At 41.0% G+C, this 70,519-nt stretch overlaps 5 protein-coding genes across 6 annotated transcripts in view; 4 read left to right on the plus strand and 1 right to left on the minus strand.

Annotated features, from left to right (window-relative positions):
- Positions 1–1,931: 1,931 nt before the first annotated feature.
- LOC111239193 (interferon-induced very large GTPase 1-like) lies at positions 1,932–12,882 on the plus strand. The gene is made up of 4 exons (XM_022769015.1): positions 1,932–2,082; positions 5,912–6,013; positions 7,069–7,103; positions 7,204–12,882. Exons 1-4 carry the CDS (start codon positions 1,932–1,934, stop codon positions 12,097–12,099), a joined length of 5,184 nt encoding a protein of 1,727 aa, XP_022624736.1. The 3' UTR covers positions 12,100–12,882.
- A 2,364-nt stretch (positions 12,883–15,246) lies between these two features.
- On the plus strand, positions 15,247–31,492 carry LOC111239189 (zinc finger CCCH domain-containing protein 7B-like). Its single transcript, XM_022769009.1, has 23 exons — positions 15,247–15,424; positions 15,712–15,779; positions 15,920–15,956; positions 17,261–17,458; positions 18,647–18,805; positions 20,021–20,101; positions 20,520–20,579; positions 20,748–20,802; positions 20,950–21,107; positions 21,399–22,011; positions 22,256–22,317; positions 22,413–22,506; positions 23,553–23,714; positions 24,535–24,740; positions 25,731–25,831; positions 25,943–26,124; positions 26,976–27,061; positions 27,242–27,417; positions 27,676–27,781; positions 27,957–28,065; positions 29,320–29,456; positions 29,588–29,757; positions 30,656–31,492. Exons 2-23 carry the CDS (start codon positions 15,721–15,723, stop codon positions 30,834–30,836), a joined length of 3,192 nt encoding a protein of 1,063 aa, XP_022624730.1. The 5' UTR covers positions 15,247–15,424; positions 15,712–15,720; the 3' UTR covers positions 30,837–31,492.
- Positions 31,493–32,651: 1,159 nt separating this feature from the next.
- LOC111239177 (thyrotroph embryonic factor-like) lies at positions 32,652–42,870 on the plus strand. Of its 2 annotated transcripts, none has more exons than XM_022768994.1 (4): positions 32,652–32,869; positions 39,272–39,859; positions 40,873–41,090; positions 41,925–42,870. In XM_022768994.1, exons 1-4 carry the CDS (start codon positions 32,764–32,766, stop codon positions 42,138–42,140), a joined length of 1,128 nt encoding a protein of 375 aa, XP_022624715.1. In that variant the 5' UTR covers positions 32,652–32,763; the 3' UTR covers positions 42,141–42,870. The 2 variants fall into 2 exon arrangements, with proteins under 2 accessions (XP_022624715.1, XP_022624714.1); XM_022768993.1 differs by lacking the exon at positions 32,652–32,869 and adding an exon at positions 37,372–38,107.
- A 7,579-nt stretch (positions 42,871–50,449) lies between these two features.
- LOC111239190 (protein Tob2-like) lies at positions 50,450–55,153 on the minus strand. The gene is made up of 2 exons (XM_022769010.1): positions 54,941–55,153; positions 50,450–52,215 (listed from the first exon to the last, which is right to left on the minus strand). Exon 2 carries the CDS (start codon positions 52,007–52,009, stop codon positions 50,798–50,800), a length of 1,212 nt encoding a protein of 403 aa, XP_022624731.1. The 5' UTR covers positions 52,010–52,215; positions 54,941–55,153; the 3' UTR covers positions 50,450–50,797.
- Positions 55,154–56,809: 1,656 nt separating this feature from the next.
- Positions 56,810–70,519, plus strand: part of LOC111239179 (aconitate hydratase, mitochondrial-like) — a 15,890-nt gene continuing 2,180 nt past the window's right edge. The window contains exons 1-18 of the mRNA XM_022768995.1: positions 56,810–56,846; positions 59,059–59,201; positions 59,659–59,917; positions 61,391–61,483; positions 61,784–61,942; positions 62,084–62,234; positions 62,337–62,441; positions 62,531–62,622; positions 63,580–63,685; positions 64,090–64,247; positions 64,389–64,462; positions 65,823–65,934; positions 66,108–66,290; positions 66,523–66,618; positions 67,473–67,664; positions 67,913–68,045; positions 68,626–68,747; positions 69,345–70,519. The exon at positions 69,345–70,519 is cut by the window's right edge and continues 2,180 nt beyond it. Of these exons, the coding sequence (XP_022624716.1) occupies positions 56,811–56,846; positions 59,059–59,201; positions 59,659–59,917; positions 61,391–61,483; positions 61,784–61,942; positions 62,084–62,234; positions 62,337–62,441; positions 62,531–62,622; positions 63,580–63,685; positions 64,090–64,247; positions 64,389–64,462; positions 65,823–65,934; positions 66,108–66,290; positions 66,523–66,618; positions 67,473–67,664; positions 67,913–68,045; positions 68,626–68,747; positions 69,345–69,476 (2,346 nt within the window). The 5' untranslated portion in view covers position 56,810 and the 3' untranslated portion in view covers positions 69,477–70,519. The remainder of the gene's footprint in view (positions 56,847–59,058; positions 59,202–59,658; positions 59,918–61,390; positions 61,484–61,783; positions 61,943–62,083; positions 62,235–62,336; positions 62,442–62,530; positions 62,623–63,579; positions 63,686–64,089; positions 64,248–64,388; positions 64,463–65,822; positions 65,935–66,107; positions 66,291–66,522; positions 66,619–67,472; positions 67,665–67,912; positions 68,046–68,625; positions 68,748–69,344) is intronic.

Here is a 70,519-nt window from a genome sequence, read left to right on the forward strand (position 1 = left end):
CTTTACACCCCAATTTTCCCATGTTATAACATACCAATAAATCTATTGCCAAGCAACACACTTTCTCCCTGACGCTAGCACAGCGTCCACTAGCTAGCTGGCTTTCTGTTCCACACCATTGCGTTTCATCTACTGTCTCTGAATGACTTACCTTCAGCGAGTGCTCTAAAAAGGTCATCAAGGCTTCTTCCCTTACATCTTCTGTCCTCAACAACCTAGACAATCATGTAGCTCATTCAAAAATGTTACTCTTCTCTGGAAATACATTTTCAGTCTTTGCAAAGTTGTTACAATCCTGAGAACGCATGAACGACCGGTTAATTAACACTGACTTAATGGTTAAGCAGGAGTAGATACATGAAGTGTACAGTACAGCGGGCTGGTTATACTCTATATCAAGCACTCAATTGCAAATGCCTCTCGTCAATCAAATTAGCGTTGGTCGGGAAAACATAACTGTTGGATTAATTAATTCTGAATATCTCACCTTTTCTGTGCTTCCCAGCATCAAACACCGACCAACTACACTAACAACGAAGCGACTGCTACCACCGCCTCGCACCATGGCTACCGCAATATACTTAAAACCACACACCAACCAGAAATGATCACATACTGTGCTACTGGGTTCTAGCGGCGAATATCTACGTATTCATACCAAATCATCTATCCCACATCCTTTCAGCTTTTGTTCAGACCATCTTACCTCCAACTCTCACTTTTAAGTTCCTGTATATGCTGCATTCTAAAGGCTTTTTTGATCCAAGCAATTAATTGACAACTTATGTCTTATGTAATCACAATAAGCGAAAAAACGGGCATTTCTATCTCATAAAATCCAGAATATTACTGAAAAACACTATTTTATCCGCAATATACATAAAAACAATTCCACGTATTAGTTATAAATAGAAGCTTTTATTCTGTAATCTGATGACTTGTTGACCGACCTATGACTTCTGTAGCTTTTCGCCAGGTTAAGCGATCCATCACGGATATAGAAGCTACACATTACGTGCCACGCAGTAGCACTTGACAAGCTTTCCTCTCTCCCAGCTTTAATTGCCTAAGCACTTGCCATGTGGCTGCAGACAAAACGGGGATTCAGGACATGCAAGTTGATGTACCTCACCAGCTCTTATGCTAGAAGAGTCGTTTGAAGCTTGTGTCAGACCTGATGATGGACACGTGCACATAGTAACGATACTCCAATAACACAGGTCTCACTGTGGAACAACCACGCAAATGACCGTTGCCGCTCCCCTTGTTCAGTGCAACAGTCATCTTGTTCTTGGTGAAATGACATCAATCAGTGATTCATTGGTATTTACATTTAGTAGTAACTGTCAGTTTTAGTTTCAGTGTGACTTTGTCCATGTTTTTTTTTGTCTTTTTGCAACAATTCTTTTATGACATTTACTTGCACTGAAATAATCGTGTGGTATGTCCTTAAAACACTAGTGCTGGACGGCATAATCTATATAGAATCCAGTATCACTTTTATTTTTCCCTAGGGATGGACAACTTCATTTATTTAGATTTGAAATAATGTACTATTTCTCTGATGTATTGTCTCTGTTTTTGAAATTATAATGTTAAATTATTATTTGCGAGAGTCCTTTACTTAATTCAACCCGTTACTTATGTATTTATTTCCAGAGTAATAACAGGGCATTATTGGAAATTTTAAAAAGTTTTAATATTCTATATGAAAGAAATATTAATAAATAGCTGCTCAAATACCCGACGGCAATAGACAAGATATAGATGGATAGAGTTTCAAAATATCATTATTTTTTTGTTATTCTTGCCAAATAAAACTCACTGCAGAATAGGTGACTCACTGCTCCATCTGGGGCAGTCCCTCTGGGCGTGCACACCTTGTCCATGCTGATGCACACCTGGTCAGTGGGGCACTGCCACTTGTCCAGATGGCAGTAAATGGAGGCGGTGGGGCGTTTGTTCATCACTCATGTCCCGGCAGCTCGTTGTTCGCCATCACACCAACCAACTTGGTCGGGATGCACATCTTGTTGGCGCGGGCCCCACACTGGAACAGTATGGTTGGCGTCTGCACGGGTGGTAGGAGGGCAGAGTTTGTTTATCGGATCCATCCTCACATTGGACCCGTGGCCGTCACATCCCACTTCGTCGGGTATAGCAGAAACATCCTCTGGCAACCTGGAACTTCATATTCGCTGAGCAGAGGCCTGGACCTCGAGTGGCTGTAGGGACAAACACACATTCAAAATGACTGAAACTGCATTGGCTCATCTCTTGAGGAATTTCAGTAACTCAGCAACGAAAGGCTAGACACTGGCTATCAAGACAGAGGTGTAATATGTAATAATATTTGCATTTTCATTTTGATTCAACTGCAATGACAACATTAAAAAATGAAAATAAAATGTATTATTATCTCAATAAACCTGGCAGACGAAATGGGGCAATCAATCTAATTTACATTGCTAATTCAATGGCATAATATAATTTTATTTCTATCTTATGTCAGTGTTGCCAGCTTACGAACAGTCTCTTCATCCAGAATGGTCCCTGCAGTCCAAACACTCCGTTCACACTGCATATCTCGGAATGGACACACTGGTCCCCCGCTGGACAGGCAAACTTCATAGGAACTCGCAGGAAAACTCTTAAAAGTGACAAAAGATAACATGAACATCTATTGCGGAACACAAAAATGAATCTAGCTGGCTCAAATAAGGAGGTGTTCTGGCAGTAAACAGTAGGGTTACCATGATTCCTACCACAGTTCTTCTCTCAGATCCATCACACGACGCTCCTGGTCTCCATCAAGACATTTAGGAGTTGTAGAATACAAGCGCGTGGTCAGGACACAGGAAGTAGGAGGTGCATGTGGTGAATTGTGAATCTGCCGGTCACAAGATTAGGGGCAGTTGATATTGTATTGATATTTGTAATGTGCAGATTAAATAGATACAATTCTGACAATGTGAACAGACCAGACAAGACTAACTTAACTGAAGTTGTGTTTCATCAGGAAGCCATCAACCAACCCAGTTCATTGTCCACCCGTACCACACCAATGTCTGTTAAGATATAACAACTGTTCGGTTCATTCAGCTGAGGGTATACTCGACAACGCAAGTAGCTGGCTACCTGCAGCCTATGATCTGACCTGTCCGCAATTGGTGATCTCTTAGGGCAGAGTGGCTCGGACATCTAGTCCCCTGTTCCCAGTCATCCTGCTTGGAAATAATATAGGTCGGCAATAACACGAAGTTCGAGATAGCGAAGGATTTTCTTAGTCATGAACAATGGAAAAATAAAATAAAAATAAAATAAAATAGTTAAAAGTTCAAATTTATTGTCCAAATCATCATATGAATAGAAGCATGCACTCCAGTGCACTAATTGAAAAAGCTTGTGCTTGGGCAATTATGGAAACAATTTTTAACATACACAAAGATTTTTTTTGTACGTATCTGATACATCAAGCGTGGTTTATTGGCAGAAATTTAATCTCAAAAATGTTGTTTGTTCTTTAGTTTCGTTTAATACAGACATTGTAAACACTAGTTGTACTTTGGTTGACATTTGATTGAATACTGCCTTTTGGTTGAAGAGCAAGCATTGTTTATTCTCACGAGTATTATATAATATCGTAACGTGTGCAATGAAGTATATTAGGCATGTTATATGTGCTAATTTATCACTCCTAAAATTATTAATTATACATATACTCTTTTAATAGACCACAATACGTTAGTTCTAATCAATAATGTTAATCTTATTATTTCCTCTCTTACTATAATTATGTTCTAAATATCATTAAATGTATTCCGTTGTTATTTGTCTCTATTTGTGTACTTCCATGCAGATTACACACATTGTATTATGTACTGCAGCAGGGGAGAGGAAAGTTCCTTAGCCTCTTTTCAGGGACTAAGATCCAGATCTTATAAGCATGTTCTCCGAGGCCTTGTATGACACTACTATTTGCGTATTCTAATGATCAAGTGTTTAAGTTATGTATCAAGGAGTTCATCGATATGCCTTAGTCTGGTTTGACTTGATTTTTCTTAGTGCAAAACTGCAAAAGAAGTACTGATAGAATTAAAACATTTAATACAAATAATGACATTACCACAGTCTTATTGTTAATTACACTAGCAAAATCTATCTTATTAATTGCATATCGCGTTTTTTTTCCCGTTGGTTTGTAACTACTAATTGTCTGCCAATGAACGTACTGATAATATTTATCTGATAATTTTTTGGTACGGTCTTGTGTTCAAAAAACATAGTGGAAACTACAATACAGTCTTGCTGGTTTACTACACCAAACCAAGTCCAAGTTGCCATAGTAATATGATGGTACACAATTATAATAAATAATGTCAGAAAGTGTTTTTTGGCAGAAGTTATTATGGTTATAGTGAAATTTAACTTTTGACCCTTTGGATATAAAATGATATCTCATTTAATTATTTATCCTACTAGACCATTTGTGTTAAAATGTGTGTCAGAATTAGCTGTTCTGAATTCTTGAGTATGCCAAAATTAATCAATATATAGTATTTATAGTGGCCAATCTGAAGAGAATTCCTTCAAGGAATAGTACTGAAGACTATAAGACTTTGTTCTGTATGTGATCCATTGATTAATAACCAAACATAAATAATAATACAACAAATTCAACAATCAGATCTGTTAATCATAACCTCTAGATCCACTGGTACTAGGTGCAGGCACAGAGTAAACAAAAATAAGTCAAACTAATACAGCTGGATGCCACTTACACATCTTTTAAACTTTTGCTTCTTGGTTGACTGACCTAGGTCTTGGCCCGCCTGAGTGTAAGCTTCTTGCCAGTTTATATACCATGCTCTCATCATATTAAAAAATGTCTCTATCATCTCCAAAGTCTAATTCATAGGTCTGAAATAATACAATGTCCACCCTGTCCGCCTTCTCCAAGACCATACCTTCTGCAGGGTTTCTGCTTTCTCGCAGGCATCTCCATCCTGCCGGGCTGTGACTGTCTTCGATACTCGGCCTGTGGCCTCATACCTATGAACGAATCACAGCCGTGCTGATATTCAGCACATCACCCCCTTTTGTGTGATATTGTTCACATGATTACTATCGATTTATCGCAGCTTTTCATTTATGAGGGAGTGTCAGGGACACTAGTGAGTTAAAAGACAGATATTTTGAGAATAATTTAAGATGAAAATGAAAGTAATTTTACTTAAAAATAAAATCAGTGATAGAAGATGTAATATTTTCAGAATGAAGTGATATGTCTTGAAATTTTTCTTTGACTATTTTGAAATTAATTTTATATTAACAGTTGAGAGCTGTAGATGTAGACGGAGACGATCTTAACTAATAAGACCCTGATTATCATAGGTTTAAAGGAGCTACTTGTAAGTAACTTGTAACTTCATTCCTTTACTCTCAAACAGATAAGGGATGCTATGAAATGAAAATTGAACAGTACAGTTCCGACTGTGAGGTCAATATGTCTCTTAAACTGTGTGCAAGATTAGGGTTGTGTTAAACTGCACATTCTGATTTGACAGAATATGCAGTCTACAAATTATCTGTCACTACTTTTTGTATTCATACGCCAGCTGGTGTGATATAAGAACAGTTTGCAGTGCTTATACAGAGGAGTTTAATTTCTCGATTCTTTCATGTGGTCCTGGCTGGAATTTGATCTTCTATAACTGTTTTCCTGAATGTGTTACTAATTATATAGTCTGACTAACATTAACATTTATTGATTGTTTTTAGCATGTATGTTTCTCTATCTGCTGCTGGTGTTGGTGACCTCTCACTTTGAAAATGGTCTAATCTGATTAAAGTAAAAAATAAAATAACATCCATGTGAGATTAAAACAAATGTTTTTTTAGTGTTGTTCAGTGGATGAACCTGATGATGATGAACATTTAAGGAAGAATGAGGACAGCTCATCAGCAGTAAGAGAACATGTGGTCAATACTGTAATCACACCTGTTACAAAAGGTAAGAGAAAAACCTGAGCATTAGCCACGGTGGGTCTGAGAGCTCAACGCACTGCAACTTAACAAAATACATGCAAATACACTAAACACAAACTGTGTATTTGTTTGTGTTGTGAGTATTTGAGTTGAACGCTCAGGGCCCCCGTAAATACCAGTTCATCCATTTATTAGAAAATGTTATATACTAGGGCGGGGACTAAATATGAGACACATAATGCAGTGTAACACTACAAATAACAGCCTCAAATAATAACATATAATTAAATCAAAGCTCCTTGACATACAGGAGTCTACACAAAAAATTAAAACTCTTCCAAAATCAGTTTGACATTTCAAATGTTACAGAACAGGACAACTGGACAAAACTAACATCAACTGATATTTAAGAGGTTTGATGTTGATAGCTAACTCGTGGTTGTCACTGAGAAATGTTATTTTATCTCAATCACTGTAGATGAAAATGCCTCCCAAAGCAAGTTAAGACATCAGGTATTTTTAAAAAGAAGTGTAACAGCTGAGCTCAGCTAATAATAAAGTTCTGTAATCAAATCAAACATTTATCTTTGAAATTTGTGGGAGAAATATTTACGATTTAAAGCCTCCATCCTCTTTCCATGAGTGGAGCAGAGTTCTTACTGCACATGGGTCATTCAAACATGATCATTATTTATAAGGTAAATTAACTGCAGCTTGGTTGTTGATTTGTTTGTTAATGTCAGGGATCATTTCATTCTGAAAATCCTTTCAACAGCAGCCTGAGCAACACAGAGACACTGCAGGCCTTCAGGTGAGCTCTGATGTCATGGTCAAAGATCTGGCCTAAGTTCAGCACCTGAATGAAAAATAATGCAAGACGAGAGTTTTGACATGATTTAAGTAGAGTTTTGAGAAATCTGTGGATCCGTCATGAAACTCTTGACCTGCGTAACATGACTCACAGCAGATGGTTCAAACTGTTGCACACTGCCTACAGGTTTTCTTCAAATCTTTCACATAATTTTAGTGAGTAATATTTGTGTAATCTTAAAATGTTTCTTCTTTCCTTCAAATAAACAGGCGTCACAAATGAAGACACTGGAAACAAGGATAAAGTAAGAGACCTGAAATTCATAAGGTCTTAGGAATATTTATCTCATCACATCCCCTTGCAAAAAGTGATAATTTTTAACATACATTACAATTTCTTTGAAGGTTCATCATCAGGAAAAGCCCAAGAAGAAATCTGAAGAAATCAGCTGTGAGGAACAATGTCGAAGAGATCTTGAAACGTTGCTTCACAGACTTCACCTTCAAGACAAACAGAAGTTGTCTCCAGCAGATTTTCTTAAAATAGGTCCACCAGTGAAACAGGACCATGAAACATCTGAGGAAGATCTAGCTCATACTTTTCTTCAGAGGTTGATGATGTTAGACTACAGAGCCAGATATATTCCTGTAAGACAAGACAGAGCTGAGGTGAGCCACTCAAATCCTGTTGCACAGTTTGATTCTTCAAACACAAAAGAAAGTGCTTTAGATGCTCTTTTTAGCACCAATGTTAACTCAGATCGATCATATCAAACTCATGTTCATCCGATGGACGTTCAAATGGCAGTATTTCACTGCTCAGACAGCTTCCTTAAGCAGAACATGATGACAAAGCTGTCACAGTGTCAGTACGCCTTACCTTTGCTTGTTCCTGACCCAGTCACACTGGATGTTGAGTTTCCTCTGTGGACATTCAGACAAATAAGAAAAACCTGGAAGACAACTCAAATCAAGGGTGATTCAAACATTGTCACCATGAAGAGTTCCCCCATCTGCAAAGCTGAGACACCCATGGTGTCATTTTTCCGCCTGGGTTCACTGTCAGTGTCTAAATCTCAGCTGATGAACACTTTGATCAACGAGCGTCACAACACCTTCTTCCACAGAAACTGCCCAGGTAGCACCAGATCTCGCCTTTTGATGGATGGTGTGGCAGAGATTGCCTGGTACTGTCCTGCTGGAAAACCCAACGATGCCTTCACTGACTGCACTGCCTTCTGTAATCTTCATGGTGATGCTCTGTCGATTGAAAAACAGCTTAAGATACTGACTGAAAAATCTTCAGTCAATGTTGTTCTGTTACCAACTCTGAAAAAAGGTGACAAAAGTAATGAAGTTATCTCAGATCTTCTTGAGTCTCCAAAGCCTCTGATTTGTCTCATTAATGATAATGATCGTGGTGCAGTTCAGATGAAAAAGGGAAAATATAAAATGGGTCTAAAAGACAGAAGCCAGTCAGATGTTTCTGAAGAACTGAAAAGAATCATTGGTGAGATCTTGTCTGGATCACAAACATCCTTCCAGCTTGAAACTATGGCCAAGGTCTCTGGAATCAGAGTGGATGAAGAAGACACAGTCTGCCAAAAAGGAAAATCTGCTGCTATGGAAACAGTGAATTTACTTCAGGGGATGGAAATTTCAGAAATCAAAGATAAGTTCCTCCCTTGTCATGGCCGACTGTGGCATGAGTGGTGCAGAATAAAGAAAGAACTGTATCACCTCAAAGGAAACGTTGAGAAGGACAAAAGTGAAAAGCAACAGGAACTGATGAAAATACGAGAAAAACAACATGATGCTTCCTGTAGTGAACTGGTGAAGTTGTTCATTGAAAGTCTCTCATCTTTGCCATCAACAGACAAAGAGTATTTCCTGAAATGGACTCAGATCTTAATAGACGCCCTCTCCACAGACGATCTCACGTCAATTCTCCAAAGCTATGATAAGAAGTGGTCTGAGGTCTTGGCTCTGAAGAAGAAACATGACAAACCTGATCTGCTAAAAAGAAAACAGACTGAGCTTGAACAAATATCAACAAAACTGCAGTCAGCAACTTTTGGCTTGGAGCACATCTTTAGAGAAATGGGGCAGATCTATGAAGCCCATAAATCTCTGCAGAAACAAACAAAGAGGAGTCAGACTGACTGGTCTAAATACCCTGAGCTGGCTGCAGAGCTGATGATATCAGGACATCCCATGGAGCTGATGGATGGTGATGCAGGTCATGTGCCTTTGACATGGATCTCTAGTCTTTTAGAGGAAGTCATCAAGAGACTGGGTGACCAGAGAGTGTTTGTGTTGTCAGTTTTGGGCGTACAAAGCAGTGGAAAATCAACAATGCTGAATGCCATGTTTGGGTTGCAGTTTGCAGTGAGTGCTGGCAGATGCACCAAGGGTGCCTTCATGCAGCTGATCAAAGTGTCAGAGGAGATGAAGAGAGACTTTAAGTTTGACTATGTGCTGGTGGTGGACACTGAAGGACTGCGTGCTCTTGAATTAGCAGGTAACGCCGCTCTTAACCACGACAATGAACTGGCAACTTTTGTTGTTGGTCTGGGAAACATGACATTACTCAACATCTTTGGAGAGAATCCAGCTGAGATGCAAGATGTTCTGCAGATTGTTGTTCAGGCTTTCATGAGGATGAAGAAAGTCAAACTTTCTCCAAGTTGTGTGTTTGTTCACCAGAATGTGACAGATATTTCAGCTGCAGAGAGAAACATGGAGGGAAAGAGACGCCTGCAAGAAAAACTGGACCAGATGACCCAACTAGCTGCCAAAGAGGAGGTTTGTGATGCAGAGTGTTTCAGTGACATCATTGCATTTGATGTACAAAAAGATGTGAAATACTTTGCCCAGCTTTGGGAGGGAAGTCCACCTATGGCTCCTCCAAATCCAGGTTATAGTGAGAGCGTCCAAGAGCTGAAGAACTTCATTCTCTCTAAAGCTTCACAGTCTGATGGGATTACTCTGTCTCAGTTCAAAAGCAAGATTCATGACCTGTGGGATGCCCTGTTGAACAAAAACTTTGTTTTCAGTTTCAAAAACACACTTGAAATTAAAGTGTACAGAAACCTTGAGGTTCAGTACGGGAACTGGACCTGGACCCTGAGGAGCAACATGTTGACCATTGAAAACCAGCTTCATACTAAAATTGAAAATGGAAAACTTGACAAGGTTGAGCTCAGTTATCTTTCTAAAGAAATGAGCAAAACATATGGAGAAATCCAAAAAGAAATGTCAAAGCACTTTGATGATGACAGAGACAAAGAAATGTTGGTTCAGTGGCGAGGCACATTTGAAAACAAAATCAAGGAGTTTCATGATGAACAGGTGAGAGGAGTGAAAAGAAAACTGGATGAAGTTATCCAGCAGAAGAAGGCTTGTAAAAAGCTTGATGATCAGAAGACAGAGTTTGAGAACAAGCTGCTACAGAATAGCAAAGAGCTCGCTCATCAGTTAAAACACAAGACACAAGATGAAAAGAAACTTAAACACCAGTTTGACTCTGTTTGGAGCGACTGGGTGAGAGAACTAACTGCAGATACAAAACCTATTGAAGACATCAACTTGGAGGAAGATCAGTCAACTATCCTTCAAGAGCTTGGTTTTGAATGGGCTCTTATTGATGAATCCAAAATCAGTGGCAGATACAAAAACATATCAGTGGTTTGTGATTACTTTCATTATGTGACACTCGCCAAGTATCAGGAGCTTTGTGACAAAAGCCAACAGTCTCAAGAGAGGGAAAAGGGGAAAATTAAACAAATTGGTGACTTGGTTTCAAAAACAGGTACAAAAGTATTACGTTACATTAAGGGTATTTTTCAGCATGAAGATCAACAACTGATCAGATCCCTGATCGATAATCTTGAAGGACAGACTTTTGATATAATCAAGAACAAACCTGTAGCTACAAGAGGCTACAGATCAACTTATTTGCAAGAAGTTGCCAAAAATGTCAAAGAGAAAGTGACAGAATTTGAATCAGAGAGGAAATTTGCTCTGAAGAAGGAGTTTACAGTTGATCTCTTACTGTATGTGTTTGACAGAGCAGGGACTTGGCTTTCAGAGTCCCACGAGAAATTCAAGAAGAATGATGCACTGATTTATTTAGAAAGCAAAAGGGATCAATATTACAACATTTTCAGAAGCTTCTGTAAAGGAAACTCTTCTGCTGTTGTACTCGGAGAACTGATCTGTGGAAAACTGAAGGTTTCCACTGTTGAGGCTGTCTGTAAAAAGACTGCCATTGATCTAGCTGGAGAGATGAGGTGCAGTTTCCCAGCATTCAATGGGAACAGACTGAACCTGGAGAAACATGTGTTGAAGTCACTGGCAGAGAAAGAGGACTTCAGTGGTTTCATCACCTACATCCATCAACCAAGGAAACATGTGGAGAGGTTTATAAAAGAGGAAGTAGAGAAATACATCTTCACATCACACAAATATAAAGCTTGGGATATACTCAAGAAAAATGTTGAAGACATGAAACAACATGTGAGTCAGGCTTTATTTACTGCAACAGAGAAAGTCAAAACCCAGACAGGAGACACAGACATGTGGCTGGAAGAATTTACCAGTTCTCTAAAAGATGATCTGACATTTGATTCCATTTGTCCTGAAAACTTCAGAGACATAAACCGTTTTGAGTTTCTGAAAGAAGAGATAGAGAAAAGCCTTGAACCCATCATGAAGGAGATGAACAACCTCTCACTGAATGAGATGAATGAGTTCAGACTGAAGCCTGATCAAATCCTTATCGATCAGCTGTGCAAGTGCTGCTGGGTAACGTGTCCATTCTGTGCAGCTGTTTGCACCAACACCATTGAAGATCACCTTCCTGAAAAGCACTGCGTCCCTTTTCATCGCCCCGCTGGGATCAATGGATGGCACTATAGAGACACAGTGGAACTGGAAGTTGATTTCTGCACAACATTAGTCGCAAGTGATAAAAGTTTTTACCCCAATTCGGATTCAGATGAAAAAATTCCCTATAAACAGTACCGAACTGCTGGACCAAGGTTTGCTGCATGGAAGATCACTCCTGATGAGTCTAAACTCACATACTGGAAATGGTTTGTGTGTCGATTTCAAAAACAACTGGAAGACCACCATAAATTTAAATTCCAGGGCAGAGGAGAAATTCCGAGCGAGTGGAGAAAATACAGTAAAGAAGAAGCGATTAAAAGTCTGGATGAAATGTACAAACTGCAGTTCACCTGCAGTTTTTCTCAAAGTAACAGAGAAGCTTTAACTGATTTAAAGAAAGCGTGTTTTTGATTGAACAGATGAGTCCAACTATTTGTAATCTGATCTATATGTATTTTAATTCAGTTATATACAGAGCGAGTTGCAGGAGTCATAAGAAGTTTCTGTTCTTTTTATTCTTTTTTATTTCTTTTCTTTTAAGATGATGAAGATGCATGAAATTTCTATGTGAATATTCAAAGAAAACATTAAAAGAGGGAATGAAGATGCTTATATTTGTCACAAAGTATGGACTGATTTTCCTTTTCTTAAAAACGGGAATGTAAGATGTGTGAAATTTGTATGATGTAACTCATTTTAAATAATCAGATCTCATCACAGGGCATCATAACAGACTACACAGAGTTTGTAGTTTTAGTTATTGTTGTATTATTTATCTGTGTAACTGAGAAACTGTTTTGGAGGAGTTTTGAAAGAACTGATCAATTATAATCAATAAATAGGAATGTGTTATAAGGTGGTTAGTGTTGCTGATGAAAATGCCTGAAACGTGTGTCTGAGACTTCATGAAAAGGGAAAAAGTCGTGAGAAATGTTGTCATATTATGTTCTTTTTTGTCCGTTTTATCTTAAAATAACAGACACTTTTATCTTCATATTTTTTTCATTTTGCCTTTTTTTCTTTAAAATAATTCTGTCTTTAAAGTTGCATGTTTTTGTTGAAGAAGTTGATGACTGATGCTTCATGTGTGATTTTATTGTGTCCATGATGAAATTGGTTTTGTTGATGTTTGTACTCGGTCGTCTGCTCCTACAATTAATGACAGAAATATCAGTATTCTCTTCTCTAATTGCAATAAATAGACTCTTCACACGGTTATTGGTGTTTGAACCTCTTCTGTTATGAACCTGCATTATGAGAAAATCTTTCCCCTGATAAAGATGAACCTCGTCTTAAAGAAAACCATGAACATTTTTAGAATGTATTTTTAGAAAACACTTGACATTTTAACATCAAAAGATTAGTTTACAACATGCTGTGAACATTTTAGAGTAGTTGTAGTCAAGATCAAGAATGAGCATTTTAATCAAACTTCAGAAAACAGCTTTCGAACAAGGTTTTCATCTGATTTATTTTAGACTAAAATAACAAGAACTGAAAATGTTGTATGCACAGACTTTCACTACTTCATTCCCATTTCTTATGACAATGCCGGCAATTACTGAAGCTGCAGCTGTTATTGTGCTGGTACCTGGGTGAAAACCGGACTGCTGTGTGGTAAATTCAGTGAGTCAATAAAAGCACAAAACCGCATGATTAAAGGTTCTGGGGACTATCATCAGCGCCACTAGATGTCGCACTAGACCACCTGCATCTTAGACCAAAACAAATACTTTGTCTGCCACACCCTCGGCGTCTGTTAGAACACAACGACTATGGTGGCCCTGAGAGGTCAACACACAGCAGCTTAAGAAAACACATGCAAATGAACAAACGTGCCGCAAATTCAGAAAACATCCTCATCAAGTTTAGTTTATATCCCTGAGACAACAAGCTATGCTTTCTTGGGTTTTTTAATTTTTCAATCTGAAATATAATAATATATATATATAAAATAAATAACCAATAAATAACTAAAACAAAATAAACAAAAAAGGACAAAATAAGGGGGTGGGTGGGTGGGGGGGGCTTTGTCTCAACGCATGACAGTTAAAGAGAGTTAAAAAATGTCAAGAAAGATTTGGACTTATTGGAGAATTTATCTGGACTAGCTCTTGCTGAATATATAATTTTCTCTAACTTTAAGAAAGACAGCTTTGACTTCCAGTGGAGAAGAAGATGACGTCTTGCTATTGTTGTGTCCCAGCTGCCATGTGAGTTAAGGATAGGAGTGTTTTTAGGAGGAGACCCTAGGTGAAAGGTCAGGTGCCAGAAGCGGGTGAGCACCCCTTCCTTTCCTTTCTTTCAGACATTCCTAAAGCTGACAACTGTTTTAAATAAAGGATGTATGGTATCTTTTCTCTTCATACAGAATGACCATGTTTGGGCATAAATGTTGGCTCTGTGCCTCTATAGGTTATTAGGAATTAGCTTTGTCATGAATATGTACCCAGAGGTTACCCAGCCTATAAATTGTATGGTTTTGGGGAAAAACGGGTGGAGATTCTTTTTGGCTTTGGATCTTCTGACAGGCTGTTTTGATGCTTGTCAAAAGATGCTGTGCTTTCTTGTAATAAACCTTTTTATATACAACTGAGCTGGTGTCTGCGGATATTCCTTCATCATCTTCACATCATCGCTACAGAAGAAACTACATTATCAAAGAGGTGAAACGCTGTAACAGTCAGCGTTGTGCATGAACGTGTGTTCATTGAACACGTTCATATTCTCTGTGAACGCTGAACTGAACGAATCAGTTCACAAATGATGAACATGAACGGCGTTCACTCACGTTCACGTTCATCATTTGTAATCTGATTTGTTCAGATGGTTTTTAATGTAACTCATGTCTGTGATTCTTCAGTGGTTTTACAACAATTCATTTAGTTTGCGAGTGGCAATGATTTGAGGCTGGTGATGGATGAATAGCAGCTTATTTATTAAAAATAAAAAACAACAACAAATGAACGTGAACTAGTTCATTTTCATCTGTATGAACTGAACTTTGAACTGGTTCTTTTTAAGTGTGAACTGGCACAACACTGGTAACGGCTATAGTCTTCAGGGAGCCCAGAAATGGCAATACATAGGGGAAATCTTAACAGAAATCGAGAGTATCTTAAACATGGCATTAAAATAATTTTGCCAAAAGTTGACCAGAAGCGGACAGAAATAAGATAAGATAACATAAGATAAGAATATTCCTTTATGGGAAATTTGCAGCATCACAGCAGCAAAGTGGACAGTACAAAGAAAGAAAAACAGATTGCCAAACGGCAAGAACCAAATACTTAAAAGAAGATAAATGACACAATAAGATAAAATATAATATCTACATGAGTAAAATCAGGATTCTAAAAAAAGAAAAGAAAAGAAAAGAAAAGAAGTTCACATGTGGCCCTAATCCTCTTCCGTACAGAAGAGCGAGTGGTTGTAGGCGGGGTCTGTTTGCAGGAAGTGGTGCCTGACAGACTGAACTCAGGGCCGGAAGGCTCCTCCCCTCATTAAAGGGCCAGTGCAGAGATTTGCAGCTGGATCATGGGTGGACTGGAGCTGCTGGGAATCGAAACTTAACCGGGAAGTTCGCGGGTTTCCTTCCTCCTCGGTTGTTCATCATCGTCAGCACGACACTCTCGGCTGCTAAAGGTTTTAATGTATTTTATTTCCCCCGCCTCGGACTCAGCATGACACGCTGATGAAACTTGCCTCGGTTCAATGAACTTCCTCACTCCATCAGGTAGGTGTGTTTGAAGTCGGTCCAGTCCGCGCCATGATGGGCCGAGGGAGCGTGCAGGGTCAGGGGCTTGTTTGCTTGATATATATATATATGTGTGTGTGTGTGTGTGTGTATGTGTGTGTGTGTGTGTGTTGGGGGGGGGGGCTTTAACACTGAACAAGCATGAACACAGGGTCAGTGAGTGTTTTTGGTGGTTGTGTGTTTGGTTTCTACTCCTGAAGGAAGTGGGCATACATTCATGTCAACATAAACATCAGCCACTAAATCCACTTGTCTTCCTCCTATAGTGAACAATCATGGAGCCTGCCAGACAAAAGCGCAAGGAGGAGATAAGCAAAGCTCTGAAATTTATCCAGTGAGTTTTTGTTTTGTTTTTTGTTTTATTTGACGGAAAGTGGAAAGTGAAACTTGCCCTGTCTCTGAATGACTCATATCCTCGATAAACAAGCTGTGTCAGTACTTTGCTGAGTGTGTTTACTTGTGTTTTTGTTCAAGGTCTTCCCTGGCTTATCCAGAGCCCGAGGGCTACCAGGTACCAGCTGTTATTAACAAACACAGTGTTATGTCTGTCTCCACTGTCTTTTCCCCTTTGCACTCTTGGGTTTCATGCATTTTTTTATGATCCACAATCACTTGGTCATAAGTTGCTGCTGAACTCACACAGACCTCTCAGTGTGCTTTCTGTTTTCCTGCCGTCTCTCTGTTCATTCTCGGCTCCATGTAAAACTAAAACGGGACATTTTATGTTTTTAAGTTTTCCCTTCTTAGAGGCAGTGTTGATCTTTAGCTCAAGATGTTTTTCAAGTCTTGCCTCGGTACAATCACTCCCCTTTTTGAAAGAGTTATTGGTCGCTGTAATCATTTCTCCTGTCCGCCCTTTGCAAGGAAACATGGACAGACTTCATCTTTCTGAGTTAGCCAAAATAAGTCACAGTATTTTTATTACAAAATTCCCTCTGTGCTGTAGCAAGAAAAAACAGCCCCAGTAAACACAGATACTCAGAAGATTGTTAATGTGGAGGCCAGTTGATTTTTAGCAATATACAAACCACCTTGGGTCCAGATTAAAATATCTAACCTAACAACCATGTTTTTGTTTTTTAGTGACCTGTTTTGACACTTATTGTACAGACTGGCACCACATTTTGTTGACATGCATGGTTCTAGTGGCACCATCTTTTATATTTTCAATAGATGTAAAAATGATTATATGATTTTTGTTGGTGCTTGTACCGAACTATCACGCTCCCTCACGTCTGGAGGATTTGATTCGCAGGCCGGGGCGTCTCTGTCGCACCACAACGCTTCATTTACGGTCTGTTGTTGTGACACATTTTACCTTTTTTATCAAGAAGAAAACTGCAGCTCCTCCTCCTTTCGCGATTTCAATTAATTATGCAGCCCTAATCTCAACATATATGAGACTATATGATCCTAATGCTTCCTGCAGCACCGTCATCAGGTCAAACTTAAATTTGTCCAGTACACTGGTTTGGTTTTTGGTTTGCGCCTGACAAATGTTAACAAGCTGATCGGAGGCCTGGAATGAATAATGAAAGTGTGATATTTTCCCGTACTCTGAAGTCTCTACTCGGCATTTCATTGGACATTTTGTCTGCATCCTGTCATGATTTGCTTATCTGTCGTGTGTCTGACCTTGATCCTGGTTAAAAGCTAAATAACTAAATAAAAAATAAAAAAAACCATCCTCCTCCTTTCCTGAACCACTTGTTGGTATTTTCAGACCCTTTGTTCTTACTATCCACCGTGACTGTGTGAAATCATTCACAAAACACGAAAAGCATACTCCCTCTTTTTCCTCTTCCTCCTCCCCAGGACTTCCTCACCCAGCTCGTGTGCAACCTGCTCGATGAGGGCAACGCCTTGTTCAGAGACGGAGAGTGGGAGCGGGCCGCGAGAGAGTTCAGCGAAGGCCTGAACGTCTCGTGCTACGCTGCGGGAGAGGACATCCAGATCCCCGAAGTGTTGCTGGAGAGCCTGTATGTGAACCGGGCTGCTGCCTACCACAGTCTGGTGAGACACATCTGCTCCTGTGCGTTTCTGAGACGCTGCGTCGTTCTGCAGCAGCGCAGCCAAGACACGTGTAGAGATCTGTTTGGGCAATGTGTGCCGCTGTGAATAAGGCTACCAAGTCCTGCGATCAACACTTCTACACACCCAAACCTGATCTGAGCGTGAGTCAGTCAACTGTGGAGCCACGTAAAATCAAATCAACCCTAAATAATTACTGGTTGAAGTTATTTTCAAACAATTTTTCAACTTTTTATTATAAATATCCAGTAACATGCAGGTGATTGGTCCATTACAGTTTATGCTTCATACCTTAATCATGAATATTTTTTAACATTTAAGTCTTGTATAATTAAACCCTTCATGACGTGTTGTGACACTTTTCATTCCTCCGCGCCGGCGACAGTCAGAACCGGCGGCCATGTTGTTTTCCGGTTGTCCTTCCTCTGTCCCATCTCAGTAACACCTCGACAGAACTTGGCACAAACATTCACTAGGACTGAACGATGAACTGATTTTTTATTTTATTTTGGGGGGTCAAAGGTCAAAGGTCACAGGTGTGGTGACCTCACAAATCATGATTGTTAATGCGATATGTCCAGAACTCTTCAAGGGAATCCCTTCAAATTTTGCACAAATGTTAATTTAGACTGAAGGATGAACTGATTAGATATTGGGGGTCAAAGGTCAAAGTCAGTTTGACCTCACAACACACTTTTCAGCCATTACTCGACTATGGATAACATAACTTAAACTCCAGATACGAGGGTATGGGAAGAGAGAAACTGCAGATTAACATTGCCGCACATATTCCTACAGCTACTAACAGATCACAGAATTTGGACACATCGATATTTGGACTTTAAACTCGGCGTATAACCTGGAATTTCCGTTTTCGACGTTTCAACAAAGACGTTTCAGCTCTGTCCTCGCCACTCCTCACACCTGAGTTATGAAGCTGCCTCTAAGAACAATGCCAATCTGATTTACTACCCCGAAAAGAATGTGACCAGCACTAAATCATTTAGATGTGTTTATCAGCAGCACCAGGCCACTGAGCTTAAACCTGCATAGCGAAGAAAAGACCCTCAACATTGTACATTGTTTTTGCATTAGTTTGCTTTTGCTTACTTCACTTGCTCCTCATTTGAGCTCTTTGCACGTCTTCCACATTTGTGGTGTTTTCTACAGGGGGAATATGACCGAGGCGTGAAGGACTGCGACAGAGCTCTTGAAGGGTGTAAGGAAAGCCGCAGGGCCCTGTACAGGAAGGCGCTGTGTTTGAAGGAGCTCGGGAAGTACAAGGAGGCCTACAACTGCACCACGGACTGTCTGCTTATCACTCGCCTGGTAAAGGAAAGAGGGGATTGGCAGAGTTGATGCAAATGGGTCTGAGAGAAGCCGCAATGCAAATCTGGTATTTTCATGTGCAGCAACGCCGCTTCGTCGAGTAAGAGCGTGTGGTAATGGAGGGAAGTGGTGGTTGAGTCTTGAAGTGAAATGCGTTATGTTCAGATTCTGACCTTTTTGTTTGTACCAGAGTTAAACTCCTGTCATACCTCACAGCAGGGGTCCGCAAGTACGTTTTTCTAATCCATTAATCAAAGGCTAATTCAAGATATTGATAAAAAATGCAACTGGGAGAGAAAGAGCATATGATCATCTTTTTGTTAGAATCTCATTTGACGATCTTGGTCGTCATCCGCATCCTGTTTCCGCTCTGATTTTATTCTGAAAGTCCTGGCAGGAAGTTGTGATTCCTATCTTTCCGAAGCTTCTTTCGGATGTTTGTGAGCTCGTCCACCCACAGTCAATTATTATACTTTTCATAGACTGATTTACTGAACTCATGGTATTTATTTCATATCACACATGGTATGTGCGCTCCTCTGGAACTTCCTTTCAGAACTTTTCAGAATAAAAGATAACAATCTGGTGGGCCAGATTTTACTTTAGCTTTTGCCCGCGGGCCGCCAGTTGCCAACTACTACTGTGCAGTATGAGGAGGTGTTTAAATTGAGCTGTTTGTAAGAAGCCAAAGGTTAAAGGTTCATTCTTGGTCCAGACTGAAGTTTTTAACACACTTCCATGTCGCCCTCAGGATGGATCCTAACGACTTTTGTGTTTCCCAGACTTTTATTTCGCACCAGCAGCAGCTCAAGAATGTGTCCGTTACTTCCACGTTACGTTACATCTAGATACCTGTCGTGTTTCCGTCATCCTCACCTGTGCTTTATGTTTCATGCTAATAGCTAACTGCTGCCTAAATCCAGCCTCACAGTGCTGTTAGCATGTCTGCAGACTCTTAGTCCTGTTCCCAAAGCAGATGGAGTTTGCATAGTTGTCATGAAGTGATTGGCAATAACATCATTGATTGTTTATTTTTATTTGTCAAAACCTAAAAGATGATTAGTGTCTCTTTATCACTTGTTACATGAATCTTAAAGCACTTTCTCTCTGCAAGGTGAGATGAACAGTTTTTACTGATACTCTGCCTGTAGCTCAGACTTGTAGCTTGTGCACTGGATTCATTCATTCACTCTTCTTCTGTTTACTCTTCCACAGGATAAAGATGTGAACGAGCTCGCTCAGGAGCTGGCCATCCGCCTAGGACTCAAAAATCGAAAACCCTATGTCAGCGCAAAGGTCGGTAAAACGATTATTGTTTAGATTTCATTCACTGAGGAATCCAAGAGAAGAATGTTTCTAGGTTTTCAGGTGGATGAACTCTTTAATCACAGTCTCGTGACTTTATATTTGGAAATCAACATGTAAATCATGGCATAGTATATTTAGAGTAAACCTCATTTGGATAGTTTTGGATACTGTTTGACCAATCCAGTGAATTAAATACCTTTTTTAAAAATCAAGTTATCTCATCGAATTTAAAGTCCTCTAAATTAAATATGCAGTGCAATGGGCTATTAGCATCGGGAGACATTAAAGAAATGGCTACTGTGAAGACATATGCAATATAGAAAAGAAATGACTCTACAGTCATAAACTCTAATGTCCTCACTTTGCTTTGTCTCTCACATCCGCTTTGTTATCTTGTCTTTTCCAGGAGGACGCACTTATAACGACAGACGTCACAAACGGAAACACGACTGCTGAAGCCGTCAAGGCGAGTTCCACATGGTCTCGAACATTCAGCGCCAAACATAAAAAATAGAATTACGATCTTGCGGTTGTATTCCTCAACTCCCCAACGAATCTAGTTGCATTTAATTAGTGTGTGAATTCTCCAGTTATGAAAACATAGTGATTTCTTTCCCACCCTCTCCTCTTCCAGGTGTCTGGTGCTAATTTAGGAAATGGTGTGAATCCTCTGAGTGGCCTCGCACCAGGTGTGAATTCATCGTGACTTTAACTTGATTAAAACTGTTCTGCATTAACAATACAGGCAGCACGAGAGAGTCTCCACTGTCTGTTTCCATTAAAAAGCTCTGGAAGAAAAACGTTGTGGATAATAAATTCCCTCTGCTTCTCTGCAGTCAGCTTCCGCAGCATGCCTCAGTCCGTGATCCCCCCCGCGCCACCCGCCGCCTCCTCGGTGCCCGCCACGGTGGACGCTTTGGAGGACTCCGAGCTGATGGGAGATGACTTAGACAGCCTGCTCGACTGCTTCCCTGCTGAGCAGGAGTCAACTGAGGTAAAAAAAAAAAATTGTTCGCGCTGGCTTCACACAGATATTTACCCTCTGTCTAAAAACGCAGCCCCTCTCATTCCTTGGGGGGGGGGGGGGTCGTCCAAAAAGATACTGTGTGATGCAGCTTTTAGGAAATCTGATATTTTCAGACATGGCTGCTGTGTCAAATGGCATGAACTTGGCGAGTCACTGAAAATCAAACCTGGAAGAAAAGAAACAGAAATCAATATTGTGCTTTTTTCTTCTTCTTCTGTCGCACATCTTCACTCAAATTCCTCTCTCCATGTTTTACAGACATGCATCCAGGCGCCATTCTCGCCTCCCAGCAGGACTTCCACTTCCGCGCACACGGTTCCTTCGGTCCTGCCCGACCCAACACCCCAGCTCCCCCCGGCCTTCTTCATCTCGGCCGTCAGCCAACTCAACTCCCTGGACTCCTTTCCAGGTGGCGAGCAAAGCACTACGACTGCAGCACTGGATACCCTGGACGACCTTTTGACCTCACAGAGTCTTCATGCCTTAGACAACTTCTCAGGAGTTGGAGGCGGTGCAGGTACTCCGAATTTAGGCCTGACCTCTGCGGCGCTGGATACCCTGGATGGCCTCGATTCCCTGGATGACTTCTTGGATACAACGCCAAGTGCTGCTGCTGCTGAGGAAGTTAATGAATCCAAAACAGAACTGGAGACGGAAGAAAAGTCCCTTGATGATTTGCTGGACGAACTAGACACCCTGGAGACCGTCTCTGACCCAGCTGGTCAGTGTGGTGATGTCCCTACAGTTGGTGCGAAAGCTGTGAACCAGCTCGACTCCCTTGATGCCCTGGACTCGTTTCCCTCAGTGACTCTGCCGGCGGTCTCCGTCGGGGGAACAGGCCTGGACTCGCTCTCCAATTTCAGCTCAATTGGTGATTATCGTTTATTCTTTGCTAAGAGATGCTGCAATTATCTAATGGCTTTAACCTACGGTTGTGATTCCCAAACCTTGGACTTTTAGATGTCTGAAGAACTGCTGTAATTTACAAGAAAAAAAAATATAAATCCTTATATAAATCTGTGCACAAGAGATGTATTATACAGGTACCGTGTGATTGATTTAAATTTCAACCAACTTCCATAACATGTAACTGATGTTCTCTTATTGCTCCTCAGGTATCCCGAGCGCTCTCACCGCTGTAGCTCCAGTAATACGACCTGCAAAGAACAACTACAGAGTAAGAGATTATCTGGCTTCTGTTACCAGCTGTTTTTTTTTGTTTGTTCTGTTGGCATTAACTGAAATCTTATTCTTACTGTGGCAAAAAAAAAGGAGAGGAAAAACCAAGCGCTGGTTACAGTCTCCAACCCGCTGTCCTCCACCCACGAGTTCCTGCAGGCCTGCTCCGCCTGTTTCCCTCGGGAAGGTACGTTCAGAGCAACTGTAATCATTAGAAAAATCACAATGATCAAGTCTTCATTTGTAGATATTCACAGAATTACATCAGTCCCTCCAGAGTGTCGCAAATTCCCCGAGAATTCTGCACGACCTCACATTTTTGTCACAATCACCGCAACTTTTCTGCAAATTTGATCAATCATCATCACAGTTTCCCGCGGAGTCGAACCAATCACACCAGTCCCTGTACAAAACCTTGATGTACGTCACTGAACTCACTTCATTGTTTCTGGTTTTGAAGCATGTTGTTAAATCCCTATTCACACATAAAAAGCTCTACGTTATAAATAGTGACAATTTTTGCAATTTTTATTTGCTTGTGCAGTTTCATTGTAAAAAAAAAAAAAAAAAAAAACTGTAGTAGCATTGTACAGTAAGACTGCCCTTTGTAAAGGATTTATAAATGGTGTATAATTAGGTTATTAATTTAAAAATCATAAATAAACAATTATAAACAAGTTCATACATTGATGCAGGCTCACTATTTGGCAAGATCAAGTTAATGCGTACTACTCATTAATCTGACTAATGAGTTGCTATTATTATATATATATTATATAACTGGTAAAAGAGCCTTATAATAACTTGGTAATGATGTGTTTTAAACCTTACATTAAGGCTCCTTTTTACCAGTTATAAATAGTAACTTCACAGTACAAATAAAAGTGGACTCACTATTTGGCAAGCAACAGGTCACTGTTGTCCTTTTTGTCTAATTTGTTATAACATCTTATAAATGATTTATAATAAAGTGTTAACAGCTAATTAAAAAACTAGCTATAAGTCATTCATAAATCCTTAAGAAGTGGAGTCTTATTGTGATCTAAAAACGTTGCAACATGCATCACAATGTTAATCAAAAGCTTCTGTGAAATCAGAATTTTAGCCACAACAATCCCAAAAAGAGCCTGTGAAATCCTGGAGGGACTGTTACAATCATATCGTTCAATAACAGAAACATCAGCTCTTACTTTTGTTCCTAATTCTGTACATTTGTGTAACATTTGTTTTCAGGTCGAGGGATAAATACGTTTGTTCACAAGCCGGACCTGGTTCACAGCTGCGAGCGAGACATTCTGTTGTGTAGACGAAAGGCGGGTCATCCTTCAGAGTGGACCAGAGTGCGACCGATGCCCGCTCGGACGTCCTTCAGAGGGCCCTTTGTGCTCTGCAGGAGTAAGGATCACAGAATCAAATAGAAGATTGATATCAGGGTGTCCAGCGACGCACTTTCAAACCTCCATAACTTCCTCCCATCTTACACTCCCGCTAGTGGGACGGGATGTTACTGGTTGGTCAATACGCACATGTGGCGCTCTCATAGGCGTGATACTAGTGTGTAGCTGTTGGAGGGAAAACACCTGGATGTTTGTGTCCCATCTGTAAACTATAAAGCTTCTCCTACAGTTCAATTACCCTCAAAAAACACTTTGGTCCAGCAAAGAAATGTCTATATAATAAAAGTGTTACATGGGCAGACTAGTTGGTCCAGAGATCTGGTGCCCAGAGGATAAACCCTGATGACCTGGTGATCCTCTAAATTCATCTAGTGCCACAAGAAACTATTTTCTGACACTGTAAAAACATTCCCATCAGCCTCAACTGAACTTTGTGTCACTAATTAGCAAACGTTAGCATGCTAGCACGCTAAACTAAGACGGTAAACATTGTACCTATGCTAAATGTAAGCATGTTAGCATTGTTATTGTGAGCATGTTAGCAATGCTGATGTTAGCATTTAGCTCAAAGCAGTGCTGTGCCTTGCAGCCGCTAGCATGGTTGCAGACTCACTTCACAAAAAGCAAAAGCTGTACAAGAATGCTAACTAAACTACCACATTGATTGTGAGGGAACTGGAGACTAATGGATCCAGGAAACCAGCCATGCCAGTCACATGCTAACTACTGTAATTCACACAGCTGTGTAGTTAAAGAGGGAAGTTTTAATCAAAAAGGAGTGGTTAACATGACTGGTGTGTGTTTTCCTTCGCGTCCAGAGCTGCTGAATACGGGCGACTGTAAGTACAGAGAGGATTGTACGTTTGCCTACAACCAGCTGGAGATCGATGTTTGGACGGAGGAGAGGAAGGGGATGCTGGACAGAAGCCTGCTGTTTGAACCGGCGTCTGTCACACTGGACCCTGTAAACAGCATCATACGCCTCCTGCAGGAACACAAGGGCACGTTCATGTTCCTCTGTCAGGTCAGTGCACTGGTACAGTTCATTTATCATTTCACAAACCTGCTTTCAACTCTCTGTCATGTCTGTTTTACTTATTTTTGCTATTATATATATTCTTATGTATTTTATAATTCTCTTTTCTGTTTTAATATTTATTCAATTATGGTGTATTGTAGAAATATTGACGTTTACTGTTTTCTAATGTATACTATGTATATTACTATTCTCCTGTAATATTTTCCAGAAATTATGTTTTCTCAAAATGTTTTCACGTGTTCACGTTTTCCTGAAAACATGCGCGACAAAAAATGACTTTTTTCCTTTTTTATTAATATTTTTAAACTTCCAACAATAAAGAAGCAAAGCCAATAGGATATAGTCCAACAAAAAACATAAGATACACACAAGATGATGATACTAATAATAATACTATTATTATTATTGTTATTAATAATAATAATAAAATTAAAAATGAATGCATGAATAATTAAATGCTTAATAAATAAATAAAGTAATTAAATAAATAAATAAACAACAAACAAGTCGTGCTTTACAGACACAAAAATATACAAATAAAAATACAGAAATAAATACTTTAAAATTAATTGAAATGTAGAAATGAAATATTTGTCGTGATTTATTTAATTAAGTATTTAATTATTTGCTTATGTACTTAATTAAACGTAATATTTTTTATGATCATTATTTGTGCATGCTTTATGCTTTATGTTGCATTCCCATAATGTTTTACATTAACTCTGTGATACTGAGTAGGAACTCTGTTCCCAGTTGTGTATTGAATGTTTACTACTTGAAACCTTGTCTCATAATCCGTCTCATAACAAACACAATGTCTCATAATAATCATAATAGATTTATTCATTGATATTCATTTATTACAACATTCATCCTCTTAACTTAATGTGTCTGTGTCTTCTTTGTTCCTTCCTGTTGTTGGTCTTGTTTTTGTTTTGTTTCTTCTCCTCTTTATTTGTGTCTCTGTCTCTGTAGGAATGCTATGACAGTAAACCTAGAATCATCAGTAAGCGCTGCAGAGTCAGTCACACCACCTGCTCTAACTTGGACGCTCGCCACACCTTTGACGCTAACAAGTGAGCATGTTTCCAACGAATGTTTCCCTGCGAGTCCTCGTCCTCTTACCTAACTCTCACTCTTTCTCTCACTCCTGAACACACCTTGATTTCTGCCTCTTTGCCCGTCAGGTGTTTGGCATTTGTGGTGAGGACCCACAATGTGAACTACAGAAAGGTCCGTCCGCTGAGCGTCCTGTGCCAGCTGGATTTGTGCCACCAAGCCATCCGGTACGGCTGCCAGAGAGAGAACAACTGCCATTACGCCCACTCCATCATCGAGCTCAAGACTTGGAGAGTGCAGCGACACACAGGTACAGACACAGGTGACGTGTCGGTCTGACACATCAGACACATGCAGTGGAAACAGTCGAAACGATTTCATTTGTTAAGTTGGAAAAAAAAAAAGGTAAACACTGAAGAGATGATAAAATATATCATTAAAGTAGAATTAGGTGTAAACACTTTTGATTCATATTTGCTTACTTTTAAAGATGCATTTATCAATATTTATTAATTAATTAACTGTCACTGTTCTAATTCACATTCCCCACTCTCATCAGTGTCGTTTCCTGCAGCAGTTTTTAGTGAAAAAGCTCTTTAAAAAGAATAAAATAAAAGAATAAAAAACTCCCTCAGGAGTTGGTAGAGACCAAAAGGAGAAAAAGAAAGCGTGAATATTAAACTTATATTTACCAGGGGGACAGAAATACGACTCCAAATGTATGATGCTGTTGCTCCATGTCTGTGTGTGAACGTATTAGTTTGTCCATATGATGACGGTTTATTCTGCTGCCCTCAAGTGGCCGAAAAAATCAATCAAAACTGTTAATTGAACAATCCTCTTGTGGCACTGATGGTCCTCCTGCTCCATGTCTGAGCCTGTTCTGGATTTCATCACAGTTTATTATTGTTGACCAGATCAAATCAACCATATTAAAGCAGGATTACATATAAACGGTCATTACATACCACAAATGTGTTATTTGCCTTCCTCTACAAGGCAAAAAGTTATTAAATGTGGTTAAAATAATGATAATTAAAGGTAGTGTAGAAATGTCCCTTTTCAATATTGCGAGTGAAAACCAGAAGATGGCAGCAGCTTGTAGTGTTTCTCTCAAAATGAAACTTAATTTCTGTGTCTGTGTGTTTGTGATATTTACAGGTATCAGCCCTGATGAGATTGTGAAAGTAGCTGCAAAATATTATGACAAGCAGGAGCAAGACTCAAGCAAACAGAAAGGGAATAGAGTAAGAGACAATTATCATTTTTATTGAAAGGACACTGTTTCTGCAGCACGCAGCGTTTAAACGTAACTTGTCCTGCATCGTCTCTGTGAATTCTCTGAGTCATAAAAATCTGCCAGTTGATTTTGACAGATGAGAAATGAAAGATGAAGAAGAACACTGTTTCTTTTCTTTTAATGTAAGCAGTTGTCTTCTGGAGGTGGTGGGAGCAAACCAAGAGGAGGAGGAGGAGGAGGAGGAGGAGCTGGGAAGAATCTGAACATGAAGATGAAGTTTGCCTGCGCTCAGTGCTGGCGGGATGGTCTGATCAGTGAACCAGAAAAGGCGCTCAAGTATTGCACTGCCAAGGCCAGACATCCGTGAGTAGAAATATATAAATATATCTGCAAAGTTCCTGTAAAAGTCAAGAAAATGTGTATTTAATGTAAGATTTTTGTTTAAACGTAGACATGTTGATGTTAAATATCAGGATGTGGGAATGAAATTATTTTAAAGCATGCTTAAAAAAAAACATATCACAAACACAAATCACTGGTGCCTTCAGATAAACCTGCCAACATCACGATGAAACACATTAAACTAAACTTTATCTGTCCTCCTTGTGACATCGTGTTCAGCTGGACTAAAGACAGACGGGTCCTGCTGGTCAAGTCCTTAGAGAGAAGTAAATGGGTTCAGGTCCGACCACTGCCACACGCCAAGAACTTCCCTCTGCAGTATGATGTAGGTGTGCGTCCTCTGTTCCTTTTGCACTTGAACGCATCAAATATTTTTGTCTTCCTCTCTCTTTCTTGCAATGTTTGCTGCGCTTCGTACGTCTGCTTCTTCAAAGATTCGAAGAAGGTTTGTCATGCACATGGTGATCTGTGTTTAACAGCAGGACGTCTTGTCTTCACAGATATGCACCCAGGTTTTGGAGAAAAGGAAATGTAACTACACAGGGAAGTGCACCTTCGCTCACAGCCAAGAGGAGAGGGAGATGTGGATGTATATGAAGAATAATGACTGTGAGTTATTAAATTCACTCTGCATTACAGTTTCCATTAAATAATAAAGTAACATGGAAAACTTACCCGCCATAAGTTACGAGTTTGAGCTAGTTTTCTTTTTTAACAATATTTTATTAATTTTTCACACACAGAGCGAGACAGCACAGATGTTCCCAAACTGCCAAACAGAAATCAATTAACTTGCATCAAATGAATTATCACAACCACATTGTTACCATCATAAACATTCTTGTTTACATTGTTATCATGTCGAAGGGATGAAGAGAACAAAACACACGCAAAAAAATAATGATAAAAATAAATAAATTAATAAAATAAATAAAATAAAAACAGTGTGGGCGCCCCTTCTGCAATAGGTCAACAAGATCACCAGGAAGATAATCTAGGAAAGGTTGGCAGATATCGTCATGGTCAATACGTCGTCATTACCCTTAAAGCTTAAATATCTCTCTATACCGCTGTGTGACGTCGAGAAACTTGTACAATGGAGATTAAGAGCAGTTTAACTCCTGCATTAATCAGGGTTCCTGCGGGTCAGTAAGGACTCTTAAGGAAAATAAGGTCTGAAAATGTCTTATACTGTATTTACCCTGAATTTATTGTAGGTATTAAATTTGCAGATAGTTTGTTTAAGACTGGTAGAACAAAACAAAGCTAACAAGGCAATAATAATGATGGTGCTCCTTTTTCATGTCACAGACACACATTTATTTTTAAGATGTGGTTATGCCGACACACTGGGGGGCGCTAACCTGGTAGTTTGGCATAAATCTACAGTTAATGGTTCGCAGGTAGATAATTAGACAAAGGAAAAGTTACTGTGCAAAGTGAAGGTCTGCGCTACTAAACATTAAGAACATGTTATTTTCCCTCTTTTTATCTAAAAATGAATCTGAAATTCTGTCGTAGGATTTAGAAAATGTTTAGCAGTAATAGGAAGTAATAGTTATTTCTACCAACATGCAAAATGAATGGTGTGGTGCTTTAATACATGTGCTGCTGCAGGTGTTTACATCTGAACTTTCTACTCCGCCTCTATTTAAAAAGAGCATTTACAGGAGAGCAGCAACAAAAGTCTGAGTAAAACAGTCATTTCCACATGGTTCGGTCTTAATCTTAATGTATTGAGGTCTTTAAAAGCATTGATTATGGTGCAGGAACCCTGTTTACATAAAGACACCTACCATCTGACTCTGTCTCTTGCTGAACTTCCTCGCAGTGACATGAGATTTTCTTTCTCTGTGCCTGCAGTGCTGGACATGCAGCAGATCTACGACATGTGGCTGACATTAACTGCCCAGAACCGCCAGGCAGATGGCGCCATGTTCACCCAGCCCGTTCCAGAAGAGAAATATATCATCATGCCGACTGACTATGCCGAACCAATGGTAGGTTTTACATTTGATTTTCAGTTCGATAAAGTCAAAGACCAAAAATTAAAAAAAAAAAATGGCTCCACTGGCACCAAAGCTAAACCTTCCTGACCGGTCAACGCCGCTGCTTCCTCTCTGTGCTTTAGAGCGGCTTCCACTGCCGTCTGTGCGGCAAACACAGTAACAGCGAGCGGCAGTGGCAGCAGCATATCTCCACCGAGAAGCACAAGGACCGAGTGTTCAGCTGTGAGGGAGAAGACGAGGCTCTGACGTGGAGCTACCGCTTTCCTGGAACAAACTTTGAGCTCTGCCCCAAGTAAGACCTTTTTCCTGGATCAGTGTTTGGATTCAGAAAATGAGTCACTGTTGAAGGGATCCTTGAAAATCTGTTATTTTGTGGATCTTCGGTGGTTTAACTTATCACCCTGCTGCAGTGATGTGGAAGAGACAGTCAGAGAAACTTTAAACTTTAAACCAGGGACACGCTGCCGATGTTAAACCAACATTTAAGAAAAAAATATACTCGACAACTGTTTCCAGTGTTTCTAACGTCGTCTGAATGGTAGACCTGACGGGATTCAGCCACTCACATGTGGTCCTGAACATTATAGTTCTGTTTTTAATATATATATATATATACTGTATATGTATACTGTATAGGAGTATAAAGGTTTGCTTCACTTCACTACATTTTTATTCCTCTGTGTCAGCGAGAGTCGGAGCAGCAGCCATCTTGTTTTCAGGTTGTCCGTCCGTCTCATTCTCATGGACACGATATCTCAACAACGCCTCGACGGAACTTCTTCAAATTTGGTTAAAAACGTTCACTTTAACTCAAGGATGAACTGATAAAATTCTTGTGGTCAAAGGTCAAGATCACGGTGACCTGAGAAAACATTTCCTAGCCATTACACAAAATTTCACACAAACGGTTAATAATTTATCTGACTCTGGATAAACAGGGATGTAACCTGGAACTAGTCTGAGTGGCGGAGGGATAAAACCACAAGGAGGTGATTGTAGTTTTAAGTAGATGTGATGAATTTCTATCTTAAAACTGCTCAGAATAATAGAACTATATTAACAGTGTCTCACATAACTTATGCGTAATGTGAAGGGAGTCACTCACAGACACAGAAAACTATCACCAACGAGAGAAATAAAATGAAAATGAATAATGTTAAAACGTTAATCATCCTGTTAATGACTGACAGGTTGGATGGCGGCTGCGCTGACGGTGTGTGCTGCGACTACGCCCACAGCCCGGAGGAGCTGCGGGAGTGGACCGAGAGGCGGGACTTCCTGCGACAGAAGCTGGCCAAAGCCAGGGAAGACATGCTCATCATGCCCGATGAGTTTGACTTTGGGAAGTACAACTTTTTACTTCAGGACTGAGAAGAATTGATGTTTTGGCTTTGTGAGCCATTTTTGTAACGACCAAAGAATCATATCAGTGTATTAAGAGTTTTCAAGACAAAACCAAAATGAACAGGTGACAAGATCAAACTAACAAGGTGTCCAGCTTGTGATTTGCTTTCTCGAAATGCCGTATACCATTTACTTTGAATTGGTAAATTTTTAATTTCCTCAAACTATGTATGGAGCTACTTGTATTGCTCTTAACTGTCCAGCTAAAACCTCAATACAAATTACTCAATGCTGTGAAAGTAAGACTCATGTTGGTGCTGCTCTGAAAAACACAGCAGACACAAACACAGTTAATCACGGAACATAAATAACAGGGTTTATATTTAATTTTGAATATTGTTTTGTTCTTTTCCCTTCAGTTAAAGCAGGGACTCGATAAAGAGACGAGCGCTTTCATTCCATAGTTCACTCAGAGAGAAGATGTTCAAAGACTGACTGCATTAAAAATACACCCCACAAATGATGATTCACTCTCAACCTTTTAATACAAATAAAAATTGTATTGTTCAGTTCTAATTTGTACTGAAGCAAAGACTTGTTTGTTATTCCTCCTCGCCGGCGACAGCCAGAGCCGTCCGTATAATACCTACGTCCATCCTACCCATTCTCGTGGACACGATATCTCAGAAACGCCTTGATGGAACTTCTTCGAATTTGGTACAAACGTTCACTTGGACTCAAGGAGCAACTGATTAGACTTTGGTGGCTAAAGGTCAAAGGTCACGGCGACCTCAGAGAACACTTTCAAGCCATAACTCCAGACAGAACATAGAAATTATGACAAAATTTCACGCAAATGCTTCATATTTTATCCGACTCTGGATAAATAGGGTTGTAACCTGGAACTAGTCTGAGTGGCGGAGGGATACAACAATGAGGTCTAATTCTAGTTTTACTTGAAACTTAACAAATTCAGATTTTATATGTAAAACATAATGAGTTCATGATACATTGTAATAGAGCTAAAACCACCCAACAGCTTTAAACATTAAGAAATTAATAAATATAAAATGTATAATAATATAACACTCACAGGGGCCAATGTTCTGCATTAAGTGCTGCTGTTTTTGATGAGTAAATGTTGCTAAAATACTTAATAAATAACGTTTTGAATACAGGACTTTTACTTGCAATGGAACAACATGGAAACTTTTTTATTTTTTTTAATTATTCTTTCAATTATTCAAGTACAAAACACTTTTCAGGCATATTAGAGTGCTGAAACGTATCGGTGCTGAAATATAATTAAAAAAAGAAGAAAAATTTAAGTGATTTTTGAGAATGGATTAAGTTCATAGAGCTGATCTTTATAATCCATTGATACGGGGTCGAACCTTTAAATATTGCATGTATGAATAAAATGCTTAACTAACATGATGGAGGACTGGTAATACTTCCTCTACTTTGTGCCATCACCTTTATTTTTTTTTAGTGCATTACTCACTCAGGTCGTTAGATGGCGCGGGGAGCTCGTTTGTACCTGGCCTCGAGCCCTCTCCGGCTCGCACGTGCTGCCGTGCGTGGAGAGAAATGTGCTCGGCTGGGCGCTGTTGTTGTTGTGGTGATCATTCAACAGAGCCCGCCCCCTCCTCTCTTCTCATTGGCTCAGCAGCGTGACTGACAGGCGCGTGCTCTACTTGCCATCGAATCGACACGATTAAAGGGAGTGAGGGGGCGTGGCCTCTCTTCTGCTCATTATAATACAGGCTGTTTGGACACATGCTGGAGTCCTCGTGATGTGTACTTGCTGCAAAGTTGGTTAAAAAAAAAAAAGTCACTGAACGCACACAAACACGCGCGCGCACACAAGTACTCACTCACAGACGCAGCTCGAGCGTTTCTCACTCGCAGTTGGACTTTTAGACATTAAGACAGTTTTCACAGGTTGTTCATCATGTCAACTGCGAACCAAAGCGTCTTTGAAGACAGGAGCGACGTTCCTGATCTCCTCAAGTCCTTGGCCGACTATCCTTTCTCCTTCCCTGCCTTTGATGACACCGGTAAGAAAATATAAATATATATATATATAAATATACATGTGTTTTTCAAGCAGAAAAATCAGGGTTGAAACGTGTCAAAGCGTCGTATTTGTTATGGTGGATTGTATTTATTCAAGCACTTGAGGTGCATTTTTGTGGTAGCCTCCTCCATGTGGTGTTACTTTGAATTTTACTGCAGTGGAGTAGAAGTTGAGGGACGCGCTTTACTTTCTAGTGCATTACATTTATGTGACTAAATGGTCCCACTTTTCTTGGGAAAGAGTTTACATGCAAAACATGAAGAAGCTGGATCCTAAATAAGGATATAAAGATCAGTTTTAGAGCTGTTGATTCAATTGTGAGTAGTTTGTGTATTGCATTGTTGCTTTTGATTTGTTTGTCAAAACACTTGTAAACTGTTTTTAAAAGGTGGTATATAAATAAAGTTGTTATTATTGTTATACAGAGAGGTGTTTCTACAATAAAGCCTAGCCTCACTAATAGTAATAGTTTTAGTTAGGTATACCTAATAGTCTGGTAACTGAGCATAATATTAGCTGTTAAAATGACTTTAATAAAGTTAGAAATACTGAGTTTAATACTTTTTTCACCATTGGTTTAAAGTTACTAATAGACAACTTTCACAAAACAACTCCCAACAGTCATTTGAATGGCATTAAATGTTGTCTGGTCTGTAGTCTGAGGTGACCGCAGTCGTATGTTGATGTTACCCCTGTTGCAGGTTCAGGCTTTTATGGAAATGTGTCCAGTTGATGTGGAAATGTGGACGGATGATCAAAGACAGCGAGCTGTATTGTGTCAGCAGACTGTCTGTGCTCTTTCTCCGTACAGTCACAACACGGCAGCCTGCTACTGATGCAACAGCACTGAAACAGTCCTCACTCTGGGTTTCATCACATCATTAGTTTCTTTCTGCGTTCAGTTCTTCATCTATACTTTCTTGCTTACTTTCTCTTTTAGGCTTCATTTGAGAGACAAGAAAAGAGAGTTGGGGGGGGGGGCTCAGCAGCAAAGTTCCCTGGCTGTAATTGATTGAGATATGTTGGGATCAAAACCTAGTTATATTGATCTGTCATTGCGATGCGTGCAGGAACTATAACTTGTTGTTGTGCTGCCTAAAGGTGGGAACAATCAGATTCCAAATATTCCCCCACCTGTTGCCACTTTCAGACATGTACTAGACCCTCTTAATATGGTCTGTAAATTTACTTAGTGATAGTTTCTGTTGGTCACAGTTGAGAATAATGTGACAATTTGCCGAGCATCGAAGAGAAATTCTGTTTTTATGTGCTGCTTGTCTCTTACTGTGTATGATCAGACTTTCACATCCAAGTTAAAGTGGCTCTTTTACCACCTGTTGCACTGTTTTAACAAAGCTGCTCACATATTTTATAGTTAGATATATAATATACACCTTGGGTCATTGGAGCACATGTTAAATACATGCAAAAATAATGACCTGTTTGTAAACTCAAACATAAATGGGGCATTATTCATTGAATTTTACGATCTAAGCGCGCCAGCACGGATGAATTTCCTGCCTTTTGTTTGCAATGTGTCTCACAGTATGATGCCACGTAGAGCAGAATACAATTCTCATGTTTCAAGTATGTGACAGAATAGTTTCTTTACATTATCTGACCGGCATAACTTTATTAGATATGAAAAATCTGACTTCTTGTATAAAACTTAAATTGTTCTAAAACCTTTAAAGGCTGCTGGTCTCCTCGTCAATACTAGACAGTAAGTTATAGCATATTATTAGACATAATATTAGATAAAATAAGACAAATACTAAAAGAAGATGCCACAAATTACTAATTAATTTTTAAAAATTAATTGAAGAAGCTTGCATCATTTTGATATACTGAATATGATTAATTCTTCCAACTTATACATGCCTTTGGTGCATGAGTTTATTGTTATTGATCTAGACACATATCTGCACCGACAGTTTTACTGTCTTGTTTTTGGTGCCTGCTAATAATATGACACTGATGGGTCACCTTGTTGTCTTAGCTGCAGTCAATAATGATTACATATTCTCTTTTATCATTGAGACCAAAAGAAAGATCAATCAATCATCTGCACCGGACTGTAAACGGCACCGGCAGATCAATCATTAGTTTTTCTTACAGTGATTATGTCTTCCAGTGTCTAACAAAGAGGAAAGACGAGGAGAGAGAAGCTTTGTGCCTCATGCTGCGTTTTCTCACGGCGCTGCACTCTCTCAATGTTGTACATTTGTAAAACAGCCTGGCTCCTCCTGCTGCAGACAGGACACCACAGTAATACTGATTGGATGTGTTTTGTGTGCATACAAAACCCTGTTGTTCTCATTTGTCCTGAAATAAAAGTTGGACCTCAAGGCCACTTCCAGTCCGAGCTGCTTCACGAGAGTAAATACAGTGTTTCAGGCAGTAGAGGGCACTGAGACGTGTTTACTCTAAGACAGGGAGGGGGAGGTTTGCATGTTTTGCAGTGTACACAAAGGACACAAGCTCTGCAGGATATTTGGCAGGTAACCAGGGATGACTACTTTTTTTACCGTACACTGATTTAAGAAAAGTTTGTGATTGCACAGCCAGACTGACCCAGTTACACCTGCCTCCTTGATATTGATCATCCTGACAAAGAGAGCGTCTCAAGCTGTGTCCATTCATATTCATAGATCGATAGATTCTTTATTGTCATTGCATCAAAAACACAACGAAATTAAGTTTGGAAGCACATGTTAAAATAAATAAAGACTAAAATCATTCAAATATATACATTTTTACAACAGTTAGTTCTGACCAAGTAATTTGATTGGACTAGAGTCATTCCATGAGTGCTGATATAGAGTTATAACAGCACTGGGACTTTTAACTACAAGTATCACTCCGCTTCACAGGTGTTTTAGTAAACATTAATTAGCATTCGTCGTTATCTATCTTAGATTGTAACAAACTTGCTTAACAACAGTCCGGTTGCCGAACTATTTGTGTTGTCGTAGCCAAATAAATGATAAAATCAACAAACAAATCATAATCTGTTGTTAATATCAGCACGGCTGTGATTCGGTCATAGTTTTCAAGGCAGCGCTTCCTCTCGTGTGATATTGCCTAAATATAGTCAAATAAAATATGCACATGACACTAGCGATATAACTATAAACTATAAAACAGGTCAGGAGGTCTGAGGCAACGGATCAGTCATTGTTTATATTCCTCTCAGTTCAGGTAAAGGAAGCCAACAATCCACACTATTCATATAAAGTTTGCAGTATGTTGTGTGTTTGCGCTTGAACAGTGAAAAAATGAAGTAAAAATAAAAGAGTCAGCAGGCAAACTGAAAAAAACACATAAGTTTTGAATGTGTTATTAATGTGACGATTCTCCTATAATACAATACAAACATGCAGAAAAAACATCCGTCTTTCTGTATAAATTGGCACCAGTTTAACAAAGTGGCAGTTTGACTATAACATCCACCTGCGTATATATTACAATTCCCTGTTAGTAAAACATCTACAGTGATTTATTGTATATTACATGTATAAATATATTTCCTTATCACTATCCAGTCAGGGTGAAATTCATCAAGAAAACTATCTTGTGTGTTACGATTGCACAATGTTTAACAAGTGCTCACTGCAAAGGCTGGGGCACCTGAAACTGGACTTATCTCTGCTTATAGTACTGTTCATGTAGATAAGAGGGGAGTGTAAACGGTGCATCAGCCTGGTCTCTTTGTGTTCAGTCTGCTGCAGCGGGGATTGAACTGGCCTCCTCTCTGCTGGGGCAATTACAGCGGACACACACACACACTTTGTTTACCATGAGGTCACTGTGGTGAAGATATATAAAAAAACACACACACACACACAGATTAGTGGTGATGGTGGGGTGTTGTCTGTTGTGCGGTTTGAACATCGTGTTCCTGAACCCAAACATCCTGCTGATGAAGGCGAGGGATCTTCGCGCGCTCACTGTCGCGTGCAGTCAAGCGGCGTGTGCATGGAAACGTGAGATTACCTCTTGTTTGGCACTGCGCGCGTTTGATGTGGAAAATTAATATATAGTTGGCGTGTATTTCGTTAAAAAAAATACTTAAATTGCATTGTATAGGGTTACTTTAAAAGAGAACAATAAACTATAATGTGTAGTCCATGCATTATATTTCATTATAGGAAGTACAATCAGACTGGTAAATTAATATAAAGACAGTGTTATTGTTATTAATACATTTATATATATATATTTGTTATGTTATATAGTGTTATTTGCAGCTGAATGTGTATTGCCTTTGGGTCCCGTGCCAGCTGTTCGAAGGATGGGGGCGCGTGCCCGCTCCATCTCGCTCTCCTTGGCTCGCACGTGCTAAGTACGTGAAGCAACGCCCCTCGACAGATTGTACTTTCACGTGATATCAGAAGGGGGCGGGGGGCACGTGTTTGGCCACGAGTATGTTCTTGTCTTGCAGGGTTGACTCGAGCCACCGAAGAGACTTTGCGCGAGCACACTGCATTTTATGATGTGGTGTACTTTGTGCGTGTATGAAGTGGTTGTTGTGGTCATGGTTACAGTGTGCACATGTGTGATTTTTAGCATGTTTCAGCTGCGGTTTGTCTGAGGAAAAGATATTATTATGATGGCTGCACGAGACTATATGTTCTTGTTGCGGTTCACGTCACGCACGTGAGGACGTTTCTATATGAAGAATCAATCTCGGTGATCAGTCATAGAAGTACTACTACATAAACAAAAAAGCGCGTCCATGTCCTCCGTGCGTTTACAGCCGCTGTGATATATATTTATACGGACAGAGCTGACAGCCAATCAGCTTCTACTATTCCCTGAGTGGGCGTGGCACGCGTCTCGCGAATATCCAACGAGGGCGCCCGGTGGGCACGTAGAACAAGGGGTTAGTGTAGTGTTGTTTTGCACCCAAAAGCGTTGATATTGACAAACGGGCCTTGAACGCAGCAATAACGGTGAAACAGGCGAAAGAGCCGCGCGTCGTTCGCTTCAGTTGTTTCTCCCCGTGGAGGAGGCGGCTCTGTCGGTAACGTTCGGAAACATCGCCCCGGTCTGCTCGGAGCTTGGCAGGGAACAATGCCTGGCAAAGCCGCGGTGGCAACGGTGCCTCAACCCAGCGGTACCGTCGACTCGATGGCTCCGCAGAAGTCCTTCCCGTTTGTTTTAAAGAAGATTATGGACATCCCTCCTCCCAATATCCTGGAGGAAGGCGACGACGGTAAGATTGAAACGTACAAACCGAGAGCTCAGTTCTCGGGGGCTGTTTTCGTCTTGTGAATTTGCTACGAGTTTGTTGACGGTTAAGAAGCCATGTAGTTTTGGGGCGTGTGTATTCTTCTGTGCACATCAACGGCTGTTAATTATCTTGGGATGTGATTATGGCCGTTAATGACGCGAGATTAAGACGGATGTCCCATACGTTGCTCGGAGGCTGCGAGGAAACAAAAAAAGAACAAAAAGTTCCAAGTCCTCTGTGCTGCTCTCCAGGCAGCGCATCCACACGGGAGAGACACTTTAAGACAAAGGCACTGCTCGGCTTTTCATTAAACACACTGGTTTGGTGTTAACTAGTCCCCACTTTGTGTGGTGTTGTTGTGTTTTAGGGATCCATGTGTAGAACAAGCAAGACTCTCTTCTGTTCTCAGTGCGTGTCTCTACGCTCACTCTCTGACCCCCCCCCCCCGCCTAATTTTGTCCTTTATTTCATCTAGGAATCTACTCTCACTTTCAAACTTTTTATTTTTTTATTTAAATTAAAGATATATCAGTTCTTAAATAAAAGAAACAAAATTTCAAGAAAAAATGAAAATTTTGTCCTTTATTTCAACCGTGCATCTACTCTCTCACTTTCAAACTCTTCTGAGTTATTCATTTATTTATTTAAATTCGAAATTTTACAAACAATCAGACATGTCAGTTCTTAAATAAAAGAAACAGATCAAATTTCAAAAAAGATTAAAAAAATACTTAAATTAAAAAAGGATAGACTTCTTCTTTGATGCTGACATGGACTGACATGAAATTTTGCCTTTCTGAATATGAAATTTCCCCAGTAAAATCAGGATGTTAATCATGTTGCAGAAATGGTCAAAATAAGTGAAACATGACACGTGTTGTTTTGTATCATATAGTTTAACTTTCAAGGTCTTTCCAGAATGTAACACAATATGAGCAACTGCAGAATAAATCTCACTTTTAAACTCATTGACAGGTTGTTTGGCTGTAAACCATCTTTGTTTACCCCCAGGTGTCCCCTCCCACCTTGTCTGTTTCCACACATGAATCGTCTTTCCTCATGTGTCTCAGACTCCTGAAGTCATGTGTGCTCAGGAAAAGCAAGCAGCCATTCCTCTAACTCCCGTCCCCCCTGTCTGTCTTGCAGAAATAGAGAAGGAGAAGCTGTGCTCATCTGAGGATGTTGAGGGAGGCGGGGCTGGGGCAGCCAGCACTGGTGGAGGTTCCAGAGGAGGAGGGGGTGGAGGTGGTGGCAGTGGCGGGGTATCAGCCTCCCTAACCCCAGCCATTTGGGAGAAGACCATTCCCTATGATGGGGAGACCTTCCACCTGGAGTACATGGACCTGGATGAGTTCCTCCTGGAGAACGGGATCCCTGTGAGTCTGGAGGAGGAGGAGCAGCTGCAGAAGACTCTATCCTCAGTGGACGGCAAAGGCAAATCCACCCCCAAGGTTTCTGCTACAACCACCACCACCACTACTCCTACTCCTCCTCCTCCCCCTACTCCTACTCCTGCTGCTGCAGCGTCTGTCTCTGGCTCGGCATCTTCCCCCTCCGCCTCCGCCACCTCTACAGTCACCTCAGAACCAGAGGAAACGGTGACTGTCACCACCTTGCAGCCGGCTAAACTAGAGGAGGAAGAGGAAGAAGATGAGGAGGAAGAGGAAGAAGATGAGGAGGAATCCTTGTCTGAGGAAGCACCAGCAGAAGGGAAAGTGAAGGAGAAGAAACCAGGTGAGTCATTTAGATTTACAGAGGTTAATATTTGTTCAACATTAGGAGAGCTGATGAGTGCAGATGTTTCCCTTTATTTATGATTTTGTTATCTTTTCCATTCCCCTTTACAATTATTATAATGATTTATTATTTATAATCATTATTAATAATTTCATAAAAAGGATTTGTGCTGTCAGATAGTTAAGTGTAGTTTTAGTTGCTCTCGCTGCTGGAGACGCTGGAGGAAGATTAACTCACATGACGTAACACAGACAAACAGCGACCTTTGAGCATCACGTCCACGGCGGATCACTGTGACCTGTAGAAACCTCGTATATCTTCAAGGTACTTTGTTGAGTAAAATCATAAAACATGTTGGCGAAGTCGTCCAGCCGGTGGAAACTTAAAAGTTCCTTATCATTGGCCTATCACGGGGATCGGCCTTAATATGAAAAAACAAACAAACGAAAGGAGTTTTTAAACATTTTTAATGCTGTTAAGATCATTTCGTTTTAAGGTATTTAAAAACATTTATTTACATACAAATATATGTTTTTAATTATTATATTTTATCACCAAAATTGTGCTGTTTTGCGAATGATTTTTTGGCCCGCTTGCAATACCTTCACGGCCCACCAGTGGGCCCCAGCCCACAGGTTGGGAACCAATGTTTTAGAGCAAAAAAATCACACATACACATTCAACACATTCAAATCCCTAAGAACAACAGAATCGAGTCGAGATGTCAAAACAAAAAGAGAAAGAGCAATTACAGTTTTAACTTTTCTGCTCACTCACAAGACATGTCTTTCACAGATTCGCATAGTAATGTCTTTATTTTGTCTAAAATATGAATGAAATGCTGCACGTGCCCATATTTGTGCATCAGAACCAGCAGATGTTTGGTATTTACTACGTACACATGACAAATCAATAAATTAGTCGAGTATTGCTGCTCCGTAAAGTTAATTTAGTTTTATTGGAGTGACCTCTCTTTGATCCAAGCTTACGCTTTCTCTCCGCACACACAGATCGAGGCGCTGCGGAACGCAACACGCCCTCCCCCATCGACCCAGATGCGATCGAGGTGGACATTAATTTCCAGCCGGACCCCACAGACCTGGTCCTGTCCAGTGTGCCGGGGGGGGAGCTGTTCAACCCGCGCAAACACAAGTTCTCTGACGAGGAGCTGAAACCGCAGCCTATGATCAAGAAGGCCAAGAAAGTGTTTGTTCCTGATGAACAGAAGGTAGGTTGATTTAATCGTGTGTGTGTGTGTGTGTGTGTGTGTGTGTGTGTGTGTGTGTGTGTGTGTGGCCGATCTGCTGCTATGACCCCATCATAAAGAGATATCATTCACAGAGTGGCTGTACAATCCGTGATTTTTCCTCTGAACTAACAGCTGTAATTTGGAAAACGGTAATTGTCATGGTAACCAGTGGCAAATTAAATTAAACCGTTTAATAAAAACGTGAAAACCATATAAGGCAGTAGGTCTCAGAGAATATGAGGATCGCACCACGAGGATGACGGGATATCATTTACCTGGAATTGTAAAGTTTCAGGTGGAGTTGGAGACGGCTCAGTGTTCTGCTCCGTCCTGGTTAGATTAAATCTTTCGCTCGTGGATTACAGATCAAAGATGGCGCTCGTGTTGATCGTGCTCGACTACACCTCCTTCCTCTCATTCACTTCCACTCTCACTCCCTCAGGTCGGCGTTACGATGTTCCCCTCGGGAGAAAAACTCGCCGCTCCAACTCCCTCATTCCTTCTGCTGTCAGGCTACTAAACGCAGACAGTTCTCATTTTAAATTATATATTCAAATTTACATTTTTGAATTCAGTCATTTATATATTCATATTATTTACTACAGAAACTGCAACATGATGTGTTATTTTTTATCTATTTAACTTGTTTTATTCATATTAATTTAACTTATTGCGGCTTGTTGTTCCGTGTATTGACCCAAGTGCTGATCAACTGCTTCGCCTGTGAGTTTGTGAGTTGTGTGTATGGACTGAGTAAGCTGCAAAACAGCTGCCCTTCTATGAATAAATAAAGTCTGAATCTCAATCCCTCAGGATGACAAATACTGGTCCAGGAGAAAGAAGAACAATCTGGCAGCAAAGCGTTCTCGTGACGCGCGGCGGCTGAAGGAGAACCAGATCACCGTGCGCGCCTCCTTCCTGGAGCGGGAAAACGCCGCGCTGAGGCAGCAAGTGGCTGAGCTGCGGAAGGACTGCGGCCGCTGCAAGAACGTCCTGGCCAGATACGAAGCGAAGTACGGCCCACTGTAAAAACCTCGGAACAAGAAAAAAAACCCCATGAAGTGTCAACGAGACAAAAGCAGAACTCCCTTCCCCGCAAAAATTCAACACAGACACAAACACCAAGGGAATCTAAATTTGCACTTTTGTCTTTGCTGACCTCCAGTCACTGTGTCGAGCTCTAGCACGATGCTGGAGTTTTGGATACACACTGGCAGGCAGTGAGGCATGATGGGAGTGGTGGTCACAGGAAGGCCTGTGGAGAGCGCCTGGCTCCTACACTCAGAGAGGAAGTTGGACGGTTGTGGATACTCCCATGGTCACACACACATGGAAAATATGATCTGTCTCAAGACGGTTTCAGGAGAGTCAGGAAATCTGAAAAGAGCAGGCTGGTACAAAAGAATCACAGGCTTTTTTAAATACTTCACAAATCTGTTTTTATCACTGCATAGCACTTCCTCCTAGTGGACCAAAGCATGAGAAACGTCAGTTAGAAGTTGTGTATTTAGACTGGTGCACACTCGCCGTCCCTCACTTCTCCTTGTGTTGCACTCATGTTTGTGTCTGTACTTCCTTTTAAAATACTCCAGCTGAGGCTCAGAGGAAGGATGTTTTTATTAACTCACGGCGCGGTCGGAGAGAGGGACAGATGAACGTGTGAATCAAGGAGCAGGAGGCAGATTCACAGCCTCACTACCAGCCTGAAGAGAGAGAGAGAGAATCACAGACCTCAGGGCGAGAGGAGGAGGAGGAGGAGGAGGAGGAGAGTTTGGCTCGATTCAGTCACAGTCGCAGTTAATTCCTTCTTTTTAACGCACATGCACACAAAAACCTTGTGTATATATATATAGTCATCTCCCTGCACCACATTAATATGTGTGTGTATCAGTGTGTAATCCTTTTTTTTTTTTTTTTTTTTTTTTTTTTTTTTTTTTTTGCACTTTTTCTTACAAAACAGTGTAAAGATTATAGTGGTGGCAGGTTATTTACCACGAACACAGTAGCTTCTGAGGGGGGAAAAAAAAACATGCATGACCTACAGTTAAAAGCTACTGTGATTTAGTTTCCTTTTCTACTAACCTCAGAGCAGCTTCAGGAGCCTCACAATATTTTAGTAGAGAAGACAGGTGTTTGGGTCGGTGGATTTACAAACGCAGAGAGAGTCGTACTTTCCTGTAGGTTACTGTCTGCTGTCGACGGGCCCTCACCGGTGGAGGGGTATGTTCATATGTAGGGGAGTTTATTTTACCGCACACTGCAAGTAGAGGGCGCTAGAGCCGCTACCTGCCTGCTGGTGGTGTAGTGATGGCTGGATTGATATATACATATGTATATATTTTTAATTTAGCCAGGCCCAAAGTTGACTGCTTCGATACCTTGTAATTAAATGATTGTCTCATGGTCTTGATTTCCTAAGACAGGGATTCTGACTGTGGCTTTATTAACCCGATACTATTCCTTATATCTGCCAAATAGTCAATGAGTGCTGTATTTATTCTGATGGTAATAATGCATCTGTTGATTGTGACGTACAACAATATGTCAGATAATTCTATTTCCTTTTGAGAAACAATATTTACAACAAAACCAATGACAAAGCAGGGACTTCAATGGGTAAACTGTGCTTTTGGATGTTTATGTTAAAAACAGATTTATAGAGCTATATGGATTTTTTTTCTCTACGCATACGTACATATATACAGTATGTGCCAGGACAGGGCACACTCTAATTTACCTCATCCAGCACTTCCTATGGTGAATGGGTAACGTTTAGCAGGGCTACAGAGCGGTGTTGGTTGAAGCAGAGAGCACATTAAAAGCAGCTTAGTTCCATTTGGCAAAACTTTGAATCCGAGTTGATAAATTGACTTTGTTTTTGCCAAACTGGCTGAGTCTGTGTCTGAATTAGTAAACACATTACAGACTGTTATGGGACTCTATATCTCAAGTGTCTTTGACCGATGCAGGATTTGTGATCGGTCGGCTTGTGCTCATAATCGCCGTAATCTTGGAAAGAAAATAAATGTGGCAATAATACTCTGTTATGTAATGCTTGTTTAATTTCAGTGATGATGTTGTATGTAAAATTGCTATGACGTACTAAATAGAAATGCCCCAAAGTCATTTGTGCTTCCAGTTTAGATCCTCTGTCGTCGCGGATCCTAATGCATGAAACCCAGTAAACTTGTCTTTTTCTTCTTCACTGTTTTACACCAAGTGTACTTATGTCTGTAAACCATCACTGAAAACTAGATATGTTTTTGGGTGGGGGGGGGGCTGATGGTCTGTTGTACAGCTCTGTCAAAGGAGGGGCAGAACGTCTTAGCTCTGATGTCTTGTGTTTATGACTTGCATAATAGCGCCACCCATCCTTGTGCAGCCAGTGCGTGACCTTGGGGTGAACATCAGCTGAAAACAGCATCTTTCGATCACTGTGTGGATTGTTTTCTATTTACTTAAGATTGATCTATATCTAGATACACTGGATCAGTTGGTGCTTTTGTGTTTTCTCGATAGTTTCTGTGTTTGTTTCAGTTTCCTGATGGTGTAGTCAAACAGACTTTTCTTCGCAGTGCATTTTATTTTGAATTGACATTCAGACTTGACATTGACTGCATTCTGCTGTTTATATACATCAGTGTAGTTGATGAGTGCAAACTTTAGTTATTTTCTGACTAAATTAAAATGTTCTGCACAAGGCTGACTAAAGGTACTGGTCAGGAATGCCTTTTTAAAAGGCAATAAATCACGATCTTTTATAGTACAGCACACAGTATGTAGCAATCTCTTTTTGATGCAAAGCGCCTCATGAAACTGGGCGTGTAATTGTCACTCAGTAACATCCAGCAGGTTGCAGATGCTCCAGTTTGACACATGCTAACCTGCGCCACCAGTAGGGAATGAAAATAACATTAGACCTGCAGATGTAGCTGTGTGTAAAAAGTTATAGCTACTGCATTTCTACACTTGTGCCACGTCTAAGTCTCGTAGCAGCTTTCATATTTTGCCTGTTAGCTTAACCTGTCATGTCTGATCTCGGCTAAACATTAAGCTTCATCATCAGAAAACTAGGCATCAAAGTGTTAACTGGCCTGTCCAGAGTGAGATACTCTACTATAAATTTAAGATATTCAGTGTCACACACTGTAAAAACTGCAGTTCTTACATTTTGCCTGCAGGTGGCACCAGCGTGAACGTGCTGTTGTTTTCTTGCCTGTAGATGGCGCAGACGAGCTCGTCTGAAGGTGTAAACTGTGTTGAGCAGTGGATCTGGTCTGAAACCTTCAGGTTGGCTTCACATCTCTGATACTATGTTCTTGTTTGCTATTGGAAGTAGCTATTACACTCCGGGAAAAAAAAAGAATTTAAACATCTTTACTGAAAACATTTTTAAAGTTTTTGTTTGTTTTGTGGTGTTTTGCTTTATTTTCTCTCTCTTTTTATATGAACATGTTTTCGTTGGGTGTTTTTGTATCGTCCTAACCATGTATAGGATACATGCAACTGCAGTGCCATGTTCTAACTGTATCTTGTATCATGTATATGAAATAAATTGGGATTTAATGACACGTGGGCTCCGAGTTTGACTTTGTCTGATCTGCAGCGGCTCCGACGGGAGAAACACTGGTGCTGAGAGACAAAGGAAACGGTAGATGACAAAAGAAGCTCACTTCGGTGGACGGATGGAGGGGTCTTCCTCGTCAAATGTTGCGCACGTGCACATGCCCAATCACACCCGAGCGCACGTGTACACACACACACACACACAATGTGATTTTTGTTTTTGTTTCAGACACTGTTGCTTCTCACCGTCCCTTCGTTGCTGCTCATCAGTATTCCAGAGGAGTAGGAGATGTTGCGTAATGATCACATCAACACACAGGGGAGCAGCGTTGCGTAACAGCAGCAGCTCAAAGACCAGCAGGATGGGTGCACGTGTGTGTGTGTGTGTGTGTGTGTGTAGGGAGGAAGAAGAAAGAAAAGCGAGGAAGCATGGGAGGGGCTCTGGGAATTGGAGAGGAGAGGGAAAGATCAGGTGGATGGAAAGATGCAGGGTGGAGAGGAGGAGAGGAAAGGGTGCTGAAGAGGGAGAGGGAGGGAAGAGCAGGGGCGTGAAGAAGAGTGGGAGAAGGTGTGTGTGGTGTGTGTGTGTGTGTGTGTGTGTGGTGTGTGTGTGTGTGTGTGTGTGTGTGTGTGTGTGTGTGTGTGTGTGTGTGTGTGTGTGTGTGTGTGTGTGTGTGTGTGGTGTGTGTGTGTGGGGGGGGGGGGGGGGGGTGTATGGACAGAGGAAAGATGGAGAACAGGGGTGCAGTTTAAGACATGTGAGAGGAGGGAGGGATGCAGTGAGTGGGCGTGTGTGTGTGTGTGTGTGTGTGTGTGTGTGTATATAGAGGAGCCCCGTCACACATGTTAATGTCACACCACCACATGATACTATAGAAAGCACAGTCCAGTGTTTGCCTCACATGGGCGAGCCAAGCTTCCAGCTGACTGCACCCGACAGAGAGAGAGAGAGAGAGAGAGAGAGAGAGAGAGAGAGAGCGAGAGCGAGAGCGAGAGCGAGCGCTGGATGATGAAATGTAAAGTAATATCTGCTGGGACGGGTCCAGCTGAGGTAGGTGGTGAGCAATCTGGCTCATCACCATTTGAGAATTTTCATCTTTGCTTTGAATTATTGATCAAACATCACTTGAATGTATTTACTGCAATAAGACGACAACGTTGCTCTGGCATTTCAATTTTCAATCTGAGGCTTTTCACAGAGACACGAGGATCTAACTTCTCATCATCTGTGATTAACACGTTCAACATTAACCGAGTGCGACGCTCGTACAGGCAGCAAGAGGCGGATTTATCTGTGACCAAGCTGAAGCTGCTAGTGGTCACCTAACGCTCCACGGCTCCTCTGCATACCCAGAAACAATGAGGACGACACAATTAGCTTATTTTCCATGCTTATTTTTGCCAATCTGTTTTTTTATTACAAACTTAAAAAAAGAATCTGATACAATAAGAAACTGCAGTAGTAACTCCCCATTCCCGAGGGGCAGCACAGAAAACAGGTCATTGCATTTCAGTAGTGAAAGATTCATTATACATCTACAGGGTGTACAGATCAGATACAAAATAGGAAAAATAATAAAATACAGGCAGGAAAGAAAGCACTATATTTATACATCATCTGAACTTTTAATTATATCTATTTATTCTTAAATGTTAAATTTTACATAGAAAATAAACTTCTTTTATGACAATGAAATATTCCAAAGTGCAAAATAAAACGCACACATCGATATAAGCAAAGGACATCAGAATACAAAATTCTTATTTTTCCATTTCATTAATGATCAACCCTGATTGTAGAACAGCCTGCGTTTACAGTAAATTTGTGGTGCGTTTAAAACACCGTCTCGTCTCTTCTCCACAAACCAGCGTTCGTTCTTAAAAGACGCGAGGACAAACGCAGCTTTTACGAATCGCACTCGTCCTCGCATCTCTCACCTCGAGAGGAAATTTAACGACACAATCTCATTTGCACTGAACAATCCGACAAATGTGGGGAAAAAAAAATAAGAAAAATGAGTCACTTGGACATTTTAGACATGCATGTGACTAAAAATCTCTCCAAGACAATAAAATAAGCAGTTTCTTCTGTTTGTTTTCTGCAGGCCTTCTCAACCAGGGTCGACTAACATCAGGTCAGAATCACATTCACAACACATTCATTTCCTTCCTCCTTCTAAAACCTGCTGCTAACACTGCTGAGGAGATATTTCTTTTTCCAGGGTGCAGAGAGGTAGAAACCCCTTGAATCCTTCAGGGTAATTTAAATTATGGCGTTACATTGCACTGGAGAAGGGTGAGCATCTGTGTAAGCAAAGACAGTCTGGGATATGGCTATAGTATCAGGACCAAAAGGACCAGGCTGATGGGGAGAAGATGACCACTGAAAATAAATAAATCAAATAAAAAAAAAAATAGAGGTGCGATAAAGTAACAGTTAATGGGAAATATAATATTAGGAAGAGTTTAGATACTATTTTAGAAAACAGGAGTGTTGGTGTCAAGTTGATGGGCATTATTTCAAAGAAAAAAAGAAAGTGAGGAAAAGAAGAAGAAACTCCAGGGGTAACCACAGGAAATGCAGTGAATTCACATAAAGAGGGAAGGTGAACATTGCACTCAAATGAATGTGAAATGTGGAGGTTTTTGGTTTAAATGTACTGCTTATGGGAGTAGTGTTGTCAGACTGCCCTGGGAGCACAGATAAAGTGAAATCAGCCATCTTTTCCTACACAAACCCACTGTAAACATTCACGTCTTAAACTCCAAATCCAACTTGAAGGATGAATACATTTACCCGTCTTATTAGACAAATGCTGTACAAGATACAATAAACATTCAATACTTTATTCTGTACATCTTTATTTTTGTCTCAGTTTGCATATATTCATGTTATTTTCTGAAAAAATAACCTCAGCATGTAAGAAACTAAACAAAGAATCTGAACATAAGAACTTTTTATATACATATTCCTGGACTCCTGTCATGTCTTACTCATACAAATGTAAGTGAGAATTTTGCAAAAACAAAAATATAGAAATATCGGAAATAAATTACAAAACAAAAATTAGGAATGCATCTTTCCCTCAGAATCAGAGCATCTACAGAGATGTGTACCGCCCCACCTTTCCCCTTGGAAAAAAAACGACAAAACAAAACAAAAAAAACAACCAAAAAAAGAAATAAAACTCGCATGCATATGATAAGTTATCACATCGCAATACCAGCATGAGCACAAGTCGAGGGTCCTCGGGTCATCTTATACAAAAACATTTATGGATACAAGTCTAGAAAACATTCAAATAAACGGCCAAGACTGACGGCGTCTACGCGCCCAGGTGATGCATTTTCAATACAAATTTAGCTTGTGTTTGAATCTCTAAAGCGTTTCATGACGGCTGGATCAAACAAACCAAACCGAGGGCAGAGGAATGGTTCAGCGCTCGCGTCTGTGGGCGACACACAGTATCAGGAGCCCAGAAATAAAGTGCTGGACAGCTCAAATGGACACGCAGGGGCGGGGGGTGGGGGTGGGGGGTGGGGGTTGGGGTTAGCCTTCCCTGTAGCGACTGACCAACGATCACATGGACCCGACTGGTAAACACACATTGGAAACAACAGACTTCCAGTGATGTGGACGAGCTGTCCGCTGAAGCCACACGTCGATAGAGAACATTCATCTTTGAATCTGTGTCCACGTCACTGCAACTGGGGAGAAGAGACAGAGCAACCTGAGCCGAAGCAGAGATCACTGAAGAATTTCAAGAGGAGGGAGAGAATAGTGTGAGCCTTTGGCTTCAATACCATTTAAGCTCACCAGAAACGTGCTCTGGGTTTTAAAGTCTCGCTCTCTAAACCAATACGCTCCGGACGCCACGGAGGCAACACAACCCTCTAGCTGCTTCTCTCTCTCTCTCTCTCTCATTTCCTTCTGTCTGCCCGTCTCCCTCTCTCCTCTCATGCAGAGGAAAACCTCTCCTTCATAGTCAAAGTCATGCTAAGCCATTTATCACAATCCCTACTGCTTAGCTGCTGCATCCCCTCCCCCTCATCACCTTCTCCGCCTGTTCACCTTCACACTCTGCTGACTGGAATCGTGTGTGTGTGTGCACATATTTTCTGCGTGTTTGTCTATTTGAGTACACGTATGAAGCCATAACGTACATCCCTGCGCGTCATGGTTACGGTCTTAAAATGCAAAGACTCGTTCGCCTCTCACATTCGCCAAGGTTTCCCTGACCTTCCCAGCTGCAGTTTCCCCCGACAAGTACAATACATTCTACTACATCACTCCCTTAACACCCTAATGCCCCCCCCCGCTCTGCTTTCTGCTCCCTGCACTGCTCCAACTTCATTTAAGCCCATGTCATGAACACATTCCAGCTGACCATAAACTGCTTTCAATATACGCCTGCTGACAACAACAGAGTGAAACTGTGCCTGTGCACGAGCGCGTTTCAAGGGTAACGGGCCCGACGTACAAACAATGAGTCTCTCGATCACGCTGAGCCACAACAAAACAGAACAGCACTGCACACACAGACACAGACACAGCAGAGCCCCCCCCCTCCTCCTCTTCTCTGTATTTGTGGCAAGTAGGGCAGAGCAGATTGCAGAGCAAAGTGCTGAGCTTTCCACAGCCGTCGTTCCCTGCAGGACTTGGCGAGGTCCTTTTTCACAGCATGACAGTGCAGTGCAAAATGGAGCTATGCTAGAGCCGGGTCCATTAGACTACAGGTCAAGAAAAAAAAAAAAAAAAAAACCCCAAAAAAACAAGTGTCTCACATTAACATTCAATGCAAAACAATAAACATAAAAGCTTGGCAAGGACTCAACGGAGAAAGGAAGTCACCCCCACCCACTCCTGTCAAAGCGAACACATAGAACGTGACGAGTAACAGCGATGGACAAAGGGGCAGGGTGGGGCTGGGGGCTGTGGAGGAACAAAACAAATCACAGACATATTCAGTGAACGTGGTATTTTAAATCTTTGTAGTAAACTAATTCTTAATTTGTATTAGTATTAGAACAATTTCTTAGAAAAACTGAAAATATCAGGAGCATCACTGTCCTCACACCCGACTCCTCCTCCAGCGACTCCTCTCATTACAAATGAAGGCTTAGTTGGCCAGCACAACAGGCTGGAAGGACTGGCTGGGATATTGCAGGTTGTAGCTTCCTAAACCTTCGACAAATGGCGGCTTCTCCATGTAAGAAATTCCTCCGTTGCTGCCGATGATGCCCACACTCTGGGCCGGAGGAGGGCTGGAGAAGGGGTCAAAGGATGGATGGGTGTTGACAGTGTGGGGGGGCTGAAATGGGCTGGCATGAGGCTGCATGGGCTGGGTGTCTGCATCGAAGTAAAGGGGCCCCGGGGATCCTGGGTAGACAAACTCTTTGGCGTTGGGGGAGAGCTGGCTGGGGATGGGACCTCCGAGGGAGTGCAAGGAGAGCGACAGCGGCTTGTGCTTGAGCAGCTCCGGCGTCGAGATGTTGGTGGGAGAGCGGGAGAGCATTCTCTGGGCGGGTGGGACGACGACTCCGGAGCTGGCCGGCGACCCGGCTCCGCTGCACTTCTTCATCTTGGTCGAGCCGAATTTAGTGGCGGCGAAGCTGGCTGTGGTGAAGGTGATGGGTTGAGGGCGGGCAGTGGGAAGAGCGGAGGGTGGCTGCTGAGCGGCGAGGTAGGGCAGCCCGCCGCTGGGAGGGGAAGGGGTAGAGGTATTGGAGGAGTGGGCAGCAGGGTCAGTGGGAGTACTGGAGCTGGGGTAGCTGAAGAGCCCGGGGCAGGACTGGGCAGACAGAGGTGTGGGAGAGCTGGAGTGCGACGGCATGAGGGCGGGAGACGCCTGACTTCCAATTGGCACAAACACCTGAGCGTCTGGGTTGAAGCCCAGATTCTTGGCCTCTTCCGCCTCTGCGTCTCCTTTGCCCTCTCTGATCACACCCTCAGGCCTCTCGCTGTCACAGCCCAGACCTGGGGGGTCCTCCAGGTAGAGCACCTTCACTGCCCCCTTCTCTCCAATCTGGTAGGACACCTCATAAGGGTCGATCCACACGCTGAGCTCTGCGGGAACATTTGCACGCACTTCCTCCGTGTCCAGTCCGCTTCTCTTTGCGGCCAACTCCACCACGGGGTCCCTCGGCGCCCCCAGGTGAATGCAGCGGAAGGCAGAACCCCGGAGAGGGGCTTCAGGGTACCAGTGACCCTCAAAACGAGACACAAGTATCCTCTCCAGCTCCTCGCCGAACAGGTCAGCTCGACGCCGAGGCAGCTTGTTGTACAGGTAGGACACGATGAAGTTGAGGGCAACCTTCACTTCTAGATGCATGGCTGCACCGGGTCGGCAAAATGTTTGAAATGATGGTTCTGAAAGTGAAGCGAAGCAACTGAGACACGGAGTTCTTCCTCTGGCTTATTGTAAAGTGTACGGTTGTTTTAGTGTCACCATGGTAAAGGCACCTTGAAGGTGGGGGCAGCAGGTTGCAGGCTGTTTTTTCGCCGTCACAAGTACGTAACAATGTTTTCAGGTTCCAACTGTGAAGATGAAAACAGAGGAAAGCAGTCACTTTACCTGGCAAGGACATGAGGGCGTTTGTTGTTATTCTATTGTTGCCGCAGACAGTTAATGGACACAGAGAGCCTGGATTGTACAGAGGCTGGAGTGTGCTGCCAGAATAAACAGTGATTCATTATAACTCATTATTTTAGAGAAATATCATTTACATTTTTGTTTTTTATCCGAGTTGTTTACTTTGGTTTAAAGGACAAAAACTTTTGAAGGTCTTTGTTTACTCACACTGACACTTGCAAAAAAATCAACTAGAAAATGTACAAGATCATGACCATCATCAACAGTTTAGTAAATGTATCCGTCAATTGAATGTTTAATTGATTTGTTTAATTATTTGAATGGCACACTGCATCTTCCATACATCATGAGTCTGGTGAAAGCAGGAAAAACACATGAGACCAGTGGAAGTGTCACGGCTTAATGCGATATGGACTGAGGCATTTCTGTACTGACCTACCCGGGCAAACATCGATTCGAATAAGAAACCTGACGCTAAATCTAATCTGCTGCGAAAATGACCTTAAAGCCATTAAAAATAGATTCAAACAGTTTGGGGAAATTGTGGGGGAAAAGACCGATATCATGACTTTAGGAATTATCACTATTATCCAGGAATCATATTTCTATAATACAAACTTATTTACTCATCCACTATTCTTATTCAGTAATACACAGCAATTAAAAATGCTTTATATTTTATATCAGTTGGTTGTATCAACTGCAGGTTGTACTGATTGATGTAACAGATGCTGTGTCGTGGGCTTCATAAATCCTTTATAATCTGAATCCGAGCCCATGGAGTGCCTCCTGCTTAATGCTGTAAGTCACACAGAGGCCAGTCATCACCACGCAGAGTCGAGCTGAAAAGAAAGATTACATGCAAGAGGAAAAAAAACAAACAAAAAAAAAAACACCAGAAGACTCCCTGAGGAAGAAGTATAAAATGGCAGGACAGTTAATCGACTCCACAGAACACCATGTCCCACCATGCAGTGCGTGCGATCACCCCCTCCCCCCTACGCACACACACAAACAATTCACTCACATTCCCTGCCAGATGGGGATTCGGCAGCTAAGATTAGAAAGACGCCTCCGATTAAAGACAATTCTAATGTTATTACAGATAAAGCTGCAACGGCTGGACGCACGGCTGCGGGAGTGACGGTTCAAGATGAGATTTACATTTTCCTTTTGCATGAAAAAGGTGACATTGAAGGATAAGATGGGGGCTGGTTCGGATGGGCTATAAATAGGACCCCATTTTGCATCGTCTGTGGTGCAAATTCCTCTCCACCACCTGAGTCAAAAATGAGTTAAAGTGATTGTAGGGAAGGATCTTCGAGCACAAGAGAATCCACCGGTCCGTCACCTGCAACAGCCATCACCACTAAAAACCTTGGGTGCACACACAGCTAAGCTATCTACAGCATCTACTGCATTTTGTTCCTCTCATTACAAAAAGGCAAGATACAGATGCTCCAATGTCATCCAATGACATTAGAGAATAACTCAGTTAATATGTGCAGGTTTATTGTTTCTGTGGTGAAATAATTGGTCTGAAACATTAACACAGCTTGCAATTTCATTAAAATACATCAAAAATCTTTCATGTTTGCAAATCCCCTCACTGCGTTCATACTTGTATCCTTCACCTGCAGATTTGTTGCACAGTTTGAGGGAGATGGTTTTTATTTTTAAAGGCCTGTTATTGCGGATCGGTGCAACAGCAGGATCTCTGGTGCTATTTTTGTTTACATGGACTCATTATCAGAGCTGCAAATGTGTGACAGTGTGTGCTGCAAAGCATCCACTACAAGTCAGATTTGAACTGTTAAGCAGCAGAGCTACAGTGATCTCACAATAAGCACACACTACAATACAAATATGACAACAAAAGCCCATTTAGGAATATTATAAGTGGGGGTCAGAGCAATACTAAGTGGTCACCACAGACATAAATCTCAATAAAATTACAGTGATTTTTGTTTTGTTGATCTCAGTTTTCTCCCAATGGAACTTTAAACTGTTTGTTATTTATAGACCCACTGAATTAGGAATATGTTGCATATCTACCTGCCGGATAATGGAGGATTAATAAACAAGGAGAGAGGGGTTTGGAAAAATATCAACCAGGTTCGCATGTGTGGTGAGAAGCCCAGATAATAACAGCAGCAGGGTCTACCTGGGGATTACTGCCATATGTCAGTCAAAAGGCACTGGAGCAGAAAGGACATCGGTTTAGCTGACATGCAGGTGGAGAATCCCTCCTTGCCAAATTGTCGTTGTAGATTAAATTATGTAGCTAATTAAGTGGCGAACAGCCTATCGACCGAGTATGTGCACTGAGCAATGAAGAAGAGAGTCCCTCCTCAGCATAAACAACCCCCCCCCCCTCCGTCAAACCACGAATATAAACGAGAGAGAGAGAGAAAAAAATCATGACAGCTTAACAGACCTTTAGAGGGTCACGTCAGCTAATTATAATGTATAACGGCTAGCTAAGACAAAAACAAAAGCCGTGTTTTTCTATTCAATGGCGGACCCAGTACAGTTATTCAATATAGTCAGCGCATTTTGATGGATAACCACAGCTTCTGGAAAGAAAAACACCAAAACACACACAGGCCCGTTAGCATATTAGAATAAAATTAGCCTATATTGTGCACCGGTTGACAGTTAATTACTCACCTATCGTCACTGATGTCCTAGCTTGATTTGTACTCCTGCGTTTCTGTTTTAAATCCCTTGTGTTGTCTCGGATTTCAAGACGATTGTCTCGAGTCGTCGGTTTAGATGCCGACCGCAGGATATTTTTCACCTTGGTATTGTTGTTTTGTTTTTGTTTTTTTGTTTTTAACTGCTGCCCCAATTCTCCGGTGGCTGGATGGTTTTCCAGTTTGTCTTGAGCTGACAGTTTGCATGGAGGGTCCAGAGAAACTTTCCTGTTTGACAACCCGGCGTATTTATACACTGTGACTCGCCCACACCCCCGTGACGGCAGGCACTACTTTCTTCACATTATAATGGATGCTGCTTTATTATTATTATTGTAATATTCTTATAACTGTATTTATCATGTCTGTTCTCCTGTTAGCAAATCATTAATGTCACCCTTATAGATACATCTTTTTTTCATACGTCCCCGCAGAATCATTTAAAAATAACAAAAAAAAGGAAAATAAACATGTCATCACTCACGATTTCGATTCATAGTCTTCCACGAAAAGTAGTGACACCGATACTACACAAAAAAACGTTTTTGTCCTCATATAAAACCGAAGTACCCATCAGGCTCTAGTTCTTTCGGCGGTGGGATATTTGTAGTTTCCTACGGTGCAGAACAATTTGCTAAAAATATAAGGAGTGATAGCAACAGAGTCTCTATTGGCTGAGATGGGGGAGGACCCACAGATTATAGGGCTGCAGCGTCCACTCAGCCAACCAAAGCAACCGGACTTTTACCAGAGGCTTGTGGGAAATGACGTTCTTATCACTAAATGATATATGATTATAAGATTATTCTGTGACTTTTAGAATATTTTCAAAATTAACAAGGGTTTAAAATGCGTGGTAGATACTACAAAGTGGGGCTATAGAAAATGCCCATGGCATTTGTTAACTTCATAGAGCTGGGGCTACTAAACTGCTTTATGTTTTTTTAAGTTAATAGATTTTTTCATTTTGCAGAAAGCAATAAAAACGTACTGATTCATTATGTATCCTATTATGTGTGATTTTATATTATGTATTATGTGTAAAGTGTAGTTCCAGTGGATGAAAGCACCAGGAGAAGTAGCAATACTACACCATAAAAATGCTAAGTCCTGCAGAGGTACAAAAGTATTAGCAGTAAAATGTAGCCGATAATACTTCCATGAAACTATTACATTATTGGATTATTATCATTGCTGCGTCTCTGTGTAAGCAACATTTAATGTATCTTGTGTAGATGAAGCTAACTCACAAGCAGGCTAACTGTCAAATAAACTCGGAGTGAAAGTACAATATTTTCCTCTGAAATACAGTGAAGTAGGAGTACAAAACAAAAACTGTAATCAAGAAAATATTAGTCACTTTCCATCTTTGCTTACTTCATACGCGAGAGAAAATATATGTGACAATCGTGAAATTATGTCGAAACGGTCGAAATTTAATAATAATAATAATAATAATAATAACAATAATAATAATAAAAATTTCCTTTCTTAATTTATAGTGTTTTTTTTTATTTAAATTTCTTTATTTCAAAAAATTCCACATAAGGAACAGGACAAATTAACAGAAAAGTAGCTCAATTCAAAAACATATAGAGGTCAAATTACATAAACTTTGATGACAAGAAAATAATAACAACATAAATACAATAGTAGTAGCCTATATTAAATGAAATAAAACAATATGAAAATAAAAAAGATAGATAAAAAAATGTCAGGGGTGAAGATAAATTACTAGAAAGAGACTTAAATTAAAACATTTATTAATTTATAGTGTAAAATAACGGGCAACTTAAGCCAGTGACGTCACACCAGGGCGACACTCATCTTTGTCAGTGAACAAAATGGCGCCTTACTGTTTGACTGTCTCTAGGCTGCGGGTAAGAAAACGTTCTTTTATAACCTTTACAGAATATTTAACTGTCCTGCTATGGAGTACATATGTGACAACAGATATGCCCCGTCGTGTGCTACAGCCGCCATCGCTTCTTGTTGACCGACGGCAGGTTAACGCAGAGCAGAGTACGCGCCGAGCCGCTGACTGTCAGGTCACGGTGTCCCCGTTTGACACCGGGATGCGACGCGTTGTAACGGTTATAAACCCCGTCCGACTTGACGACCACCAACTTAAAATCATGTTATTGATAATAACAGTATTGAATTCAGTCAACATCAGAACTGAACAGTGGCTGTAAACGCACTTAAGTGTCCTGATGTTTGCAAGGTGATCGCAAGGTTACGTAGTTCTCTTAACGACTCCCGAATTATGCACAGAGGCAGTTTCCGGTCCCGTGTTGGGTAGTAAATCATATCAGATAATGTTTATTTTGAAAAGCACCGTGCTTTCTGTAAGGACCTGTCTACAGAAGGTGTTTTTTTTATCACCCATTTCTATTATTTATTATTTATATTTTTTCTATTATTCAATTTTTTAAATTGAAATTTGATAATATATATCAACAAACAAACCATCCCACATATAAACATTAACATAGCTATTATTTTAATAAACAAATATCATGTTGTATAAGGGAGAAGAATATACGTTATTTTACACAATAATGGAGATTAGTCTAGATTTGAAAATAAGACAAAATGGTGGCCAGACACTAATAAAACTTTCTGGTCAAGAATTATTGCGCTTGAGTTGTCTGAAGAAAAGACAGTCTCAGTCAAAGTATATCTTCGTCCTCAGTCTCATTTTTTTTAAATGCTGAGTTTATTGTTTGGATCAATATGAGGTAAATAGCATTCATTGCATGGAAATGATACTATTTACAAATTATATATTCTGACAGGTTCTTCATTGACCACTTGTTACTGTCAAAGCTACTGTTTCAAACACTGAATCTTCTGCCAAGTTGTGTGTTATGGTATTGCCACATCGCAGTTTTAAAGACTCATCTTTCAAGACCTGTTTGAATGTTTAAGCCTGTACCTGAGCACAGTTTGTTCGACTTGATAGAGATTCTCCTCATTTAGGTTTAACTTAAGGAAGTACTAATCTTAAGGTTTCAAAAGCAATGGATATCCCAAAATAATTGTTTCTGTTGATGAAATACACACATTACACGTGACTTAGGGATAATCATTTACTCACAGAAGACTATCCTTAACAGCATATCATAACATTTGTATACAAAGTGCATGCCATTAAATATATCTTTCATGGACTCTGAATCAAAAAGTTAATTTGCTGATGACAAGTACCGACATTAAGGTGCTGTAATGGAACCAATACTGATTTTACAGACTGTGTGTGTGTGTGTACCTCTAGTGCTCATACATAGTTGAGGAGACAGTTGAATCCACTCAGAGGATCACACTGTCCGTAATAGTCCAGTGGGGGAGGCTAACCTCTGAAATATGAGCTGTATAAACTTTCACCCACTTTTCTTTGAGCACAGTGACTTTCCACTGAATATCAACACTAAAGGAAGATATTAAGCAACTCGTCGTAGCTGGTTTAAAGATTACCCTTCTAGTGTATATCACAGGATCATCCACTGGCATGAAAGGTTTAAAGCCAGCACTGTAATGGCTTACTTTGCTGGCAGCGACAAAAGACATCAACCAATAAAAATTCCTCAAAAGCCTGAAGCAGTGTCCTGATTAAATTTTCTAATACTCAGTCCAGTATTGAGTTTCTGCCAGATAATCAATGTAATCTTTGTGTATATGATGTATTCTTCTACATAATACAACAGCAGATTTCACAGTTCAAGTAGATTAAAGTTATTCAGAGAAAGGTTTTTATGTCTATAAAGAGATAATTGTCTGTCTGGAATTGTTCTAGCAGGTTTTTGAAAGCCTGTTGTCATTGGAGAACAGTGTTAGCAATTACTGATTAATTAATGTATGCTTTGTTTGTTGAGTCATCTTTAGTCTTTCTGTTGTGCCCCTTGCTCAGTGTCTAGTGTTTTAACTAGACCCACCTGCTTTGGTCCCCGGTCATGTGTCATTTAATTGCCTCTCGTTCCACTCCATAGTTATTATCTAACTCAGAACTGCATATGTTGGTCCTGAACGCTACAATAAAACTTTGTTTATAAGGGTTTTTCTCTGAATTGTTTTCTTCTTCCTCTGGTCTAGCTGGCCCTTGGAACCGGGGCGAAGCGTTTTCATGTCTCTGCAGTCTTTAGCGCCAAAGCCAAGGTGGCCATGAGCCGCTTTGAGCCCGGCTCCAGCATTAACTATGAGAAGATGCACGACAACATCGACATTGTGCGCAGGAGGTCAGCAGCAGTTGCCCTTCTCAGAAGTACACATACACAGAGTCCGTGCTGATTACAGTTTGGCTCATGAGGAATGGCTGGTGTTTATTACAGCTACACAGTAAATCTCATGACATTTACAGTGTTGACTTGTCAGAGCCAGCAGGGCCCAGGAGCTAAGTTTGGATGACCTGGTGTTCCCCTCTTGCTTAGTTGACCACATGCTGTAATCCAGGAACAGGAAAAGCCTTTTGTCTCACTGACTATTAAAGGAACAGTCAGACCTAAATATTTGCTGCCTTGATAAGCCACAGTTACCTCTGGTGTTCAGGGTTTTCCTTAATTCTTTGTAACCAGAAGTAGTTTGTTAGAGTTTATTGATACATTTTATTTATTTATTCCATTTCTCAGTAAAATCAAACATTCTCAAGGGAAAATATGGTTTATCTGATTCTACAAATCCAACCCACCCCACCAGGCTCAGCAGGCCTCTCACTCTGTCGGAGAAGATCGTGTACGGTCACTTGGACGATCCAGCCGGGCAGGAGATCGACCGCGGGCGTACATATCTGCGCCTGCGTCCGGGCCGTGTGGCTATGCAGGATGCTACAGCTCAGATGGCAATGCTTCAGTTCATCAGCAGCGGTCTGCCCAGGGTGGCTGTCCCCTCCACCATCCACTGTGATCACCTGATCGAGGCTCAGATCGGGGGGGCTGAGGACCTGCAGAGGGCTAAGGTGAGCAGTATTATATTTATGATGCATATATTTTTATGGTACAGTCATTGGTTGCAAATCGCCAGGAGAAGAAAATGCCTTTTTATTATTATTTTCATCTGACAAGGTACATGTTAATGTGCCTGCCTGCTCTGCCACTGGCCTCTGTTTTGCTTTGTAATCAGATTAGATACAGTCTCAAGAGTTATGTCACATGATCTGGAAAGCTTATTCACTGTTCCTGTGGGTCATTAAAAAGTCTGAAATTAAACTAAAGGAAAATAAGGTCTGAAAATGTCTTATATTTACCATAAGTTTATTGTAGGTATTAAATTTGCAGATAGTGTGTTTAAGACTGGTAGAAAAAAACAAAGGCAATAATAATGATGGTGCTCCTTTTTCATGTCACTTGTTCCACTCTGTTGTCGCTTTAACAGACACACGTTTGTTTTTAAGATGTGGTTCTATCGACGCACTAGGGGGCGCTAACCTGGTAGTTTGGCATAAATCTACAGTCTATGGTTCGCAGGTAGATAATTAGATGAAGGAAAGGTCATTGTGCATAGTGATGAGGGCTAAAAGGTCTGCACTACTAAACATTAAGAACATGTTATTTTCCCTCTGATTATCTTAAAAATGAATCTGAAATTCTGTCGTAGGATTTAGAAAATGTTTAGCAGTAATAGGAAGTAATAGTTATTTCTACCAACATGGAAAATGAATGGTTTGGTGCTTTAATACATGTGCTGCTGCAGGTGTTTACATCTGAATTTTCTACTCCGCCTCTATTTAAAAAATCGTTTACAAGAGGGCAAAAACAAAAGTCTGAGTAAAAGAAATCATTCGGCATTGTTCGGTCTTAATCTTAATTTATTAGGAGCTTAAAAACTGTTGGTTTTGATTATTAAAATGTTGCAGGAACCTGTTTTTTCTATGTTAACAGATTCAGAAAGTTTAAAAATTGAGAAGTTGTCTACAGCTGGTTCATATCAATGATATGTGTGTGCATCTGATACCGACTTCATAACATCCCATTAATGTGTTGGCAAGATGCAGTTATGGAGAGACTCTACAGCTTCATCAGTTTCTCCTCTGGCTTTTGCCTCTCTTTATTATGAGGTTTTGTCAGTTAACGCGACGAGTGAAACAAGAGCCAAATTCTATTATGAGTAGCGTTTATACAGTGCAGTTGCACGTTGCAGTATATATTTAACTAACAGTATAAATATGTAAATTCAGGCAATTGTTAGAGGATTTTAACATTGTTTGGGCAGCGTTTTATTCTCATCCAGCGAGGAGTCATGTTGCGGAGGCAGCAGCTGTGAACAGTTTTCTGTGGGTTCAATAGATAAAATCAGAAGGTTTGATCAAAATGTCTGTTTACATGCCTGGAGGTCATGTTGAATAACAGGATTTAGTATTAAGTGCTTTTATAGTTACATGACAATAACCTCCACAGAAGCCCTAACTCCTCCCTAAATACTCCTAACACAGGAGGTCAACCAGGAGGTGTACAACTTCCTTGCAACTGCTGCGGCCAAATACGGAGTTGGCTTCTGGAAACCAGGCTCAGGGATCATCCATCAGGTAAAGATCACTGATTTATAATGATGCTATTAATGGCTTCTCTGACTTCAGTAACACCTCACAGTGTGTAGAGAATAATTACACAAACATTCCTTGATAATCGCACACTGTCAGCACTGAATCAGCTTGTTCCTTCCTGAAAGTATTGGTGCCAGAGCAGTGACTATAACCTCTTGTCTAGTGCTTTGAGAAAACTGACATTCCCAGAAATGTGACGCATCTTAAATAGCAGTCAAAAATGTTTAAAGTCAGCGGAGGAAAATGTGTGACTGACTGTGAAATGTCTCTTTCTTTGACCAGATCATCCTGGAGAACTATGCCTATCCTGGAGTGATGCTGATTGGTACAGACTCCCACACTCCCAATGGCGGTGGCCTGGGTGCCATCTGCATTGGAGTGGGTGGAGCTGATGCTGTGGATGTCATGGCTGGAATCCCTTGGGAGCTCAAGTGTCCCAAAGTGAGTTCTTGGCATCGTCTGATATCTTGTAAATTGATTTGAATGTGTCTGCCCTGTTTTCAACCACTAAATGTCTCCACAAATGTCTGTTATCTGTTTGTTCTTTCTTTTGTGTAAACCGGTGTGTTTTTCCTCCTTCAGGTGATTGGAGTGAGGCTGACAGGCACCCTCTCTGGCTGGACCTCTCCCAAGGACGTCATCCTGAAGGTGGCGGGCATCCTGACTGTGAAGGGCGGCACTGGAGCCATCGTGGAGTATCATGGACCTGGAGTTGACTCCATCTCCTGCACTGGTAAGGATGAGATGCATCACAAGACTTGAAGAAATAATACATTTCTTTAACTTTGGGGAAGTGTAATTTACTCTGTGGTTCCCATGACACTTTGATTTTTAGGAATGGCGACTATCTGTAACATGGGCGCTGAGATTGGAGCCACTACGTCTGTTTTCCCCTACAACCACCGCATGAAGACGTACATGGAGAAAACCGGCCGTGGAGGTCAGTCCCTTACCGTCTGTCTCCGTTTGCTTCGTCTGTATTCAGTGTGTCTTACCTTCAACTTTGTCTCTGTCCTCATTCCCTCTCAGAGATTGCCTCTGTGGCTGATCAGTTCAAGGATGACTTGGTCCCAGATAAGGGTTGTGAATACGACCAGGTCATTGAGATTAACCTGAGCGAGGTGAGTCCACTCTTTTTTCCTGACATTCGTCATCTAATGCACAACATTTATTATTGGCACATCCCAAATCTATACTTCATACTAATACTTTATAGTATGTGCTGTAAGCTAATTGTCATAGTATAGTGTTTTGGCAGTTAGCATACCAAATAATAAACAAATTTTACATTTTTTTACTAACAGGAAGTGATAAAATATGTGACAGTATCCAAAGCCAATCAGATTTCCCAAAGATATGGTAAATAAATGAATACTAATCATTACAAATTTTCCAATGTTTTTCTTGAGCTGCTTCACCACCTCCCACAAATGAGTTTAATGTTTTCCAGCTGTGAGCAGCTTCCTTTGTGCTTTGCATTGTGGGAGAATAACATGCATCAACAGCACACTCAAAAAATGAACTGTATTTAACTGCTAAAGCAGCGTGCTGTCTGATTTGACTATACTTTATTTTGTCACTTTTCCAATGTGAATACACTACGTCCTACCACCATAATACATGGTGTGAGGCTATGTGTTATTATTGTGTCATTGTTGCGTCAGCCCGTGTTTGGATTTTGGAGCACCTTGCTGTCAAACAAATATGTTCATTTGATTAAGACAAGTATTTCAGCAGCCTGCTTATTCATTAGCGAGCACCAGGGTACTGAAGCAAAAATGTACAGACATCATTAAGTATCACTGACCTACAAAATGTTGCTTAAGTTGAGTAAAAGCTTCCTTGAGATGATTTTAAAAACTAAAGCATCCGCTTCTCATTTAGTCATCGACTTTTGCTTTGTCTCGTTCTGTATCATGTGGCTGTGATGGTGCATGAGGCAGCATCAGCGCTTATGAGTGTTCCTCTTTTTAAAGTTTCCAAATTTAGAAAACAATATTTATAGCATAGACAAACATGTCCCACATTAACCAAATTAAGACCGTCCTTCGCTCTGCCTTGTTTCCCTCCTCTAACAGTTGAAGCCCCACATCAACGGACCGTTCACCCCCGACCTGGCCCACCCTGTGTCCGAGATCGGGGCCATAGCTAAGAAGAGCGGCTGGCCCCTGGAGGTTAAAGTTGGTATGTATTTGTGACTTAATATTTTTAATGCTTTGTCCAGTGAAATGTGATATTTCTTTCTTTGTTATAGCACTAGCTGTGCTATTGACCAGATATGTTCAGATCACATGACACCTCTGTCACATGACACCTCTGTCATGTAGCTGATGGTCTTCTCACAGTACTGAGTGAATGCAGTAGAATTCCAGTCACTGACAGAGTCTTATTATGATGATCAAGATGTATAATTACAGTCTTGCTTGTCTTTTCACTTTTCTCCTCTTCAACAATTTTCCTCACGTTTCACACACACGATGCGTTATTAAAAATACATGAGTACTTCCAGTCGACCACTGTAACTGTATCCTCCCTCCTGTTGGTTTTCCTCTTTCTCCTCTTACAAACGTTGAACTTGACTCTTGCAGGTCTGATCGGCAGCTGCACCAACTCCAGCTACGAGGACATGGGCAGAGCGGCCTCTCTGGCCAAACAGGCTCTGGATAAAGGTCTGAAGTGCAAGGCCCAGTTCACAGTCACCCCTGGGTCTGAACAGATCCGCGCCACTATCGAGAGGGACGGATATGTGAGTTTGAATCTCACCAAAATGAACTCATAGTTAAATTTAGAGTGACCTCTTGCATTTGGGCAGTTTCTTTTTTTCTTTTTTCATGAGACTCTGGATGCAGGAAATGATTTCTTTAAAATCATGTTGTCCCTCTTCCAGGCCAAGATCCTGAGTGATGTTGGTGGAGTTGTACTTGCCAATGCTTGTGGACCCTGCATCGGACAGTGGGACAGGTATACACCTCATTTCTTAAAGCTGATTTTGCCTCACTAGCATCAAGGTCATGACAGTTGCTCAGTCTGCTAACACTTGGGCACAGGGCAAAATATTTTGACAACCACTGGCCAGATATCCATGAAACCTTGTTGAATGTTCCCCAGATGATGATTTCTGACATTACTGACATTTAGCAACACTTTCAGATCAATATCCTTTTTTTTGGCATTTTATGTTTATTCTGAAGAACACAAAGGGCACAGTAACACAATTATGTATTTATACATTTTGTCCCCTTGATAATTCCCCCATCAGTTCCCCCAAACAGCGAACAAATCACACTGCCTCCAAAGAAACACTTCACAGTATCAGTACCTCAAATATGGAGTATACAAAGAGTAATACACCACAGGAGGATATGTTAAGAAAGAAATTTTAATTTTGTTTTAAATGTTTTAAAAAAGAGGACATTTAGTTGAGACCCAGAGACAAACAAAATTACAAATCTATAGAGAGTTTTCAGCTTATCAAAGTATTATATAATCGGACCCCAAGTAGATTTGAATTTCTCAGGGTGACCCCCGGAGCAAGAACTTTATTTTCTCTAATTTTAGAAAAGATTTCCGATCCCCCCGCCACATAGAAGAGCTCGGGGAGCGGGGGGGATTTCAACTCCATCAGGATTCTCCTACATGCCAAAAGAGTTGAGAAAGCAATTACATTTTTATGTTTATTATTTAATGTTGGCTCTTTGAACACCACAGATGCACTTCAAAGCATTTGGGTTGAAGATTCAGATTTAATGATTCTGAGAGGAACTTGAATATTAGATCCCAGTAGTTTGTCAGTTGTGAGCAGGACCAACAGATCAATATCCTTTAGCAACACTGGTAATGAAAAGGACTTTTGAAAACTGGATTTCCAGTACTGAGAGTATTCATGATCCCCAGGGGATGAACACTGTTCATCAGAACTATTCCCATTGTGGACACATGATAAACTTTGCTCTTAAATCAATCAGAGGCCAAAGTGACACGTTTACATAAAAGTATCTCGGTCTGTTTAGCACATTTGTGTTCCAAGACAACGCTTTAATATTGTTGGATATAATGAATGTTTAAGGAAGTAAGGAATTAACAACGACGCTTTAGAGCCGATTAGAAACAGGTGCACACAGTATAAACGTATAGAGTGAAGTCTGAAGAGCAGAAATTTACAGTTGCCCTGAGAGCTCCACTTACTGCAACTTAAGAAAACACGTGCAAATCAACAACAAATTCAGAAAACATCTTCATCAGTTTGACAACACATGCTGCAAATGCTGAAATGAAAAGTATCACACTAACGTGCCCCATGTTTTTTTTTTTCTCTCTTCAGGAAGGACGTGAAAAAAGGAGAGAAGAATACCATCGTCACATCCTTCAACAGGAACTTCACTGCCAGGAATGATGCTAACCCAGCGACTCACGCTTTTGTCACCTCTCCTGAAGTAAGAAGCAAAACACAAGCCCAGCACTTCATAATTACATGGGCATCAATACACAGAATCACAGAAGCTCATAAACACACTTCACTGTGTGTCAGTGCAGTTCTCTTGACGGTCGGCATCTAAATGTACATTTCACGGCTACTGTTGGATAATTGTTGTGTAATTCATTGTAGATAGTCACTGCCATGGCCCTGGCCGGTACCCTCAACTTCAACCCTGAGACTGACTACCTGACCGCTCCCAATGGAGACAAGTTCAAGCTGGAACCCCCCAGTGGTGACGAGCTCCCGTCCAGAGACTTCGACCCGGGCCAGGACACCTACCAGCACCCCCCGAATGAGAGCAGCTCAGTCAAGGTGATTCTATTTTAAAAATACAGTATCAACACTTGACCATCTAGAAAGCAGCACAACGCTAACGACAACAGACTTTCAGTACGTGTGAACTAACAGAATGATCGAGGCTTGTGAAAACACAAAGGTGTAATGTGACAGTCGTTTAGACAGAAAATCTGTATTGGTATTGGTCTTCACTTGTTAATATACCTGGAAGGACCTTTATGTCTCACCCTTCCTTGATGTTGTTCAGGTGGACGTGAGCCCCTCCAGCAACCGTCTGCAGCTGCTGGAGCCCTTTGACAAGTGGCACGGAAAAGACCTGGAAGACATGAGGGTCCTCATCAAGGTGAGCAGGACATGGAGGGAAAGTTGTGATTAAAGAAATCTGAGATGAAAGCCGGGGGACATTAACAGTTCAGTGGTCAATATATCATTAAGATATCCAACGTTTTTTACCCATGAGTAAAGGGGGGAAGTCGTGTATTTTGACCACAGTAACTGTTGTTTGTAATAAATAATTGTGAAGGCTGACTGATGAAATTACGACTCCCTACCTTTGAAGCAGTCATGAAGTTTGTTTGAAGTTGAAGTTGTTTTTGTTAGTTTACTGCTCGGTTATGAACTCCTAACCAATGATTGAGCCAGCTAACCTTTTGTTGCCTAAAGACAACAACTAAAAAAGAAAAATCTAATTGGATAACTCCATTTTGATGGTTGTAGCTTTACTTCTGAAGATGCTATAGCTAGCAGCCAGCCCCCTCTGTTGGACAAAACAAGCTCAACGCTAGACGTCTGTTTTGAATTACAAGTGTTAAAAATGGGGGCATTTTTGGGGACAGCTCCAACTGGGGACTATCCGGGAATATCTGGTCACCCTGCTTTACAAAAGAAGGAAAATTGCACCAGTCACATACACACATACACAGTCCTGCTCCTGAAAATACTCAGTGCACCAAATGTGGATTAATTTGCAGCTGAAAATAGTCCCTAATAAATGCTCTTTACTTTTTCAACTAATGTTTGCTAAGAACTGCAGCGCCCAGCTGTTTAATTGAATAAATTAACTTATTTTTAATGAAACTATATATATATATGTGGCCAGTTTCATTAAAGATTTATGTCTTCAGTTGTAAAGTTTAGACTCCTGGCTGAGAGACAGGGAAGAGAATTTGAAAACTTCTGCATCTTCTGCTGCTGTAGGTGAAGGGAAAGTGCACCACTGACCACATCAGTGCCGCCGGCCCCTGGCTCAAATTCCGCGGCCATCTGGACAACATCTCCAACAATCTGCTGATCGGCGCCGTCAACATCGAGAACGACGCCGTCAACAAGGTTAAGAACCAGCTGACAGGAGAGTACGGAGGTGTGCCAGATGTGGCCCGCCACTACAAGGTGAGTTTGACAGGGAATCGTGTTGATTAATTAATTGTTGTACATTCCCCGGGTGATTCAGGGACTAAAAGAGAATTATTTTTTGTGTTGCATTTTCACTTCAACCAGTTCCTCAATTTCCTGTTTATTTGTCTTTGTCTTATGCACAGCACTTTGAATTGCCTTGTTGTTGCCTTTATTAGTCGACTCTGTCTTCTCCTGACGGCAGTTTAAATTCTTCCTTGATCTTTGTTGTCTTGATAATCCAGGCCAAAGGAGTGAACTGGGTGGTGGTTGGAGATGAGAACTATGGAGAAGGGTCCAGCAGAGAGCATGCTGCCCTGGAGCCACGACACCTGGGAGGACGCGCCATCATCGTCAAGAGCTTTGCCAGAATCCACGGTAAGTTTCAGAAAAAACAAGCATCCATCCGAGGTATGTTTATACTCAAACTGTTTCTTTATGAAAGTTAGAGGCAACAGGGAAACTGTATCTTAATAGTTGTAACTGGCTTCCAGGGAAAACTGATAATAATTGAGTCTGGCATGTTTACAGTCTGCCAGACTAACGATGTCTAAGAGAGTCTCCAAGTTGTAATTACAGTCCATTAGTGCCAGTTTTTTTGCATATGGGAGGCTGGATGCAGGTAAACGAGTAGATGAAAGTCTTTCTGTTCAGAGGAAAGTTTCTTTGATTTGATTTGTGTGAGAAGATTTCCTCAGAACTGACAGAAAACACAAACAATATAGCTTCAACATCACTTGGTCTTTGGGCGGGAAAGATTTCCAACAACATGGATTTAGTGTGAACTGATTCATCATGAGAACAGCTGCTAATCAATAAGATTGAGACACTCATGATTCACCATGGTCTTGTATTAATGTGAAACAGATACTCTCCTGTCAGACAGAGAACCGTTCTCTGGTTACCTGATGGAAATACAGTATGAATCCCTTATTCTTCCATCGTTTCTTCCTCACAGAGACGAACCTGAAGAAGCAGGGGCTGCTGCCTCTGACTTTTGCCGACCCCCAGGACTACGACAAAATCCGCCCAGACGACACGATTTCAATCACTGGCCTGAAATCCCTCGCCCCCGGCAAGGTGAGCAACATTCTGCACTAATGACACACTGAGTAAAGTAAAAGCAAAAACTATCAGCATCAAAATTTTCTTAAAGTAACAAAAGTAAAAGTTCTCATGTCATAATTATTTATTTTATTACACTATTGTTTTTTATTCTGTTTTACAAAACAATGATCAAAGCATGAACATGAGAACAGAACATGAAGCCTGGGGGAGACACATACACAACACAAGATATAATATCAATAAACCAATTACTAAATCACAAGAACTAAATAATGAGACGTTAGAAAAAGGAAATAACTGGTCTGACAGTTTCTGATATCGTTCATGAAAAACACTGAGTTCTATCTTTGGATTATAACGATTGATGCGTTAATGTTGTATGTTGACTTTTCATAAAACATGATGATTTATTTGTTGGGTATAGTTTGTGGACCAGAAAATAGAAATATGTAAATACAAGTGCCTATAATAAAACATCTCAATTAAAAATGAATAAATAAATAATTGATTGATCCAAAGGACAGCCCAGCCTCTCCTAACATTATGCTAAAGAAAAACCGGATGAATGATTGACACATGATTCATGTTTGCTCCTGCGTGTCTCTCCAGCCGCTGACAGCAGTGATCAAACACAGCGACGGCAGCCAGAAGCCCATCTCTCTGAACCACACCTTCAATGAGACACAGATCGAGTGGTTCAAGGCTGGCTCCGCCCTCAACAGGATGAAGGAGCTGCAGTAGATGGTGGCGAGGAGGAAGGCGGGGGCCTGTAGGGGCCAGTGAGGGGCCTTGGCGTGGGTTAAGAAGGGGAGGAACATGGGCCTAGAGAGGGGCTTCGCAAAGAGGGAGAGACGAGAGGAACAGCTGCAACCATGCTCAGTTAAAGAAAGAACACAAACGCACACACACACACACACACACACACACAAGGTCGATGTACAGATGAAAAGCGCACACACACACACACATACACACTCACTCTCTCACGAGCATGTACAAACTGACAGGATTACTGTGACAGCACTCCCGGTCGACAGGCAGACTTGCACAAATGCACTCAAACAAGCGCACATAACGAAGCTCAGCAGTGTGTGTGTCTGTTACACTGTGTCGTTCGTATTAGCAGCTTATTTGTTCATGTAGCACTCAGCTGACCGTCTCATCTGTGTCCACCGAACAGGGTGGTGCTTTCCTACCTTTGTGACACATCGGCATCACTGCTGTATCTCTCTGATAGTCGTTTGATTTCACCGAACGTCGTTCCAAACTCGCCTCTGCAGAAAGAGGCTCGTTCGAAGCATCAGCTGTACTGTATCTAGCAGTACGCAAACCTGTTTCATACAGAATATTGTTTAAAAAGGTTTTATATCTTTAACTGCAAAATCCACCCCAGGACCAGACAGTTGTTGTTCTCCATTATACCTCCTCTTTAATGTCGTTCCATCCAAACAGCTCAATAAGCTGACTGAGTTGTTCAACTCACACGAATGTATGAATTTTTCTTTCCCCTGATTCTCTCCAGATGTGTCACCTGAAGTTCAGAACTTCAGGGTTTTCTGCTTTCTGGTCTCAGTCATTGTTGATTAGAGCCTCACTGTGAACAAACAAACTTACTGTAAGCAGCACCAGTGAAATCCCATCAATGGCAGCTCACCCTGCTCTCATTCGGTCTGAGATATTGAGTTTTCATGCTGCTATTGTTGCATTTTCACCCCCCACCCCCCCACCTCCACCCCTGCTGTTCTTCTTATGCTCACTTGCTTGTTTTCTGTCTTTTTGCATGA

This window comes from Seriola dumerili, unplaced genomic scaffold, assembly GCF_002260705.1.
Source record: "Seriola dumerili isolate Sdu_G_001 unplaced genomic scaffold, Sdu_1.0 BDQW01002134.1, whole genome shotgun sequence".
NCBI classification, from domain to species: Eukaryota; Metazoa; Chordata; class Actinopteri; order Carangiformes; family Carangidae; genus Seriola; species Seriola dumerili.

Bases quoted from the DNA above. Each gene is read 5' to 3' on its own strand.
- LOC111239190 (XM_022769010.1), bottom strand. From the start codon at position 52,009: ATGCATCTAGAAGTGAAGGTTGCCCTCAACTTCATCGTGTCCTACCTG.
- LOC111239189 (XM_022769009.1), top strand. From the start codon at position 15,721: ATGGAGCCTGCCAGACAAAAGCGCAAGGAGGAGATAAGCAAAGCTCTG. The intron at 18,806-20,020 runs GTAAAGGAAAGA...ACTCTTCCACAG, and splicing joins GTCTGCTTATCACTCGCCTG to GATAAAGATGTGAACGAGCT. The intron at 20,102-20,519 runs GTCGGTAAAACG...TGTCTTTTCCAG, and splicing joins AACCCTATGTCAGCGCAAAG to GAGGACGCACTTATAACGAC.
- LOC111239193 (XM_022769015.1), top strand. From the start codon at position 1,932: ATGGCAGTAAATGGAGGCGGTGGGGCGTTTGTTCATCACTCATGTCCC. The intron at 2,083-5,911 runs GTAGGAGGGCAG...AGTGTTGTTCAG, and splicing joins GGTTGGCGTCTGCACGGGTG to TGGATGAACCTGATGATGAT. The intron at 6,014-7,068 runs GTAAGAGAAAAA...TCAAATAAACAG, and splicing joins AATCACACCTGTTACAAAAG to GCGTCACAAATGAAGACACT.
- LOC111239177 (XM_022768993.1), top strand. From the start codon at position 37,966: ATGCCTGGCAAAGCCGCGGTGGCAACGGTGCCTCAACCCAGCGGTACC. The intron at 38,108-39,271 runs GTAAGATTGAAA...TCTGTCTTGCAG, and splicing joins CCTGGAGGAAGGCGACGACG to AAATAGAGAAGGAGAAGCTG. The intron at 41,091-41,924 runs GTAGGTTGATTT...TCAATCCCTCAG, and splicing joins TTGTTCCTGATGAACAGAAG to GATGACAAATACTGGTCCAG.